The sequence below is a fragment of the Pelophylax lessonae genome (genome assembly GCF_965119305.1).
Source record: "Pelophylax lessonae genome assembly, chromosome: 1".
NCBI lineage: Eukaryota > Metazoa > Chordata > Amphibia > Anura > Ranidae > Pelophylax > Pelophylax lessonae.
In genome coordinates, this window is record NC_138768.1 from 338,113,614 (window position 1) to 338,185,702 (window position 72,089).

Consider the following 72,089-nt stretch of genomic DNA (forward strand, 5'->3'; position numbering starts at 1 on the left):
CACTTCCCTGATCTCGGCTACTAAATGTAAAAGCAGCGGCGGGTTTTTTCATAGATCCGCCGCCGCCGCTTTTATATTTAGTAGCCAAGGTCAGGGAAGTGACAGGGGTAGGAGCGGAGATGACCCATGTTGCAGCCGAGATGTTTTAATGTAACCGCCGCAACAGCTGAAGCGGTGTAACGTTACAACACACTACCGTGAAAATTCCCTACCCTCCGAGCATGCGCACTAGTAAGCTCCTCAGCTGTTGAATGACGTACATGCGACGTAGGTGCACTGGAAGTGACGAGGGTAGGGAATTTTCACGGGTATGTTTTTTTCACGGAACACCGGGAGGACCGCAAGGCCAAATTTTTTTCCGCTACATATATTTGGTAAAAAAATCGCAATAAGCGTATTTTGATTGGTTTACGCAAAAGTTATTGCGTTTACTAACTACGGGAAAGATTTATGTCATTATTTATTGTTTTTTTTTAATTAGTAATGGTGGCGATCTGCGTTTTTTTTTTTTTTTTTGCGGGACTGCAACATTGCGGCGGACAGATCGGACACCTGACTGACATTTTTGACACTTTTGGGGGTACCAGTGACATTACTACAGTAATCAGTGCTATAAATATGCACTGTTACTGTAAAAATGACACTGGCAGGGAAGGGGTTAACTTTATTGGTGATCAAGGGGTTAAATGTGTCCCTAGGGGCGTGATTCTTACTGTCAAGGGGCGTGGCTTGTTAGATCATAACAGAAACATACGATCCTACAAAGCAGGTTCGTATAGCCTCTGTCATGATCTAAGGGAGAATGACAGACGGCTGTGTTTACATCAGCCGTCTGCCTTTCTCCCTCTCCTGAGCGAGATTGCGAGTGGCCGGTGGACATCAGAGCCGCCGGTCACACGTGTGGGGATGTTAGTGATGGGAGCACGGTGGTGGCGGCGCGTGCTCGCCCCCTACAGGGTCGTGGGCGAGTGACGTACCGGTACGTCACTTTGCCCAGGAGGGTCTGACCGCCGCAGTATATAGTCGTGCGGCGGTCGGCAAGTGGTTAAGTGACCCCTCCCATACCCCTGATTAAGGAAAGTTTTTGCTCTCTGAAACGTGTTGGGTGGAGGAAGTTACAACTTCATCATCGCATCCTTCACAGTTGGTGTATTCGCAGTCCATCGTAATATGTATACATTGTGTCGTGTAAACATTGTCATGTATTTTTTGTATATGTAATAACCGATTTTTTAACATGTACTAATAAAACATATAATTTTTTAAAACATTTCTTCATTTGTATGATCAAACATAAGAGTGCCTAAAAAGTCCCAATATTCAGGGAAACAATTTTGTATGCCCTTTGGATTAAAGGCGAACTCTACCAGGAGGGTAAGTGCTTCATGGGCAGTGCATCATCAAGTGTCTATGGCTCAGATTTGCAAGGCTGCTACTTGGTCTTTAGCACATACATTCACTAGGTTCTGCCAGGAGGATGTTAGAGCTTGAGAGGGGGCTGAATTTGGATATAGCGTGCTACAAGCAACAGTATAGATCCTTTCTTTGTCCGAGGGCAGTCTTTGGATTACTGTGTTCCCTCCCCTCAAGGGCATTGCTTTAGGACATCCCAGATAGTAATTATTATGGCTGCTCTGTGTCCTGTGATGAAAAGATGTAATATATAAAGAATATTGGAGTTTTCCTACAACTTACCTGTAAAATCCTTTTCTTGGAGTACATCATGGGACACAGAGGTCCCTCCCCTCTTTTCTGGGATCTTCATTGCTTGTTACAAAAACAGGTTCTTCCTGTGTGGGAGGCGTTATATAGGTGGAACTTCCTGTCTATTGGTTTGCCAGTGTCCATTCACCTATAGGTGGCGTATAACCCAGATAGTCATTATTATGGCCTGCTCTGTGTCCCGTGATGTATTCCAAGAAAAGGATTTTACAGGTAAGTTGTAGGAAAAATCCAAATTTTTTCCATATCTGTAAAAAAAAGGTTTAAACCCTATAAATAACAGTTGGCACAGCTATTGTTGTTCTATGGTTTGTTTCAGCCCTTATAACTGCCACTTTTGCTGGACAGGCTAGTCTCCTACAGAAAGTGGAAAATTAACCCCTTGGCATGTTTGCGCCTAGACCTAAGCGCAGAGGGGCCGCATATTTGCGTGAATTGCTGCCTATTCACCTGTGCCGAGAGCATGTGAGCTGCTCGCTTTCAGCACAGTTACTGTCACCTAACCGAAAGCTAATCATGGTGGTCACGTGATCTTAAGCCGTGCCCCGCCCCGCCTCCTGGCTTCATAAACCTCTTAAAGGGCTGAGAGGTTAATAAATGTACTGGCAGGATTAACATGCAATGAAACCATGTGACAAGGGGGATAAACAAAAGCTCTTTTGTTAGTGCTATTGGCAGACTGCATCACATTTGTCCTTTTTTGTCCATAGTACTACTTTAAACCACCTAACAGTGTGTGGGTAGGGTCTGGCTGTACCCATGGGATAACACCTTACCCAAAGGCGTGCTCACCAATGCCCAGGACAAGGTGGAGGCTGCAGTCACTACACACTTGAATTGATGCATGTGTTGCATTCAGGGGGACATGCAGAGCCATTGCCCACTCCACCAGTCCAGCGTACCTCTGTTACCTCACTCCCAGTGATAGAATGGAGTTCTGCTTACTACATAGCGGTCCTATGCAAGTTTGTTAACCCTTTCCTTCTCACACCTAGTGATTGGGCCTTGTATCTCCGCAACACTAGTCTGCTACCAGTGACCAGAGGGGATGGACAGCTAGGGAGGGAGTCAGGGCACCAACCCCCTCGCTACAGGGCGGATCTGTCACCTAAACAGGTACCATGACAAACGACTAGTTGCTATTGCTGTTCTTCACTTGCGGTTGTCCATGGCAACCCTCTTCTTTGCCTTGTGAGTTAACCTTTTGTAGTGGTGTTACACATACCCCATAGTGCTTTTACAGACCCAAGTTCTTTAGGAATACACCGAGACCCAACATGCACCCCTTGAATAACTTAAGACCAGGCTCATGACAGTTTAATAACTTTACTGAAAGTTCAGTAGAATATGTACGACATGCATAAACATTCTCAACCTAACTACACCTAACTGAGGCTTCCCCAGATTACCTGATAAGGTGAAGTCATTTTGGGAATATTCTATTCTTGGAAAGGCTCGTGCGAAGAAGTCCATGTCCTTGAGATGTTGGCATCCAGTGCAGAGAACTCTTGGACATTTCCCATCTTCTCTTTAGGTCCAGGTTCCCCTGGACCTAAAAAAGGAGCTCTACTCCTTTTATATAACACGGGAGGGAAGCTGGACCCAGCAAAAAGCCAGTGAACACACACAGGCGGTAAGGCGTTTATCCTCTCGCCCTACCTGGGCAGCTGAAGCTAACTAAATAGGCCACCTGCCTACAATTGTTTTACTGTATGTATCTTTGTTACTGCATTGGAGGGATTCTCTGCATGAGTACATGGGTCTGCACACTTGGTGTGGCCAATAGTGGGTTCCACCTTCCCTGCACTTTAGGGATTTTTTTACCTTACGCACTTTTTAGAATTTAGACCCATGTTGTCATTACAGTGCTGTTGATCTAGTCATGATGTAGCTCTCAACAGTTCTCTTGATGTGACAGGGTAAGGACTGAACCTCTAAGGGTCCATTCATATCTGATCAGTCTGTCCATTCAAAATTTAGGACATGCTGAATGTTTTTCTGTGCAGCACAATGCATTGCATTCTGCAGCTTATTCTATGGAATTTAAAGTGGTTGTAAAGTCAGAAGGCTTTTTTTTATCTTAATGCATTCTATGCATTAAGATCAAAAGCCTTTTGTGTGCAGCAGCCCCCCTAATACTTACTGTACCTGAGGTCCATCTAGATCCAGTGATGTTGCAGGAGTGTCCCGGCTGCCCGGGACTCCCCTCCTCATTGGCTGAGATAGCAGCGTGGCGCCGTCGGCTGTCAATCAAAGCCCTGGACACAGGGAGCTGTTGCTCAGCTTTGGTACCCCCATGGAAAGCTGCTTGCTGTGGGAGCACTCAACAGGAGGGAGGGGCCAGGAGCACCAAAGAGGGATCCAAGAAGAGGAGGATTGGAGCTGCTCTGTACAAAACCATTACACAGAGAAGGTAAGTATACCAAGTTTGTTATTGTTAACTAAAAAAAAAAAAGGTGCTAGGAGCAACTTAAAGTGGTAATGAACCTACTTATAGAATTTCAAATGTGCTCACAGGATGGGGTTTTATTTATGACAGAAGAGACCCTATCAGCCTCCTTTGTTGTAAAGGCTTCCCCCTGGCTGTCAGCTGTCATGTTTATGGAGCCGCTCATAAAGAGAGTAGGGAAGAGTTAAAGCTCCTGCCAGTTTATTTTTAGCTGTCTATTTCTGCTGGGGAGTCTTCCCTAAATTTGCTGTCATGCAGATGCAACAGGAAGTGAGAAGAAATCTCCACAAAGTAGGGAAAATGCCCCTCATAGGCAGTTGTCATATGAAAAGGTGTCTCTGATTAACCACCATTGTAAATATACGGCCGGGTGGGAGTCTCCTCCTTCAGATCGGACGTTCCGGAACGTCCTTCAGAAGGAGAGAGATCGCGCCGCCGCGGGCACGCGCAGCGGCGCAATCTCGATGTGCCTGTGTCCCTAGGACACAGCAACAAGACTCGGCAGGAGGGCCCTGTGATTGGCCCTCCTGATCACAGGACGGCTGTGTCCAATCACAGCCGTCATGCAATGTAAATACAGCCGTTGTAATGGCTTTGATCTCTTCTCCTCCTGACAGATCCTGTCAGTGAGGAGAAGAGGAGAGGATCTATTCTGCAGCCGGGGTGATCAGTGAGTATTTCTAATTACTCACTGATCACAGGGGGGGGGGGTCTGTGCTGGTAATCAGATGATTGATTACCAGTGCAGCCCTGGGGGGAGGGGGTGCCACTAGAGCCACCAGGGATGCCCACCCATGACCACCAGGGATGCCCACCATGGCCACCAGGGATGGCAAACAGGGCTCAGAGAGCCTGCCAGTGGTGACCCCCTATCAGTGCTGCCCACCAATGCCATCTATCAGTGCTGCCCACCAGTGCCCGTTATTGCCATCTATCAGTGCCACCCACCAGTGCCCATTATTGCCCACCAGTGCTGCCTATCAGTGCCCATCAGTGCCGATCAGTGCCGCCCATCAGTGCCACCTATCAGTGCCCATCAGTGCCCATCAGTGCCGCCGATCAGTCCCCATCAGTGCTGCCTATCAGTGCCCATCAGCGCTGCCTATCAGTGCCCACCAATGCTGCATATCAGTGCTATCTATCAGTGCCACATATCAGTGCCCATCAGTGCTGCATATCAGTGCTACCTATCAGTGCCCATCAGTGCTGCATATCAGTGCCACCCCATCAGTGTCTCCTCATCAGTGCCTGTCAGTGCGGCGTCATCAGTGCTCATCAGTGCAGGAAAAAACGTATCTATTTACAAAATTTTATAACCTAAACAAAAAAACTTTATTTTTTTTTCAAACTTTTCGGTCTTTTTTTATTTGTGCACCAAAAAAGAAAAAACCTGGCGGTGATCAAATACCACCAAAAGAAAGCTCTATTTGTGGGGAAAAAATGACATAAATTTGGTTTAGGTACAGTGTTGCATGACCGCGCAATTGTCATTCAAAATGCAACAGCGCTAAAAGCTGAAAATTGGTCTGGGAAGGAAGGGGGTTTAAGTGCCCAGTATTGAGGTGGTTAAAGATTTACCTTCACCTCTTGTTTCTGTGTCAACTTTAAAATTATGGATTTCTCGAACTTTATGACAATAGCCACCATATAGAGTATATATCTTTTTTTTCAATACTTTATTTTAAGAAAACTCACAGAAAATACACAAACCAATGATACCCATGTCAAAATATTTCACTGGTTAAAAAAAAAAAAAAAATCACATCACGGAGAAACAAGTGAGGTCATAAACAATGCACGGGTCAGGAAAAGACATTCCGGAAGGCCCGGCACTAAAAAATCTCTACCCTGCGAGGATTTTTTTTTTTTTTTGTGTAGCACCCTACAGGTAGGTGCTAGGTAAATGTATAGTGGGCCTTGTCTGCCTAACAGCAGGGCCATGATTTCTTTTTGGTAGGGTGTCATGGCTTCCAGGTGTGTCTGCTGAAGGGGGAGTCTCCCCACTGGATCTGTGAGAGGCTTCTCATAGGGCAGTGGAGGAAACCCAATCAGGGATACATTCAGGCTTGTAACTACCCAAGAAGGCAGATTCTGCCGCTAAGGATTCTGTGAGTGGATATAAGTTTGAGGGAGGGCATGACTCATGGTCTTTGGCGGGAAGCAGAGTCCCAGGAGGGAGAGGATGGCTGTCTCTCCTCCTGTCAGAGGAAGCGGATGTCTCGGGTGCTGCCTGAGAATCTAGAAAGTGCTGAGTTGAGCTGAGGGGGATCCGGTGTGCCAAGAACCAGCAGAGAGCGAGAGGGGTCCAGTCCCAGGAAAGCCTACACAGGTCGTGAGTACTGAGGATTGCCCCTGGGGGTCTGCCTAGATTCAGTGGGGACCACTCCGGAGAAGGTTCTAGGATCCAAGTGTCAGCTAGCTGTGAAGGGGGTACCTAGTCAGAGGACCCTGAAGTGATAGAGGGGGTACCTAGGTTGAGGACCCTGAAGTGGTAAAGGGGGCGTCTGCAGCTTGGGCCCTGAAGAGTTAATGCATAGTGTGCATCAGTTGAGAGTTGCACCCATACAGGAATACACAGCAAGCTACCTCAAGCCAGGGTAAGGCTGGAGAGGGTAGTCAGTGACTTTGCAGTGCAAGCAGTGTCAGATGTTCAATGTTCTACAGACCTGGATCTGCTAGACTTAAGTCGGAGTTCCAGCATAGCTTTCAGAGATACAGTGTGTTCAAAGCATCAGTAAGCGTTGGCTAGCGTCGGCTGGCGTCAAGACAGCTCTAATGGGCATTTTTGCTACAAAAGTCCCAGAATTGTACATAGTTGAGTCAAAAGAGTATCCCACTCATTCCCTTCTCCCATCCCCTTAAAGTACAATAAAACAACCAAACAAAGATGCCGGAGTTGTCAATGTCTCAGTTCTCACACCCAGGGCCGCAGCCCACATGGGCTGAAGAGGTAACCGGTAACAATAGCAGACGTACCTCAGGCCACAGGCTTGGAAACCTTGCTACATTTGTAATCCAGAAGAAAAGAAAAAGAAAGAAAGAAAGAAACTGCATTGGAAGAAGGGGGGGGGGGGGTGGGTCTGAGATCCAGTCAAGCCATCAACCCAGCAGATCCAGGATGCTCATCGGGACAATCTTCATTTAGGCTCATTTAATTCAGGAAGGCCTTGTACTTATCAGAGTATATAAATTAGTGCCAGTAGTACCACTTATTGAGGAATTTATTCCGGAGGCCCTTCTTAGTGGCGACCAAGTCCTCCATCTCATTAATTTCAGTCACTCTTTTCAACTAGATGGCTATGAGTGGAGCCTGTGCCTTTTTCCAAAAGAGCGGGATGCAACTTTTTACCACTGTGATGTGGCAAGATGGAACACCTATAAGTCTTACCAGAGAAACTGTGATGGTGCAGAAGGAAAAGCGCAGGGTCCCTTGGTAGGATTCGGTCAATAAATTTTTGTATTATTTAATGAACTTCTGTCCAAAAAGATTGCAATGAGCGACAAGACCAGAAAATGGAACCTGTCTCCTCTCTACAGCTTTAACAGAGATCTGGACATTGAGGAAACATTTTATGAATCTTAACAGGTGTGTGATATCACCGGGTCAGCGCCTTAAAGCCTGATTCTTGGTGCTTATCGCAAATAGATGTTTTTTAGGAGAACAAAAGAATCCTCTCAACCTGTTTATCTGTAAGGCTAAGCCCCAAGCCTAGTTGCCATTTAGAAATATATGGAAGCAGAAAAGAAGGAGGTGGAGACACCAGCAGCCTATAAGTCAAGGACACTGCATGGTGCAGCGGAGATTGCTCTATGCATAAGCGCACAAACAAAGTAAAGGAGCGTGCAAATGCGTGGGGGGGGGGGGGTAGCGAGTCTATAAAGTGAGTCAACTGTATATTTTGCCAAAACTATAGACCTGCAAAGGCCTGATCCTCTATTATTTGTGGTCTAGTGTTCCATTGGCCATTCACAATGAAGTACCTTGTCTTCCAGAGACCCGCAGACCTCAGATCTTAAAATTCCGGGTTCTCCACCCAGGTCTGAAAGCAGGATTCCCCATTATAGTGAGCGGGGAGGGATCCAGGGCAATGGGCGAATAACGAAAAACTCTGTTACAGACCCGTCATGTTTCTCCCACCGTGGCATGGGTAGAAACGGACGCAGGCAAGTCCCTCTGGCACCAAGGTACTGAATCAAGCGGTACCCCTGAAAGGATCCGCTCCACCTGTACCCACTGTTTAAGTGCGCCATGGCAGCACCAGTCCAGAACCCTGGTGAGGTGACACGCTGCATGATAGAGATTAGCGTCTGGTAAACCCATACCTCTCATCAGCTTCGAAAGTCTCAAGATCGTATAACCAATACATAGAGTGGAAATCTACCTAGCGAGGACACATGGCAATAAAGAGCTGAGTTATTTTAACCCTTCCTTAAAGGAAAAGTTTGGGCCATTAAAGTGGAAGTTCAGCTGGTATTCACTGTGAGCAGGTAGGTTTTCTTATTGAAGAAGAGAGATGCAGTGTCTCTTCTGCAATAAAATCCACCTACTGTCCGCTCTCAGCGATGCCTGGCATGTAAACTGAGCTGCACATTGGCAGCTCAGCTTACAGCAGCCGGCCTGATTCCTGCATGCACAGGAGTGACACCATTTCTTGCTGGCCAAAAAAGATGACTGAAAATTGGCACACAGAAGAAGATGCCGGTGCCAGCTAGGGATGGGGATCGTTGGATCAAAGGTGAGTTTACAGCTTTAGTTCTTTTTAAAGTGAGAGATTTTTATTTGAAAATCACAATGTTATTAAAGCCCAGCTCCCAACAAATTTAACTGCTTGTTTTGTCTAGGGGTGAATACAGAGCCTATACTCACCGGATCATTTCATTCTGTTCCTGACGTCTTCACATCCAGAGCTGGTCTATGGGAGTGATGACATCAGGAACATTCCAATGCACAAGACCAATAGACCACGAGTAGGGGCAGGAGCCACAGGGACAGATCTTGTGCTGGGAGGATCAGAGGATTAGGTGAGTATCCTCCAATAGGGTGGAAAGAAACATCACCAGCAGTATTGGAGACGCAGGGAACTGAAGATGCCACCAGAGAGGTAAGTGTTTGATAGTGCCCCTTATATGTATGTTGTTTGAATTGTGTATGTATGTATGTATGTATGTATGTATGTTATATGCAGTATGTACGTAGTGTGTTTGTATATTCCATGCATGTGTATGTATGTTGCTTGTATGTGTATACTATGTGTATGTATGTTGCAGGTATGTGTATACAGTGTGTATATATGTTGCATGCATGCGTATGTATGTTGTACTTATGTGTATGCAGTGTTTATGTATGTTTCCTGTTTATGTATGTATGTTGTATGCATGTTTATCAATGTGTATGCATGTTGTATGAGGTTTATATGTTATGTACATAGGTGATACTGCTGAACTAAGTATAAGAGGGTGGTGGTAAAAAGAATCAAAGGGAGTGCTGTGTGCAGGGCTGTATATAATTCTGACTCCTAGACTATGTACATTACACACACCTGACCCCCACACTCTGTGCATTACACACAGAGCAGAGAGCACCAGCTCTCTGCAGCCTAAAGGAGAGAGATCAGCATAGTTTGATCACTCAGTTCTTGGTCTAGAGCAAGCAGGGGATAGATGCAGCATCAAACCGATGCTACATTCACCTAGGTAAGTATAATTTTTTTTAAAAATCCCATACTACTCTTTTAAATTTTCTCATCTGCCCAAAAAATCAGATTGTTTGAGCATAACTTCTTGCTATGGACAGTACCACTAACAATGTATAGCGTCCCTAACCAGTGAGCTTCAGTCTACTTCAACGGATCATGTGCACTGCTAGGTACAACTGTTTCGCAGTTACAGCCCCTCCATTGCCATCTAGAGCACATCACTGCTGTATAATGATCTGTACCCCAATAAAATCACTGTATGTCTAATGGCTATAGCTGTGACTGACAAACTGTATGTTCTGAATTGTAACATGGTGTGCCAAGATATCAGGCACCAGGGATTGTTCAAATTGTCCTAAAGTGACCCTAAATTCTGGATAAAAAAAAATCTTTTTTATGTATTCTTAACCCAAAGTAAGTACCTTCTATTGCTCTCCTTCTCCGAATCTCCAAATAATTTTTTCTGTGTTGCTGTTGTATTTCTTCTTTTTAGAAGGTAGTTGCATGTGTTCTCCATGGTCCCACTGTATGTTGAAACGTAGCCACCCTCTCTTGCTTGCTCCTGTGATGGGCTGTGGAATATGGGCTATAGATTTGTAGTATAAATAGCAGGGGCAGCTGGTGCTCCACGGACGGGGGGGGGGGGGGATGCGGCAGACTGACCACACCTGAGGGGGCGCTGGGGAAGTTGTACTATTCAGTACTGCTACAGAGGATAGCTGTGACCGTCTGGGTCCTGTACCAGTCTCTTGAACAAGCTGGAGATCATAGAGGTAACTGTTAATCCTTTTCACCTTGCTCAAAGGAAGAGGTTTTATAATAGGTGGCAGTGCTAAGCAAGCCGCTGTGGTTAGTACCAGGTCAGAGGGGCAGCCACTTGGCACAGGGCCTGAAAGATTACAGCGATCACTGTATTGGCACTGACTACTACAGTAATTTCCAGCTTCCTTTTAGGTATGACCTATGCATACTTACATAGGACCAAGCTGAGCTAATGTAAATATGCAATAAAGATCATACCTGGAGATCAGAATTCATGCAAAGACCCAACAATTTTGTACACCTCTGTTTCCTCACAGATTTAGGAAAGGATTACAGTTACTATTGAGCCCAATGCCAGTTACACACATTGAGCAATCGTCTGTTTTTAAAAAAAATATATTTTGATTAGTACATCTACACCTAAATTAGTCTGTACAAAAAAAAAAACCCCATTGAACTCTATGCATCCGGCGCCCTGCATGTAGAATAGGGGGCCAGACGCATGGATGGGGGGGCGGCGCCCCTAATGCACCAGCCGCCACTGATACATAGAGAGGTGCACATGACTGCACCTAACAAGTTCTGCTCATTCCAAACAAATGTACGTGAGGGGCAAAAGGTTTGGGAGCTCACGGAGAGCATTACAAAGAGGAAGAAGGCGCAGAAAGGAACAATTTCATGAAAAATTGATTACAGTAGTAGTAGATGTGTATGGGTTATTTCTGGAGAATGAGGATATTGTTTAAAGTAATTTTAATTTCATAAGACAAAGAACAAAAAGCAGAATTCTGTGACCTATATCAGCCAATCAGGATACTTCTATCATTAGTTAAACTGTAAAGGCATCTTCTATTCAATAACAGTACTTAACATGACAATTCTAGAAAATTACTGTGTAGAACCCTACAGGTAGGTACTAGGTAAAGTATAGTGGGCCTTGGCTGACTAACAGCAGGGCCATGATTTCAGCTGGCTGTCATGTCTCCCATGTGTGTCTGCTGAGAGGGGAGCCTCCCCACTGGCTCCATGAGAGGATTCTCATTGGGCAGTGGAGGAAACCCAATCAGAGACACATTCAAGCCTGTATCTACCCCAGAAGGCAGATTCTGCCACAGAGGATTCTGGGAGTGAGTATAAGTTCTGAAGGAATGCATGACGCAGCGTCTTTGGTGGGAAGCAGAGTCCCAGGAGGGAGAGTACAGTCTCTCCTCCTGTCAGAGGAAGCAGGAATCCAAGGAGTGGGAAGCTGAGCTACAGAGGGGATCTGGTGTGCCGAGAACTAGCGGAGAGAGAGAGGGGTCCAGGAAAGCCTACAAAGGTCGTGAGTACTGTGGACTGTCCCTAAGGGTCTGCCTAGAGTCAGAGGGGACCACTCCGAAGAAGGTTCTAGGGATCCAGGAGTTAACTGTTAAAGGAGGTGCCTAGTCAGAGGACCCTGAAGTATTAGAGGGGGTACCTGCAGTTTGGGCCCTGAAGAGTCAGTGCACAGTGTGAAGTGTACAAAGTTGAGAGTTGCAGCAGTACAAGTAGTGACAAGGAGCCAGTGAAGGGTTAAAGGGAGCTGTTCAGGGACTTTTGAGCTACACTAAGTATCAGGAGTCAAGAGTTCTACAGTCCTGGAGTCTCTGAGCTAACAATCCATGTTAAAGTCGAGGTTTCAGCACTAAGTCAGTCAAGCAGCATTTGAAGCGTCAGGAAGCGCTGGTCGGCATTCAGCTGGCACCAAGACAGCGTTCATGAGCATTTTTTGTACAAAGTCCCAGTTAAGCCTAGAAGATCCAGAGGAGTATCCCACTCATTCCCTTCTCCCATCCCCTAAATACAATAAAACCAAACAAACCAAAGATGCCGGAATGGTCATTGTCTCAGTTCTCACACCTGAGTTCACAACTTAAATGTATTGGAAGTGTTACCGGTACTATTGACAGACCTACTTCAGGCCCCAGGCCTGGAAATATTGCTACAACTGCATTTTGTAATGCAATGAGGGTTCATATAATGGGGAATCCTCCATCTTGTGCCTAATAATCTGTAAGAAAAAGAACTGTTACATTTCAGAGTCATATTGTTAAATATGTAACGCCCATCAATTGTAATGTACATGGTTCTCTCTGTTCTGACAAGTACTATACCAGTTCTGTGCCGCTCTAAGCCTACAGTATCAGTCTCCCGAGTTAACACTCAGTATTCACTCTCTGTTACGGTACTAGAAATATTTTTTTTCGAGTAACAAACAACCAAACTAAATACCCCAAAATGCATAATGTAAAAAACATATTTTTATTTGTTGACCTTTCAATAAGACTGCTGCATAATAGTGTTATCTGTCTAATTTAGAAAAGTCTACAGATATAAGATATACACTCACTGAGTATAATTTTAAATTGTATAGACAAGATTCTGGGATTTCTGCATACAAGCATTAAAAATGTAACTAATTGTAACATGCAATCTATTACCTGAGTTACAGCATTGTATAAAAATGTAGAAATCCATGCATTAAATATAGAACATCATGTTACTATGTCAGTTGTTATAATTTAAGTGCAGGGAAACTAAAACAAAAAAAATATATATATATATTTACAGTTTCTACTGTCTTTTTTAGTCTGTTTAGTCCTAATACAGAGCAGACTGTAAACTACTCATGCATAGCAGAAAGTCATTTGATGATGGTTCCATTCTGAAATGAAGATTCACTTTTGTCCTCTTTGCTTTGAGAATTGATTTGTATAATTCCTTTGTGTTTTGGAGAATTACTGCCACTGCTGGATTTGCTCCGGCTTTGGTCAGGTGTTGGCTGAATCGGTAGAGACCTTGAGGCACTGGACTTAGCCAAGCAGCCACACACCAGGCGGAAAAAAGCCCGTCGCATCTCCTTGCTGGCCAGAGTGTAGATGAGAGGATTCAAGGCTGAATTGAGGACAGCCAGAGCAATAAACCATTGAACTTTATAAAGTATCTGGCATTCCAAAACTTTACAGGCTACATCGATTAAAAGGAGGATGAATAAAGGTGACCAGCAGGCAATAAACACCCCCACGACAATGACAACAGTCCTAAGGAGTGCCATTGATCTCTCTGAATTGCTATGGTTTGTGACTCTCCTGCTGCTTGACTTCACCAAGATATAGATCCTCGCATAGAGGATGACTATGGCTATCAGGATGGCTATGAAAATGCTAATGCAAAATCCAACATACTTTTTGGAATACAGAGGTAGTACTGTAGAACAGTCATCTAAGTTGTTAATGCAATTCCAGCCAAGAATTGGCAAGGCCCCTAATGAAAAGGAAATAAGCCAACAGGTCCCGATGAGTAGAAATACGCGATATTTCTTATTGGCATCATAAGGCCTCATTTTTATCATTGTCAAGTGTCTTTCAATGGCAATTGCCAACAAACTGAATGTGGATGCTCCCAGGGCGACAAACATACTGCCCTCCCTGACAAACCATGCTGTCAGCGAAATAGTACATGTATTGGCTCCAGACATAAGGATATTGACTATATAAGCAATTCCGGCAAGTAAATCACAAAGTGCAAGGTTGCCAATAAAGAAGTACATCCTGTTATGGAATCGGTTATTTTTCCATATAGCAATAAGTACCATCAGGTTTTCCAGTACTATAAAGCTGCATATGATAAGAAACAGCATACTGGTTTTGTCCATTTGATCGCCATTGCATTTTAAAGATTTTCCTGTGTAGTTGTAGTGAAGCTTAATGGTAATGTCACATCTCTGAGTATCTTGGATAAGTTTTGTAGCAGTTAATGAACTTGCAGCCATAGTTCCAAAAGTAGAATACGCTGAAGCAATCTTCCACGCTGTCATCTAAATATAATCCACTAGATGGCACTGCACCAACATCTTCTGAAACCTCATTTTGCTGTGAACGTTTGGCGGAACTGAGACTTGCATTATATAGTCCGGGGCAAAGCAAAATTTCCTACAAAACACAAGTAATACATATTAAATAGAAAATTAACTTGTCTTGAGAAAACTTGAAAAAATATGCTTTTAAACACCTTATATAAATGACCACTAATAAAAAAAATAATCAGTTTTTGCACTTTTTGCAGTACTGTAAATTAAAGCAGTATATTGATATATATTGATATAGGCTTTTATTATTGTTCCGTGCCTGGTCACTGCAGATTAAAAATACCTGCTCCCTTTGTGAATTTTGTTTTACAAATAGAATTTATCTTGACGCTAATGTTAGTATGTTAGTGTTATTATTATTATTATTATTATTATTATTATTATAATACAGGATTTATATAACGCCAACAGTTTGCTCGGTGCTTTACAACACATGGGCAGACAGTACAGTTACAATACAATTCAATACAGGAGGAATCAGAGGGCCCTGCTTGTTAGAGCTTAGCATGATAAATACAAACTCCTTCCATTGCAGGTATCCTTGCTCAGTTCATTTCTAGACTGGCAGGAGATCTATGTAAATTGGGACACTTTATTAAAGCTGAATTCCAGGTATGCATATTTTTTACATAGTTTACAAGTGGGAGTGGGAAATTACTGTAGTAGGCACTGCTACTACAATGATTGCTGCTAGCTTCTGGGTCTTAATCAGAGAACATTTTGCATTCACTGGAATAATACAAAGTGTTCCCTGAATGGCACCCATGCCAAGCAAGCGACCTCCTGTGTTCACTAAGCAGAAGGACAGCTGCTGGCTTGGCATGGGTGCCACTCAGGGAACACTTTGCATTATTCCAGAGAATGCACAATGTTCTCTGATTGGATGAGATGTGACTGTCCCATCTTTCCACCTCATTCAATCAGAGAACACTCTGCATTCATTGAGAAAATGTAACATGTACACTGAATGGCACCCATGCCAAGCAAGCGACCTCCTGAGTTCACTAAACAGCAGGGCAGCTGCTTGCTTGGCATGGGTGCCATTTAGGGAACACTTTGCATTATTCCAGAGAATGCACAATGTTCTCTGATTGGATGAGATGTGACTGCCCCGTCTCTCCACCTCATTCAATCAGAGAACACTCTGCATTCATTGAGAAAATGTAACGTGTACACTGAATGGCACCTGTGCCAAGCGAGGGACCTCCTATGTTCACTAAGCAGAAGGACAGCTGCTGGCTTGGCATGGGTGCCATTCAGGGAACACTTTGCATTATTCCAGACAATGCACAATGTTCTCTGATTGGATGAGATGTGACTGCCCCTTATTTCCACCTCATTCAATCAGAGAACACTCTGCATTCATTGAGAAAATGTAACATGTACACTGAATGGTACCTGTGCCAAGTGAGGGACCTCCTGTGTTCACTAAGCAGCAGGGCACCTGCTTGGCCTGGGACCTGGAAGACAGAAGCTAGTAATGTAGTAGTGGTGGTGGCTACTACAGTTTTTTGCATCTTCTTCCGAGATTGGCCAGCAGGGACGTGCGGTAAGGTCAGTGGCTGGTAAGGCATTGGCTAGTATCAGAGCCAGATACAACCCCCATATTATTTAGTGAATAAACCCCCACAGTATAGCCCAGCGGTGTGAGATGAAAAATGTCATCTTCATCTTTAGCCAATTGGCTTACGCTTAAAAATCAGCGCGTCAGAAAGCAGGCAGTCAGTCAGATTCCCCCAGACAAATAAGCGTGGCATATGGAGATTTTAAAGTACTGAAGTTTGGCGCCATTTCATGAGTGTGCGCAGTTTTAAATTGTGACATGTTAGGTATCTATTTACTCAGTGTAACCTCATCTTTCACATTATATAAAAAAATTGGGCTAACTGAAGTGTTTTTGAAACCGTTTTGTTTTTTCTCCTTAAAATGCGTTTGAAAAATTGCTGCACAAATACCGTGTGACATAAAAAGTTGCAATGACCATCATTTTATTCCCTAGGGCGTCTACTAAAATATATATATAATGTTTAAGAAAACTGAGTAATTTTCTAGCAAAAAAATGGTGATTTTTACATGTAGGAGAGAAGTGTCAGAATTGATCTGGGTGACAAGTGGTTAATTACCATAAGTAAGTAATATATATTGTTTTTAAGGTAACTTACTATATTTTAAAAAACTGTACTCAAGCAGGTGACTTAATGGACAAATTACTGAAGTTTGAAGTTATAACTTCAAACAAGAATTTTAATGGAAATAGATAAATAATAAATTATTATGTATTAACATACAGTATAGCATAATAATATCTTATTTTGCTTGATTAAAAAAGTACCTTTTCAGCAGCAACATATTCACCCTCTGAACTGTGTGAGAAAAACACGGGATTATGGGTAAACCTTCTACCCATAAACCCATGTTTTTTTCCTTGTAGTTAAGAGGACTGGGCTGGAAGGGAGCATTTGTCTTACACACTGCATTGAGAGGAGAGCCTCCACTGCAGCATTTTTATTGGACAGCTTGGACCAATGGTGCTTTACCATTGGTCCAAGGCTCCAAGCGGTCCATTGAGCTCAGTGCCTCTGACAAGAAATCAGAGGCACTGTGAGCTCATCCTGTCAGTCTGCTACAAACAGATTCTGACAGGCTGCGCAAGAAGCCCTGTATCTTCAGAACCATAGATGACCAGTGGTGGGGTAGGACTTTAGGTACCTACCCCCCAAATTTGGGGTCTCTGTAACCCCAGGTCGCCGAGCTACAACCCTCGAAGCTCGATCATTTTTATTTTTATTAATGCTAATGGCAGGCGAGACTCTGGTATGCTGGCACCTTAAGAGTTCCATTCACTGAATCTAAGGGGCCAAGCCCAACCCCGGAAACACAACCCCACACTTAAACCCCTCCCCCCCATCCACCAAATGATTCTGACCAGTGCACAAAGCAAGGTCCATAAAGACATGGATAAGCGAATTTGAGGTGGAGGAACTTGATTGGCCTGCAACTCAACCCGATAGAACACCTTTGGGATGAATTAGAGCGGAGACTGCAAGCCAGGCCTTCTTGTTCAACATCAGTGCCTGAACTCACAAATGCTCTTCTGGAAGAATGGTCAAACATTCCCATAGATACACTCCTAAACCTTGTGGACAGTCTTCCCAGAGGAGTTGAAGCTGTTAAAGCTGCAAAGGGTGAGCCAACTCGATATTGGTACTTACAGACTAAGACTGGGATGCCATTAAAGTTCATGTGCATGTAAAGTCAGGTGTCCCAATACTTTTGGTAATATAGAGTACATACTGTACTTTTATTTGTCCAAGTCAGACCAATTGAAATTTGTAAAAATAGCCATATCTGGCATTCTTCTTTAAGCAAACAGCAACCACATTTCCCTGTGACCTATGCCTTCCTGCTCCCCTTGTCTGATGGCCACAGACTGTGATCGGCAGCTCTCTGGGCCAATAGGCAGTTTCGTTTAGCAGAAAGGGCAGGCCACAGTGCAACCTGGAAAGCTGTAGTTCATGTTTGTCTAAAATATAAAAGACTTCCCCTTTTTCTTGTTTTGTTAACAACTCCAAACTCTGGATTTCCCCTCACTTTCAGTCTCGGTGATAATGGTCACTGGTACAAATAGAGAGGGTTTGTCTCCCCAGCAACGACACAGACAGCAATAAAAACAGATAGGGGTGATAACCCTTCCCTACTCTATGCAAAACTAAAGAAAATACACCCTAATGGGGTGATATAGGTTTACAGAGTCCTATTATACCACTCTGGAAATGAACTGAGCAATTGTGCTGACTGCGTGATCTGCTTGTGTTATCATCCTGATTCAGGTCCCATAGATCTGCTTTAAAACCCAACTGTGGGGAATCTGAACATTCTCCCTTGCAGTGGGGCTGTCCCCACACTGGGTGGATTAACTGCTTTTTTATTCTAGGGGAGAGTAAAGCCACTTTTACTCCGCTCCACTAGCAGACAGCATTTCCCCATGCTCCAGCAGTGGACTGTCCCTTTGCCTTATTCCATCCAATGCATTGGACTTGATGTCAGCAGGACCTAGACCACTTGAGCACGGGGAAGGGTACAGGCACCAGTCTAGCAGTGCAGAGTAGTAAAGGATCGGGTACGTAAGACTTCTTTACTATGCACCCTGGATCTAAGTGAGCAATTAACCCTTGCAGTGCAGGAACAGCCCCGCTGCAAAGGAGAATTTTCAAGTTTCCTGGGCTTTTCTGGGAACCTGTCATCTAGAAAGTATCTATTGGTCATACAGATGATTTGATCAGTCTACAGATTAATGTTACAGTTGTTGTATTAGTATAAAATGTACACTCACTGCCACTATTTAGCACTCACTGCCTCCTTATTTATAGCATTGGACCTTTAAATACAAGGCAATATTGCTGTTCCATTACTACAAATCTACCATTGTTTCAGTGAGTTCTGTAATGTTGTAATGTTACTTTATACATGATAGATTAATTTAATGGAAACCTATATGGATGGGTGGATTCATGAAAACCTATATGCATGGATGTATGAAACCTATACTGAGATAAATATAAAAGCCAATGCTGGTTGGCCTGTTTATATTATTTCATTTTTGATACAGTTTGCTTCTTTGATGTAAAGCCTGAACTCAACACACTTGCTTTACTAAAGTAATGGAGGCTGTTCATTGTGTTTATTTTGCAAAGTGAATGTTAGTAAATAAGGTAAAGCTGTATTCACATTAAGTGCCGGTTCACACTACTGTGGGTGCGCTGATCGCATGTAATTCGGAGCGCACTTCTCCTTCATTACATGCGATCTCATGTGCGGATATGAATTCAGCCATACAAATGTATGGCTGAAATTCGCACTGTAGCCGCACAAAAGACGCACAGGACCCTTTTTTTCAGCCGCATCAGGATCGGATCGCACAGTGGTTCACACTTGTGCGATCCGATCCTGTGCGAACTGTCAGATCGCACTGCGATATGCGATCAAACTGGGGGTGTCGTTAACATTTAATTGACACCCCCTGCGTATCGCATACGGCAGTGTGAACTGCCTCTTGTGCGGATGCAATGCGGGAACAGGCTGCGAATTCGCAGCCTTCCCGCATCGCACAAGTGTGAAACGGCACTGTGAATAACCAAATATGTGTTAGGTAATTAAAAAAAAAATCTAACAAAAATACATTGATCCATTAAATGATTATAGTTTCTCTTTAAAGAAATGGTATTCCATTTAACACATCACAATTGTGTCTAGTAGATTTAGCCCCCGTTCACACTTGTGCGACTTATCATGCAGTTTGACAGTTCAAAATTGCATGACAAGTCACACCGTATTTGTGCCTATGGATAATTTGTAAAAAAGTTCCTGAACTATTTTTGGCAAATTCCTGTGCGACTTGCATTGACCACTGTGTATGAAATCGCACAGATGTCGGCAAGCCTCACATGAAAATCGCAATGACCAGCAGCTTTGAAATCGCGTTGAAGTAGCATGATTTCAAAGCCGCATTCAGTGTGAACGGGGGCTGAGAACTGTCTTCTGTTGTATATGGAAAAACCTGTGTTCTTTTATTTTCTTTCATGAATTCTACATGGATATGGTAGAAAATTCAAGTGACACAATAAACTCAGCTGAAAAGACTTGTATTTTGTCTTTTTAAAAAAATGTAATCCGGCGGTTCTAAACCCAAGGTTCAAAAATGTATATATTGCAGCTTACCAGTCCTTAGAACTGGTGACTGCATTCGTTTTTATTTCTCAGCTATTTTCACCTGGCGATTGTCACAAATTCTGTCCTACAACACTCACTGACTATAGTGTATCCAGGGAGAAGCAGCTTTGTCACCCTAAAGTTGGATACACACTATACAACTTTTGTTGTTAGAGTTCCTTTAGATCAGCCATCATTAAATGGCAGCCCGAGGTCCTGGAGCGACCCGCACGATGCTTCCGCCCCAGACCCGTCAGGCCGTCACTGTAAGTAGTCATTGGTTTGCTGGGAATGCGGGTGTCCCAGCAACCAGTGACATCCCGTGTGTGTGCCCTGGCCCCTGCTTCTTTCTTCAGCTCCCTCCCAGCTGGCCGCAAGTTGGTGCGTGACTTCACGTGAGCGCCCCCCCCCCTCCTCCAAATTGCAGCTCCTGACTCTCACACTCAGCCTAGCTGCGAGCTGGGGCGTGACATCGCATGCACGCCCCGCTCCCCTGATGTTCGCGGCTCCTGGCTCTGGCATTTTCCGCTCCCAAAGTTATGTGGGGCACATTTTTTTAGGGGGTTGCTTATTTTTATAAAATGCAGACTGATGGGCATATTTTGTTAAGAGGCACACAGATGGGCACATTTGTGCCCATTAGAGTGCCCCATAAAATAAAATATGCCCATTAGAGTGCCCCCCTAACATAAAATGTTCCCATCAGCATGCCCCCTAACAAAAAATGTGCCCATCAGAGTGCCCCCTAACATAAAATGTGCCCATCAGCGTGCCCCTTATTTTATGTTAAGGGGCACTCAAATGGGCATATTTTATGTTAAGAGCAACGCTGATAGACACGTTTTGTTTTGCCCATCTTTCTGAGTCATAGCACAGACTTCAGATTCGGACCTCGGCCCAAAGAAAATTTTAGTGACCGGACCTCCTTGAATTTTAATTCATTACCCCTGCTTTAGATTTTCCTTTACTATGTAGTGCAGGGGCCTGTCTGACTGCATACAAATTGAAAGTGTTTAGGTTTGACTTTATATTATATGGTTTTGGTAAATCTAAAGGAAAAAATCTAAAGACAATTGTATAGTGTGCATGGCCCATTAGCTAGGAAAAGTGTCAGGACTACAGAACACCTTCCCCTTTTCTCGTGTCCGCAAAATTGTGTGTGGGGGGGGGGGGGGCATGATTTTGTAGTTCACAGGGGTGATTTGGACAGGGCTGATATGCCTGCTTGGGAGAAAACATTGCAGCATGCACAGGAGTTCACAAGTTCTCTATTTTTCATGCAAGATCATCATTTTGCACTTTATTGTGTATTTAACGGACTAAACAAAAGTGTTAAATATAAAAAAAGAAAAAAGAAATAAGAAAAAAAAGAAGTCTTAAATTATGCACTAACAGTACAGAATATACAAATAAATAATATCGCATTTAAAATTATTTTGGAAATACACAGACATTTTAAATCATTTTTCAGTATGATTTTACAGAATACATTTTCAGTTAACTAAAGATCCCTGCTAGACATAATAAAAAGGATGTGTTTAACCACAATGTGTTGCAGAAATCTTAGAGACTTTGAAATTTGTCTGCCCTCCACACTTGTGACCTAATGGCGGCTCAAAAACCATATCGTGTGACAACATATGAAAATGATCTTTGGCTGCCCTTTTGTGAACCCTCCAACTACTTTTTTGGCAGGGCAGTGTTTATGTTCCACTGGGGCATAGTTATGTGTACATTGGGGTATTCAAAATCTCTGTTTGGACTCAATGCAGAAGATCACAGCAAGTCTAAAGATTTCTATTTCCATTACAAGAGAGATCATATTAACCTAACAAAGCAATGTGCAAGCAATTCACTAAGCACAAAAGGTTTCCAGTGAGCGGGTGTGTGCCGTGCATACTTGTAAATAGCCTGTCAGTGCTTACACTTAGTTACAGCTACTCACTAGTCCACCATTCATTTATTTCTTACCAACTTAACCACTTCAGCCCCGGAAGGTTTTACCTCCTTCCTGACCAGGCCATTTTTTGCTATATGACACTGCGTTACTTTAACGGTCAATTGCGCGGTTGTGCGACGCTGTACTCAAAATAAATTGATGTCTTTTTTTCCCACAAATTGAGCTTTCTTTTGGTGGTATTTGATCACCTATGCAGTTTTTATTTTATGCGCTATAAACAAAAAAAGCGACAATTGTGAAAAAAAAAAACAATATTTTTTTACTGTCTGCTAAAAACTCATCCAATAAAAATCGAATTTAGGCCAATATGTATTCTGCTACATATTTTTTGTAAAAAAAAAAAAAAAAATCTCAATAAGTGAATATTGATTGGTTTGCATAAAAGTTATTGCATCTACAAACGATGGGATGTTTTTATGGAATTTTCTTTTTACTGGTAACGGCGATCATCGACTTATAGTGGGATTGCGACATTGCAGTGGACAAATCAGATATCTAACTGATACTTTTGACACTTTATTCTAGGGACCAGTGATCAGCGCTAAAAAAAAGACACTGTCACTGTACTACTGACATTGGCAGGGAAGGGGTTAACATCAGGGGCAATCGAAAGGGTTAAAGTGTCCCTAGGGGGTGCTTGCTAACTGTGGGGGGGTTTGCTCCGACTGGGGGAACACAGGATCTACATCTTCTCCCCTGTGAGAACGGCGATCTGCCTTTTTTACATAGGCAGACCGCCGTTCTGCCTTTCTCGGGAATGATCCGCCGGACCCACTGATTGGCTCCACCTCTCTCAAAGCAGCGCACAATCGGGTCTCGGGCAGCACGCGCATGCCCCCTAGAGGCTATTGCACGGAATCACATACAGGTATGTGATTTCGCGCAATAGAGCTGACCTGCCGCAGTAAATGTACGGTCTGTGTTATTATATTGTGATCCTAAAGTTTGTAAATGAATACGTGCAAGTGCACAATTCCTCCCAGATTGTTTCTTCCACCACCAAGGATGATTTCACCATATCTTCTGGTGTATGGTTATACAACCCCTAAAGGAGAATTGGACACTCACCAGAAACTTGCGATGAAAAAACATGTAACATACTACACTGGTTGTGTCAAAGCAACTCTTCCCTATGCAGTCAGCCAGAACACAGCATGTAACAGCTAGGAAGCACCCCCACTCCTCCTGCTTACGATGAGAGCATATTCACACAATCTGCACTGTAAACCTCATTGTAGCAACCATCATAGGTTTCCTAGGGGATAGGAGAGTAACATTACTAATTTGTGGCACATCCATTCGGGCTAGCATTATCCACAGGGTGTTCACCAAGGTGTTGTTCCCGCTGTTGGTCCTGTTATGATTTCAGGGAGTCTCGATTGTGGGCTAAGCGGACACTATACTTCTGAATGGTTTTCCAAGATGGAGAATAATCTCTCGATAATTATGAGCACTATTCAAGAATTTTCTTGAATTCTAAATCCAAAGAAATCATCCATGATTCCTTCCTTCTGCCTGTAGTACCTGGGTCTATTTATGGACACCAGTCTTACCAGGGGGTTTCCTCTGCCAGGGAAACTTCAGAAACCCCCATTTAATTTCCATGTTCCCACCTTCTGTGCTATTGCAGATGGACGCCACTTTGCAGGTATGTAAGTTCTGGGTCTAATGGTGGTCTCCTTCAAAGTGGTCTGTTTTGTGCAAAATGACACCTGGATCCTTTAACGGGAAATTCTCTCCAATGGGACAAATCCCCCTTTTCTCTGACCTTGCTTCCCATTGCTGCTCTCCCAAAAATAGATTCTTTGATGGACATTTGTGATGACAGATTCCAGGTTCACATTTTGGGTGTAAGGACTTCCAGGCAGCAGTGTGATATCTCTGGCTTTCTGATCCTGTTTTGTTGTTCTTATCTTTGCTCTTGTGGATACTGCCTGGTAAAGTGGTCAACATCTACAGATATCATTGTCAGGGCTTTTTTTCAGCGGGAACGCGGGGGAACGCAGTTCCGGCACCTCTAGCACTGAATGTATTTTATAGCAAGGAGTGCTGGGGTGTGCCTGAAGGTCTATCGATGCTGGCTGTTGGGGGATCTATTGTCGCTGGTGGGGATCTATCTTTGTGTAGGGGTCTACTGTTGCCAGGTATGTCTATTGTGGCTGGTGGGGGGTCTTATTTTGCTAGGGGGTAAATTGTTGCTGGGAGAGGTTTATTGTTGCTGGCTGTTGGAGGGTCTATTGATGCTAGCTACTGGGAGATCTGTTGTTGCTGATGGGGGTCTATTGTTTCTAGGGTGGTATTTTGTTGTGGGGGGTCTATTGCTGCAGGAGGGTCTATTGTTGCTGGAGGGGGTCTATTGTTGCTGGGGTGGGGTCTATCAAATACCATACAAAATACTTAGTAGCACAAATGATACTTTGTTCTGCATTCTCTAAAAGGGGCTGTACTGGAAGGTGGGTAGGGGGTGAAACCTAGGGACCCTGCTCAAAGGTGGGTAGGGGGCAAAGACGAAGGGTGACTCAGAAGGTGGCCTATTCTCTGAGAAAAAAAGCCCTGGTCATTGTGTCCCTCAGTGTACAGAAGAGAAAATAGGAGATTTGTACCCATCATTTTCTCTGCATTCATTGAAGAACATAGCAGTTGCCCCTCTAGTTATGTTTGCGGTTTTCAATTGGAGTTTGTTTGTGCCTTTTAACTGCTTGCTACTAACTGAGGCTATGTTAGCAGATGGGGGTTGGCCACTAGCACTGCCCTAGCCAACCTTAACCTGTTTTTTAGTGTTTGTACCTAGTGTTCTATTCTGCTGGCAGTTCTAATCCATTGCTCAATGCATGCAGACAACATTTTTTTAGAGTGAGTGCAAGTATCCTATTTTTAATAAATAATGACATTTTTCTCATGTCTTAGATATGTGTGATGCCTCTGTATCTTATATCTAGGTCATTTGTGTATTAATAGGTCTCTTTGACTTCTCACTTTTCAGCTATATATAGGGTTACACACACAAGGTAAAATATGTACTAGTAAAGGAAAAATTCCCCTATTAATATCTTCCTGCCTTCTTCCTCTAAGGAAATTACTTAGAATTCTCCAAAATAACATTAATATTTCTGTAGAATTCTAGTTTCCTAAATTGAAAGCATGAGAGATTGCTAACTACAGACTAAAGGCCGAATGGATCACAAAATTATCACTGCAAAATATGTGGTAAACATTTTAACACTTGAAATTTTGTAATGCTGAATTCCAGGCAAAACAGACACACAGAATACGTATTTATGAACTATTCTACCAGGCAAAGTATGCATATCCACTCCTGAGATTTACACAGCTCTGTCAGGCAGCACAACCAGGTCTGGTGACCTGACTTTTCTCCACTACACATGCAATACAACTTGGTCACCTCCTTGCCCACAGCCTATGACTGCACCATAAAGAAGTAGCAAAATACAATTCATCTCTTCTTTCCACTTATCAGCACGTACCTAATACTGCTGCCCTCCATCTCACAGTCTGGGTTCTACTGTATAGCCTAGTACACACATGTCAGATCACAGTCAATAAAAACCAGCTGACATTCAGCCTGTGTGTATGGCAGCTGGTCTGATAGAATCCGGCAATTCGGCCAGGTTCTGTCGGACGTGTATGCTGGAAAACCTGTGGCCAACTGGCTCCTGATCAGTGCTCTGTGCCAATGGCCAGAGTGTTCTGGCAGAGGGGCCATCCCCCTGTGAGAATAGCCCAGAAGAGGAGATCGCTGTACTAACATCCGATTTTAGTACAGCGGCTTTGACCCAAACTGCCAGTAAAAAATAAATGGTGTGTACTAGGCTTAAGGGGGACTACACAAAATTGACATCATGTCAAATTTTAGCACTTTTGCTAGTTACATTTGAAAATGATTGAATGCATACCTGCATTCTTTAGGATTTTTTAATATCTGCATGGAGTTCACCTTTAAATTAGTTGTATTGGCTATCTAAAAAAAAACAAATCTTTACTGGAACAATGCTAAGAAAACACGAGGAATCCCATTGCTGACTTTCATCTGGGAATACTGGCTGACTGGCTATTTCTGCCTTTAATGCATTCTGAGTCACTGACCTGGAATAAGCAAGTCAGTTTGACAACTCAACTATCCATCTCAATATTTTTTTCAGGTCTGTCTTAGGAGTATCTGAAACCTTTGGATCAGCATTTGAGCCACACCACTAGCATTTTCTGAAAATCAGGTCAGCAATGTCTCTGTATTCTATCTATACAGCACTTCAAACTGACTATATGGTATAATGACAACACAATAGTATGTCATACCATGGATTCCCTCTATCATTTCTTAAGGCAGATATAGCAGGACTTTTTAGTGGATGATCTTAGATCTTGCATTTACCTGGGGCTTTTCCAATGTTATAGACCATGTGAGGCCTCATAGCATATTCAATAGGGCTTTTCTAGGGTCCACTACAATTGCCAGTGGTTGCAGTAATGGCGCTACACTGCTTGGTACTTTAGAAATGTGGAGCGGTATTTGACCAGTGTGATGATTTGCAAGCTCCATACCTTACCTGTACCCCCCCCCCCCCTTACACACACACATACACTTCTCTATATAGATATTTAGTAAAACTGATGTTCCTACTGACAGAAAAAAAGGGTACAAATTCATACAGTTACAGGAGATATTGCCATCCCATACCAAACTATTTCTACGAAACCACAGCACAATTATTTGTTTACTTCTAATGTTGCTTAAAGTGAATCTAAAGCCAATTTATGTGTATTTTGCATAGATTGGCAAGGTGTTAAGACCCCTGTCAGGTTTTTATTACAGCCTGCATCCAAATGGCGACTGAGACATGGTTTTACTGCCCCCCTGGCTGCCTACTTGAACTGTCCCAATACGTCCAGATGGGGCTGTATGGATGCCATGGCAATAAATCTTTACTGCCTGTGAAACGTGTCTATTGAGTTTAGTGGGGCCACACTGCAACCGCATGCAATGCATGTGATTGTGGTGCAGTAGTGTGACATTAAAGAGGTAAAGCAGGCAGTGAAGGGGCCTATTTAATGCCTCCTCACTGCTTCTCAAATGCCCTCTGAAAAGCGATCTGATTGCAAGTAGCTCCTCAAAGAGCACTTCAGTCCATTGCGAGTGTGAAAAAGTCCTTACTCTATCCAAATGGAAGAACATTTTTAGCTTTAGATATATTAATCTAATGGCTGTTAAAATTTCCGTGCCAAGTAAATTATTAGTGGATTAAATTTCATGTACATAAAGGTGGGGGTGTCCAAACTTTCAAATAAAGGGCCAATTTACTGTCTTTTAGACTTTTGGGGGGGAGGATTGTAGCCAGTAGGGGTAGAAAAGATCCCAGTCCCTGCATCAGTGAGAGTAAACAATGCCTCAGGTGTGGTGTTCAGTTGTATGGTGCCTGTGATCCGTAGGAGGAATAGTGCCCCATTATTGCTATTATCGGGAGACATTGTGCCCCATCATTGCTAATATTGGGAGGAATAGTGCCCCATCATTGGTGTCGATGGATCAATCTTTTTTCTGCCATCACTTATTTATGTTTTAATGTTTCTAATTGTTTGAAAGATCACATTATTGCTGTGATATTTTGTTAAAAATGATGACATCAATATTCAACTAATAAGGGGATTTTATTATTTTAAAAAAAGTCCTGTGTTATTCAAAATACTGAATAATAAACCCATGTATCGTGGTACCATGTGAACTATGTTTTACAGTGAACCAATCCCAGAATTGATGACTGGTGCCCCTTCGCAGGTCAAGTCAGGGCTTACTGGCTATCTAAGGACAAGTTCAAGTAATGGTCTGATGACTGAATTATTATCTCTTTTGGTAAGATATTAATGTCTATATGAATAATCCTGAAATAATGAATACAGCTGGATGGTTTTCTGAGAAAAAAACCAAATGCAAGTTCTCTGTTCACTTTCAATGTGTAGACAAGTCTGACTGTTTTAATGGGCCCTGGAGAGAATATGTTTATTGATAGAGAACCCCTAACATGACCTACAGATTCCTATAGCTCTGAGATTTTTCTCAGACAACCTATCCTATTTCATCCTGAATTCCCTTGGTGAGTTCACACTATTTCCTTTGGAGAAAATTCCAGTCTAACAACCCCACTAATCCATCCAGTAATTTAAGAACTGATCTTTGGGTTCATGTAATGTTTAAGAAAGTGCAAGAAAAAACTTGCCACCATTAACAATTGTTTTAAATACTTAGACACATCAAGCATTAGAATAGTATTTTTCTTTTACACCTGGATCGAGTCTGGAATAGTATTTTTCTTTTACACTTGGATCGAGTCTGTATCTCGTCCATAATGTGTAAAGTGGAAAGCAACATAATCTACCTTTGCTGCCTCAGCCATCAGAATGCTGAAAACCTTTACTTTCGAAACTTGAAACTTACCTAGACTACCCCCACCCCCAAGTGACAGATCTTAGACCTGACTGCTCAGGTACCAAGCACTTCATTGTGGGAGGCAAAGGTAGCTTCACATATTCTTCTATGTTCAGACGTACTGGCCATTTCTCCAGCTTGTGGTGGTGTCTTGGGAGATTAGAAATAAAATAACTGTAGCTTACCATTGGTGCCCTCTATGCACTAAACTCCTTATTTTATCTACTATGAGCAAATGACAGGTTTACTTAAATTTAGAATAAATGCATTTAATTAATGCATGTCCTAAATGTCCCTGGGGCTTATTCACAGAATTAATATCTGTATCATTTTGATTTAAAATTAAAAATTGTCTTTACCCTTATCGCCTGGTTTATTTTGTTACTAATCACTGACTTATCATATACGCTATCACTGCTGTATATCAGGGATCTCTTTCATCCATCTCAGAGTATTCTTGTCCTGTCAATTGTCATATTGAATAGTGACTGCTATTTACATCACAGAAGATTTCTCCGTTCTCTTTTTAACATTGCAAAGATCTAAATGTGATGTTGGCAATTCATCTTTAGCCACAGCGGGTTTGTACCGTGAGATGATCAGTACTTGCACATTGCAAGTACCGGTACACTCTTTTCAGTAGCCTTAAGTTAAAAAACTGAAAAATCAAAGTATCGCTCTCTTGCCCATCCAGTGACAGGCTGTATTTTCTCTATGTATGGTTTGAACTGTCAGACACAGCCCAGGTGAGTACCGGAACTGACATTCCCATGCATTGGGACATGCTCCCTTGCTTATCAGTAGTATCAGCATCGGCACTTACCTAGTCTGTGTCTGGCTGATAACTTTCTTCAGGCATAGAGCAGAATCATGAGCATACCATCCATATAGCTAGTTCTTAGTGGGCAGCTTACTACTTGTTTGAAGGACTCGTAAAAGTTTTTACTGTAACATATTAATGTCATAGCTGACAGACTGACTTCTAGTTGAAATATTTGTTTATTGCTTAGGGCTTTTCGGTAACCTATTGGTACATATTAATGGGCCATTAATTGGTAATGACAACCCCCCTGCGCATCTGCTATTGTGTGCATTTTCACCTGCACCAAACCGCATGGTGCCGCAGCACCAGGTGGTTCGGTGTGGAGCATTTTCCGCATTTCTGCTACATAAGGAAGCCTATTGAAATGAACTGGCTGCCCTACATGCAACATGCAGGAATGCGCTGAAACATGTGCTCGGTCTTACCTGCAGGTGTGAACCTAGCCCTAAATATAACCCAAACTGTAACCTAAATCCCACCCAACCCTACCCAATTCTAAGTAAAATTTTAAACCTAACCTTAACTTAAACCCTAAGGCTCGGTTCCAACTAGCAGAATCCAAAGTCACGTGATTTTCAACTTTGGGGTCCAACTTTTTTACAACTTTTAGGTGACTTTTATACGACTTACACTCTCTGGCACTGAAGCTGTATCAATGTTGCATCAAAGTAGTGCAGCAACTCTTTCTAAAGTCGCAGCGACTTCAGTAGTATTAATTGGAACGGCTCTCATAGAGAAACATGGCATTTCACAAATTCAAATATCCTGCAACTTTTGATTTCACAAGTTGGATCCCAAGTCACAGGAGTGTGAACCGAGCCTAAAAGTTGCACAGCAAAAATAATAAAATCGTGCCAGTATAATGCTGATAATGCCATGAATCTAAGCCAAAAATGTGTGTTTTTTTTTTTAAATATCTCCATCTGATCTAATGTTTAGTTAAAAACTCAGACTTAAAAAATGGGTTTTCTCCTTGAATTCCACACATTACTGTTATTGCACAGAGCCATATCACATCACCTAAGGGTATCTTACGTATTACTCTATATGCCCAATCACCTGGCAGTCAGTGAAAACCCATCTGTCTAGCCAAGACTGCTTTATTACCATACAGTAACTAATATCAGGTATCTGACAAGTCTGTTCTCATAGAAATGTCATTCTACAGGTTTATAGAAGATCATTTTTCATGTTCTTCTCATTTTTCTGTAATGTAACCAGAAAATTTCCAAATAGGGAACATCCACATTATATATATCATTGATGACTAATTACAGCTGCTCATAGATACTGTATATTTTTGGAAAGTACAGTTTACGTATTATAAAGAAATAATAGGTATCACCTAGGCTAGAGGGTGGTAATGCTGATCACGAGGCCCCTGCTAGGCACAGTCAGTACAAAGCTGTTATTACAGACATTTCAAATGCATTAACAATGCATGGTGGACACTAATATATTTACATTACCTATCTTCAATCCCACAGGTATCAAATCCACCATTGCTTTAATTGCTGTCAATGCTGTGTTTACAATACTGGCAAACCAATCAATAAGTAGTGGTTAAAATTATTAGAATTTTTCTATTTTATTTGCGTTCAGTGTTTCTGAAGAATAAAATGAACATCTCGCCCATCTACCATCTATCAGTTTCAGGCATACTTAATACAAGTACCTTGAACACTTGTAAGGAAAACAACCCACTGAATCAATGCCAACAATACCATTACAGTCTTAAAGTAGCACTGCCAGTGTACTTACTGAGAGAATTGGGGACAATTACCGCATACCCCTTATAAGTGATATATAATTGCCGGAAATAAAGATGTTTACCACATTATCAGTCAAAAATCTTGCATAGGCACAAATAAAAATGTGTGTTAAAACAGATGTGTTAAAAGAGATGAACAAGTCCTACAATAAGTTTAAGTTATGGATCTAGATAGGTTCATTAAGTAAAATAAGCTGAGAAAAGCAATTGAAATTACATAATCATTGGGTGCTACAAATGTAAAATTCCAGCTACATAGTCTACCTTTTACATGTTTTAAGAAGCTTTTGCCTATAAAGGATACATGTTATTATAATCCAAGCAGAGTCTTTTTTTTCGTATACTCTTTCTGCTTCCTATATAGTTTTCTCTGGCACACACACAATAAAACAGTTATATAGTAACACATTTACATTGGGAATCCATAGTGATCCCTCTGCAGTATCTTTATACTAGTTATCCTAACACAGATGGGATGAGCACATTTACCATAAAACACAGGACAAATGACTGGGTTTAGGGTTCTGGCTGCATAAGGACATTCTACACTGAGGTTGTAGTCAGTAATTAACATTGGCATCTATACAAACAATACACTTAACTATTTCTTCACTTAAATATCCCATGCATGAGATTTCAGAGCTAAATCTAAAAGATGACACTGTGCAATAGTCCAGATCAGGATTTTTTAACCAGGGTTCAATGGAAGCCTAGGGTTCCTCCTAAAGGTTGCTAGGGGTTCCTTGGGCAATGAGCAATTTCTGCCTCTCAGATAAGTTCCCAATGACACCATTGTTCCTTTTAGCTATCTGTAAGGGGGTAATTCTTCCCAATGATGACAAGAGTAAGGAGCATTCTTCCCACTGACTGTCACACTACATGAGTTGTAGATTTTTAATTTTTAGCAGGGGTTCCCCGAGACCCAGAAATTTATTTCAAGGGTTCCTCTGTGTTGAAAAAGTTGAGAAAGGCTTGTCCAGATCTTCAAATGTAACATGTATATAGTAGGAACAATTGAATAAATAGTTCCCTAGTTACACAGTCAGGTTAAAAAAAGACACAAGTTCATCTAGTTCAACTAATAATAGTTTCAGAACTTTGATTTATGATGAGGTTCGTTAGGTTGAAACAAACCTAATTTACTACTCAACCTAAATTACTAGTCAAAACAACATTTTGAGTTATCACACTATAGAGAAATTTAGATTTGCAGCAAACAGTTACTTACCCAAAGTTGCAGTTCTCTACAATGATACGAGTTGAAGAGGTATCAAATACGTGATCCCAGTCTCATCAATCATCTCTGCAAAGTAGTGATGGGTAGAAGGCTGTGCTCCTCTGTAATGGCAATATAGAATAGATGAGATCCTGAGGTTTGGTATAGTATTGTTTCTCATAGATTTAGTGAATTTCTCTGCTTGGTTAACAAGGGATTTCCAGTGTGATGTGTTGTACAGCTGCTCAGTAAGATGTGAATGAGAGCAGCACAGCCCTGTTCACTATGACTTGCATTGGAGACCCGCCCCCTCTATAATGCTCGCAGCCAAGCAGAAATGCACATCAGCCCAGTATCATTGTAATGGTAATTCTGCACTGCCATAGGGCATGCTTTTTTAAAACCTAGCACTCATGTAAAATACCTTTTAAAGCTCTTCTATTTACAAATGAACTAGTCAATGTGTCACCATTTTAGGTACACAAAGCTGAACTTTTAATAGGGTTGTCCTACCCCACATATTTAACATCAGGCAACAATAGGTGAGATGAATATAGCATGCTGTATAGGTATAATACTAATCAGCAATAAAATAATATTTTAGCAGTATCTTTGTCATAATTATGAAGGGAATTTTTACACGGTCATAAAGAATTGCTCTCTTTCAATAAATTATTTTGTATAAATCTAACAAATTGGTAATCAGTGAAATGATCTGATAGGGAGTAACTGTAATTTACAATTTACCTAATGCCTGCAAAACGGGTTTAGGTTGCCATAAACATGCATAATAAAAGTTGAAAAAACGTATGAAAGCTGTACAAATGTATTAAAAGCTTCACAAACCCAAACCCTTCACAGCAATGTTATTTTGGCTTTATCAGGGTCATATGTGGCTGCATAGCATAGTTTCTTTAAACTCTATAACAAACAAGTTACACTTACCTGCTCTTTGCAATGGAATTTCACAGAGCGGACCCAAACCTTCTCTACTTGGGTTCACCACAAGCGCGCTCTGTTCCTCCTCTTCTGTGTCTGCCACCATAGCAAGCCACTTGGAATTGGGGCAGATGTGTAGGCGAGCTCCCCAGCCAGGCTGTGTGCGTCCATGGACACACACAGCATGGCTCAGTCCCGTCCCCTGCTTCCTCCTCACAGGACTTAACCATTTGCCGACCAGTCACTGGGACTGTACTGCGGCAAAGTGGCTCGATTCCATCCAGCGACGTAGACCTACGTCGCTGGACTCCTCCCCCTGTAGGCGGGGCTCGCGCGCCGCCGGAGTCGCGCTCCCGCTGTTTTCAGTCACAGCGGGAGTCGGGCCAGGGGAGAAGCGGCGGCGATCACCGCCGCTCTTACCCGATCATCGGGGAATCGAGTTTGGAGATCCGCCCGCTTGTGTAAACAAAGCGGGCGGATCTCCTAAGTGACAGACAGTGACAGATTGCAGGGTTCAGCATAGCTGAACATCCGATCTGTCCCTGTGTCACTCAGTCACCTCCCCCCACACACGTTAGTAAGCACCAGGCATACATTAACCCCTCCCTCTCCAATAAAATTAACCCCTTCCCTGCCAGTGTCATATTTATAGCACTGATTACTGTAGAAATGTCACTGGTACCCCCAAAAGTGTCAAAAATGTCATTCAAGGTTCCGATCTGTCCGCCGCAATGTCGCAGTCCCGCAAAAAAAATCGCAGATCGCCGCCATTACTCGTTAAAAAAAAAACCACCAAAAATGACAGAAATCTTTCCCTTAGTTAGTAAACGCAATAACTTTTGCGCAAACCAATCAAAATACGCTTATTGTGATTTTTTTTACCAAACATAGGTAGCAGAAAACAAATTGGCCAAAAATTTTAAAAAATTTTGATTTTTACATTTTTTTGGGGGGAATTTCATATAAAAAAATTAAAAAAATATTGTTATTTTTTCAAAATAAACTCTATTTTTTCGTTTATAGCGCAAAAAGTAAAAATCGCACAGGTGATCAAATACCACCAAAAGAAAGCTCTGTTTGTGGGAAAAAAAGGACGTAAATTTAGTTTGGGTACGGCATCGCACGACCGCGCAATTGTCAGTTAAAGTCGCACAGCGCCGAATCGCAGAAAGTGGCCTGGACGTAAGACAGCAAAATCCTCCCGTGGTAAAGTGGTTAAGTGACAGCAGCAGGAGCCAATGGCTCCCTCTACTGCCTTTCTGTCCTGTGAATGTACAGAGAGAGGGGGGAGCTGCTACAGACAGGTACAGCGCTGGATCAAGTGAGGAGTCAGGTAAGTATTTTATGGGGGAGTGGGGGGAGTGAGGCAGCATAACTGCTACTGAGACATTTTTTACTGTAATGCAGGTAATACATTAGGGTAAAAAATGTCTTTGCTTTAGAACCACTTTATAGGGTTCTGCACCTGTATCTGAGCATTGTGAGCGAATGGACATTCCGCTACATAGATATATCCACTTGACCTCAAAAAAGATTGACCCCCCCTCCTTAATGACCAGGCCATTTTTTGCTATACGGCACTGCGTTCATTTATCTGACAATCGCACAGTCATGCAACTTTGTACATAGATGAAATTTATGTGATTTGTTTCCCACAAATAGAGCTTTCTTTTGGCGGTATTTCTTCACCACTGGGTTTTTTATTTTTTGCGCTATATACACAAAATAAGACAGACAATTCTGAAACAAAAAACAAAATTTTTTACTTTCTGCTATAAAAGATATCAAATAAAAAACATTTTAAAAATCAAATTTCTTCATAATATTAGGCCAATATGTATTCTGCTTCATTTTTTTGGTACAAAAAATACTAATAAGCGTATATTGATTGAATTGTGTAAAAGTTATAGCGTCTACAAACTATGGTATATACTGGAATTTTTTTTTTTTTTTTTAATACTCGTAATGCCAGCGACCAGTGACTTATAGCGGGACTGCAATATTATTGAGGACCATCTGTCACTAACTGACACTTTGAGGGAACCAGTGACACTAATACAGAGGTCACTGCTGAAAATATGAACTGCCACTGTACTAATGATACTGGCTAGAAAAGAGTTAAATATCTAGGGCAGTCAAAGGGTTAAAAGTGTGCCTATCCAGTGTTTTTTGTGTTTAATTTCAGGTGCTTTTACTAAGGGATGTGCTGTATTTTATTCCCTACTTTGCAGGGAAACAAAATCCTGCACATCTCCACTGACTGGATGGAGCTCTGCATTGTTTACATATGCAGAGCTCAGTCCAGTGTGTCCTTGCCGATCAGTGGGTGCCGGCAGTCATCCATTGAAGGGGTTAAATATCTAGGGCGATCAAAGGGTTAACTGTGTGCCTATCCAGTGTTTTTGTGTTTACTTTCAGGTGCTTTTATTAAGAAATGTGTTGGATTTTATTCCCTACTTTGCAGGGAAACAAAATCCGGCACATCTCCACTGACAGGATGGAGCTCTGCATTGTTTTCATATGCAGAGCTCAGTCCAGTGTGTCTTTTTGCCGATCAGCGGGTGCTGGCAGTCATCCATTGGCCGGCACCCGCCGATTTGCTTCTGCTCTGAATAATCACAGCAGAAGTGGGGCCCCGGCGGCGTGCGGGTGTGCCCCCTACCTGGAAGTCCTGGTGATATTCTGCACAGAGCTGCCACCCTGTAGCATTGAAGCTACAGGGTGGTTGGCAATTGAATATAGATCATATATCAGACAACTGATTACCAAAGAGTTTTATGATATCAGGTACTGATTGTAAGACATATGGTGAAGTTTTGTGAAGGTTTTTTTTATGACTGACTACATCACAATTCTAGTTCTATAGAATTTCTTTGGTATATAACTTTTATTGGGCTTTACATTCACTTCATCTACCATTGTGCATGATGTATGTGCACGTAGGATGCAGAACTGAGTAAAAAGCACATTAATATCAACATTTTATTTCAGTTTATTTTTTCAGATGAACACTTCAAATGTATCTTTAAATGTACTGTTTTTTTTCTGGATGGCATATGCATGATCATGCATGTTATTTTATTCCTAGCAGAGCAGCACACCCGCTGAAACATAGAGTATAGTACTGTCATAAGAATATACACATTATTTATTTATTACAGATACTTATATATTACCAAAAATGTATGTGGTGCTTTACATATTGTACATTTACATAAGTCCCTGCCCTCAAGGAACTTAAGAGAGTGTACACAAGCGACAAACTGAGTGTAGTTTTTATGGACATTTAATGGAAAATAGTGAACTGGTACTCACAAAAGTAAAAAATGATAGGCATTGAGCACTGTGGTGTATCAGTCATCTACAGGGCGGGACATCTGGGTGGCAGCTGTGGTTGGTTTACTCTGCGGGATGGCGCCAGTGGCTTCCGACCTACACCAGTGCCATCCTGTAGAGTACACCAACCAGAGCTGCCACCCGGACATCTCGCCCTGTAGATGACTGATACACCACAGTGCTCAATGCCTATCATGTTTTACTTTTGTGAGTACAAGTTCACCATGTTCCATTAAATGTCCATACATTTTACACTCAGTTTGGCGCTTGTGTTCTCTCTTCAGTTACTCTCCAAAGCTGCTTCTTGCTTCTCACAGAGCTGCCACTCAAGCAAGTTGATGTATGGACTATATGGACATTATTTGGACTAACTACTGGTGTAGCACCCTACAGGTAGGTGCTAGGTAAATGTATAGTGGGCTTTGTCTGCCTAACAGCAGGGCCATGGTTTCTTTTTAGTAGGGTGTCATGGTTTCCAAGTGTGTCTGCTGAAGGGGGAATCTCCCCACTGGCTCTGTGAGAGGCTTCTCATAGGGCAGTGGAGGAAACCCAATCAGGGATGCATTCAGGCTTGTAACTACCCCAGAAGGCAGATTCTGCCGCAATGGATTCTGGGAGTGTATATAAGTTTGAGGGAGAGCATGACTCATTGTCTTTGGCGGGAAGCAGAGTCCAAGGAGGGAGTGGATGGCTGTCTCTCCTCCTGTCTGAGGAAGGTGGATGTTTCGGGTGCTGCCTGAGAATCCAGAGAGTGCTGAGTTGAGCTGAGGGGGATCCGGTGTGCTGAGAACCAGAGGAGAGCGAGAGGTGTCCAGTCCCAGGAAAGCCTACACAGGTCGTGAGTACTGAGGATTGCCCCTGGGGGTCTGCCTAGAGTCAGTGGGGACCACTCCGGAGAAGGTTCTAGGATCCAAGTGTCAGCTAGCGGTAAATGGGGTACCTAGTCAGAGGACCCTGAAGTGATAGAGGGGGTACCTAGGTTGAGGACCCCGAAGCACTAAAGGGGGCGCCTGTAGTTTGGGCCCTGAAGAGTTAATGCACAGTGTGAGTGCATCAGTTGAGAGTTGCAGCCATACTGGATCTCACAACAAGTTACCTCAAGCCAGAGCAAGGCAGGGGGGGTAGTCACTGACTTTTGAGTGCAAGCAGTATCAGAAGTCCCTTATGCTACAGTCTTGGATTTTCTGGACTTAAATCGGAGTTCCAGCACAGCTTTCAGAGTTACAGTGGTTTCAAGTGCCAGTCAGTGTTGGCTAGCGTCTGCTGGCGTCAAGACAGCGCTAAAGGGCATTTTTCTACAACAGTCCCAGAATTATTTATAGTCAAGCCAAAGGAGTATCCCACTTATTCCCTTCTCCCATCCCCTAAACTACAATAAAACAACCAAACAAAGATGCCGGAGTTGTCAATGTGTCAGTTCTCACACTCATATGGGCTGGAGAGGTAACCAGTAACGATGGCAGACCCACATCAGGCCACAGGCCTGGAAACCTTGCTACACTGATAACCATTGATTTTAATTTATTTATTGCTTTTACTATTCTTAAATTTGCTGACAACTTCAGGCTCATTATCACTTGCATTATTGCGCCAACTCTCCCCCCCCCCTTGTATGTGCCTGCCCTCAAGGAGCTTTTACTCTAAGGTCCCTACCTTTACATACATGCTGTCAATTTAGACATTAGCCAGCAGGTGTCTTTGGGGTGTAGGATGCAAACTCCATGGAGGCAGTGTCCTGGTGATATTCAAACTGAAGATCCTCATGCTACAAGGCAGAAGTGCTAACCACTAAGCCACTGTGCTTACACTGTACGTACACTGCTTTAAAAATACAATTAATGGTTACAAATCTGCATTCATTTTTTTTCTTTTATATCTGCCTAGAATTCAGCTTTATGATACACTCACCAGGCATCATCCCATCTCTCTTCAACCTCATTACGCCAGTCGTGTTCGACTTGTTTTCTTTACTACTACTATGTAGTAGCACAAGGCATTGTTTAGTAAATTGTATAACAGAAACACTTATTATGTTAGCCGTGAGTCTTTGAAGGGAACTGATGATTACCTACTGTGAGAGCTCTGAAAACCACAGTATTAAGCCACGTTCTTCAGCATATCACCACTTCTTCAAACTCAATCTATCCAAAACCAAGCTCATAATTTTTTCTTCCCCATGTGCCGCTTCCCCTCATTTCTCTGTCAATATCAATAGCACAACTATCAGCCTAAACTTGCATGCCAAGGTTCTAGGTGTTATCCTGGACTCTGAACTCTCCATTCGGTGCCACGTCCAATCACTGTCCAAAGCTTGCCGCCTCAACCTAGGCAACATCTCCAAAATACGTCACTTCCTAACCAATGACACCACAAAGCTCCTAGTTCACTCCCTGGTAATTTCCTGCCTTGACGCCCTCTTTATACCTTTACATAGGCTATCCCCCCTTCAGTCCCTCATAAATGCTGCCATAACCCCGTATTTTTTTTTAAAATGGCGGGTGGTCCGCTTTAACATAAGGGTGGTCCCAGCGGCGGAGAGGTAACCCCCCTCCTGCCTCTTCCCAGTCGTTTTCCCCGCTTACCGGACCCACCGGTAGCGGGGAAACGATCCGTTCTGCACTTCTCTCAGGAATTCGAGTGAGGGCAAGCTTGTCCTCACTCGACTCTATGGCCTTGAAGGGCCAGAGCGACGTCATATGTCGCTTCCTAGCAATGGATTTAAAGAGCCCATTTCTTTCCATCATGAAATAAAAATTACTTTTTTTTTTCTTTTTTAGTGTAGATGTGAGATCTGAGGTCTTTTTGACCCCAGATCTCACATTAAAGAGGTCATGTCCTGTTTATTTCTATTACAAGGGATGTTTACATTCCTTGTAATAGGAATAAAAGTGATCAAAAAAACAGTGTAAAAAATAAAAGATAAAATAAAAAAATAAAAAATTTAAATGCCCGTCCCCGTTAGCTTGCGTGCAGAAGCGAACTCATACGCAAGTCACGCCCACATATGTAAACGGAGTTCAAACCACACTTGAGAGGTATTGCCACGATCTTTAGAGTGAGAGCAATGATTTGAGCCCTAGACCACCTCTGTAACCTTAAACTGGTAACCTGTAGAATTTTTTAAAATGTCGCCTATGGGGATTTTTAAGTACCAATGTTTGTCGCCATTCCACGAGCGTGCGCAATTTTGAAGCATGACATGTTAGGTGTCTATTTACTCGGCATAACATTATCTTTTACATTAAAGAAAAGAATTGGGCTAATTTTACTTTTTTTAATTTTTTAATGAAAAAAAGTGATTTTTTTCCAAAAAAACGTGCGTTTGTACGACCGCTGCGAAAATACAGTGTGATAAAAAATATTGCAACAATCTCCATTTTATTCTCCAGGGTGTCTGCTTAAAAAACATATAATGTTTGGGGGTTCTAAGTAATTTTCTAGCAAAAACAAACTGATTTTAACCACTTGCCGACTGCCTAACGCCGATCTACGTCGGCAGTCAGCCCCTCACAGGCAAAGTGACGTAGGGCTACGTCACTAGCTTGTGAGGGTCTAGGGAGCGAGCGCGCGCCCCCGGAGGCGCGCTCCCGCTCCCGCGTGGTCACGGACCCCCCCGCGCGTGTGACCAGCAGACCCGATGTCCGCCGGTCACTCGGCGATCGGCGGGGGAGAGGGAGAATGTCAGGCCACCTGTCATTCTCCTCGCTGTAAAGACACTGATCAAACGGATCTAGTATGTAGATCCGTTGATCAGTGTCCTTACAGCTCAAGCCACAGCCAATCACAGTAGAAAGCACGCCCCTAGGGATACACACAGCCCCTCCCTCCCAAATAATGTTAACCCCTTCACACCCAGTGTATTTTTACAGTAACAGTGCATATGTATAGCACTGATTACTGTAGAAATGTCACTGGTAACCCCAAAAGTGTCACAAATGTCAGTCAAGGGTCCGATCTGTCCGCCCCAATGTCGCAGTACCGCAAAAAAAGTCGCAGATCGCCGCCATTACGCGTTAAAAAAAAACAACAAAAATGACAAAAATCATTCCCTTTGTTAGTAAACGCGATAACTTTTGCGCAAACCAATCAAAATACGCTTTTTGCAATTTTTTTTACCAAACATATGTAGCATAAAACAAATTGGCCGAAAATTTAAAAAAATTTTGATTTTTACTTTTTTTTTGGGGGAATTTCATATAAAAAAATGTGAAAAATATTGTTATTTTTGCAAAATTGACGCTCTTTTTTTGTTTATAGCGCGTGATCAAAAAATCGCACAGGTGATCAAATACCACCAAAAGAAAGCTCTGTTTGTGGGAAAAAAAGGACGTCAAATTCGTTTAGGTACAGCGTCGCACGACCGCGCAATTGTCCGTTAAAGTCACGCAGTGCCGAATCGCAAAATACCCCCTGGTCAGGAAGGGGGTAAAATCTTCCGGGGCTTAAGTGGTTAACTTGTAAATAACAAGTGTCAGAAAAAGGCCCGGTCCAGAAGTGGTTAAACTGTTTGCTGGTTTTGTTTCTCTTTTTTCATGTAATAAGCTACTGGCTATTTAAGGACTTCTGCTTGGATCTAAACAACCAGTTTGCTGTAATTTACAGAACACAACAATACATAACACATACACTGAGACATCTAAAACTTCACAGCCTCAATTTAAATGCAACCACTGTAACATATGGAACTTTTCTCCTGCCATAAACCTAGTTGTAGTTTTAAAGAAACAAGTTTCCAGCTTTTCCTATTGTTTATTCTTCAAGCATTATTCATCTGCTGTCCTGAGACCAACTCAGCTAAGCAAGTTTATTAATCAGATTGAAGTGGTTGTTGATATGGTATGAGAGTAGGGCAGATTATTAGGTATTGTAGGACCATACCTATATAAAGTTACTGCTAAAGTTAAAGGTGAGTAAAATAATTCCCTGCTAATTGCCTCTTAAGACGGTCGGTGATTATTATAATTTCATACAAATCTGCTTTCATACACTGTTCTGTATGGTTGAATATCTCTATGAGCATTTGCTTGCACTCAGGCTTGAAAGTGTTTGTCATTGCCCAGTTATTAAGTACTGTGCTGTCTGACTATTACAAGTTGTACAACAGATCTCTATGTTGCTGCTGATCACTGAACCATGTGGAGACTAAAGGCCCGTACACACGTACCGATCGTCGGCATACAAACGTCGGTGGACGAAGGATCTGCCGATTGTACGCGTGTTAGTATGGTGCCTCCGACAGATGTCTGCGCACAATCCGCGGACAAAAGTCTTTCTTGCAAACATGAAAATATTTGTATGCCGACACCAGAACGGACGATTGTTCGCCTGTCAGTACACAATTCTGCCGACACACAGCTACAAATCCCAACACGCATGATCAAACCAAATGAGTTCCCGGAAGAATTTTCTCTAGTAAACTCAACATTTTATTCAGAAAGAACTTTCGGCTCGCGGAAGTCCAAGAAATAGGTGAAATGCGGAGCACATGCTCATCTTGATAAATGTGAGAAGAAGGAAGATGCTGCTCATAATGCCATACTTTTCTAATAAAAAGGCATGTGTTCTGTTATGATGAAGATAATGTTTGTCTATTCTATCTGTTCTATCAAATTTTAGAATTAAATAATTTGAACTCTTCACCATTATTTTTGTATTTTCACACCAAAGATCTAACTATTGATATGACCCTTTATTCTTGTATGAATTAATGTCTAAAACATATTTTTCAGGTTATGCACAATATTAAACATGTTAACAAATTCAGATAGGCCATTTTTTATTTTCAATTTTCTTTATTTTTTGGATCTCAGCAAAAAAAAAACAAAGCAAACATCAATACTTTCCGTATAACTAAACATAAAAAAGGTCCATTTGGACAAAATTAAACTAGAAACTGGCAAACAGGGGTAAAATAAATAATAGGGGGTTACAAAAATTAAAGTTGCTGGTAACTGTAATCAGGTTGCCATGAGGGCAGGTTTGGATCCTGCTGGCCATATTGCCACTGGCCATGTGGCATTTGGCGAGGTGGTGGGTGTTGTGGAGGTGGAGGTGGAGGTGGAGGGCACGGGTGCTCCTGGCATGCATGGCTGTGCTCATTAAGTATGCCGTTTTCAGCCTTTTGCAGTACATCGAGGATGATTTTTCTGGCATACTGACACTGCCTGAGGTCCACCTTATCTAAAATTTTTGCCGTCATGTTGCCGAAGGACTCATTGGCCTCCGGTTTCCGACGTAGGGCTATGGTGGCCTCCTGGATAAACTCGTCGGTGATGTCATCCACGTGCTTCCTCTTTTGCCTCCGTTTGGCAGGAGGAGGTGGTGGTGGAAATAGTTCCACAGGCTCCTCAGGCTCCGCAGGCTCCCCAGGCTCCTGGCTGCAACCTGGCTCCTCCTCAGTGACACTTCCCTGTTGATGAAATGAACAATTGATTAGAATGTTATAGTGTATATAAAAAGTCATGTTTGTTATATTATTGTGAACAAATAGCAGACTTTACATACAGTGGCGTATCTAGGGTCTCCAGTGCCCTTGTTGAGGAGCTGTATTTGGCAACAACCCCCCCCCCCCAAGATCAATGTAAAACTGTAACCCACCCCCCCAAAAAAAAAATTAAAGGGCATTAAAAGTTTCTAATTTGCCCCTTGTTTGCCCAGTGTAGAGCTCTCTAGTGGGCAATCATTGTCTCAGGTGTGAAAAAGAAAGAGAGGGTTGAGAGATAGAGAGAGGGAGAGAAAGAGGGGGTGTGAGAGAGAGAGGAGGGGGTTGCAGAGAGAGAGGGGCCTGAACTTGCAGAGGACTTGATGTAGGGCATTGAGGGTGAAGCAGTGCAGGGAAACATGAATAAGGAAGCCACCTGCCTTGCTGACCCAGAGTGAGAGACCAGAGACATGGAAGCAAGGATGGATGGATCATTTGCAGGAGCTGTTAGTTTTGTATTAAAAAAGGTTGAGCCAGAGGAATGCTGAGGCTACAGCAGTGTTTGTTAGGACCAGAGGTGTGCTGGGGATGCAGCAGTGTTTGTAAGACCAGAGGTGTGCTGGGGATGCAGTGAGAGGCAGTCTCAGTCTCCTGGTCTTTTGGCTCAGCTGCTCTCAATGTTTTACACCTGCATGAAGCTGCTCTCAATGTTTTACACCTGCATGAAGCAGCTCTCAATGTTTTACACCTGCATGAAGCAGCTCTCAATGTTTTACACCTGCATGAAGCTGCTCTCAATGTTTTACACCTGCATGAATCCGCCTGCAAACTGGGGGTTCTGGGGTGTGCAGGCTGAGTGGATTGTTAAAATAAACAATAAAACAATGCCAATGTTTTTGTGACCCACCCCCCTTGGCCTGCGCCCCTGGCGGTTGCCTGTCATGCCAACCCCTTGCTATGCCCGTTTACCTAAAGGGTCAATTATGGTTTAGCTTATAATTTTGTTACATGATTACATTTTAGCAGACAATATATTGTGAAATGCCATACCTGAGTAAAACTCTCCTCCAGGAAATCCTCATCCTGGCTTGGATCTACAGACACTGAGCCCTCTGCCGAAGTCGAAGGCAGCGTAGAAATTGACGGCCTGGATTCCATGGTGTCTGCCAGGAACCGCATGTTATCAAAGTACCACAGCCGTGGTACATATACATTCCGTGCCCCTGCTCCAGACTGGGTGGAATCTTCTATTTTTTTTAACTCCCGCCTGTAGGCAGTGCGAATACTGTTTATTTTTTTGCGGATATAATCAAAATTTGCCCCAGGACAGACGGGCTTGTAGAAGGCCACCAAATGTTCCATGGCCTGTTTTCTGAGTTTTCTATTTTTATAATCTGCGGACTTGACTTGCCACAAACAGGGCAGTTGCCTGAATTCATCAATGAAACTGATGAGAAAGTTGTGGGTGGTGAAATTGTCCACCATATTGCAGGACAGTATATGCCTGCAAGACACAAAACAACACAAAACATATTAAAAGAGCATGTATTTTGGCACATAATAAAGATATTCCTAATAAAAGCTGTATAGGGCCCAAAACACACACTTTCTATTAAAAGAGTCGTACCTTTGTTTGTGGGGAAAAGTCGTGATTCGCCGCTCGATCGTGCTCCAACTCTCGATATGTCCGCTAGCGAATCGTCGGTCGAACGATCTGGCGTCCTTTAAATACAGCGCAGGCGTCAACTCCTCCTCCAGTGGCGGGCTTGTGCAGGGGTGTGTACGTGCCGAAGATCAGGCCTACATGCGACACTCACACCTGAAGCAGAGGAACAATCTTTTAATCAAGAAGAATGTCTGAAAGATCTCAGAGTTCATCAAGTGGGGGCCGAAGTGATTGGGCCACCAGAAAATCAAGGGCTACACCCATGTCAAAGCCAGAAATGGTGGAGATGGTCTCCATTTTAGAAAAAATGGATTATGATGGCAAGTTGGCTAATTACGAGCGGCCCAATGCCAGGAAAGATGGCATCATGGACAAGGTGGTGGCCTGTTTGGTCAAAAAATTCGGTGTCGAGCGATCGAAAGATCAGATTCGGAAACGGTGGTCTGACCTCAAACACCGTGAGCAGGATCAGCTTTCCCAAATCCATCGGATTTTGAAAAAAAGTAAGTTTTATTTTTTCTTTATTTTTTTAATCATGCAATATGTTTTTTATAATTTTGTGTATGTTGTATTAACATGTCTAGATTATAATGTCTATGTAAAAAGTTAGATTACTCATTTTAGTTGTCATGTCGTGATTTGATCGATCTATTGTTGATGTTTTAGTATATGACATTAAAAGTCAGGAAGCCATAGTTAAAAATATATGTATTGTGTTGCAACGAACGTTCTTTCCTGCACGAATCTTCTCAGCAAACATTCCTATTAATCACAGATTATTATTCAAACCTTTAAATAGGAGAAAAACGTAAACTCCGTGCCAAACTATGGGAAAGGAGGAGGAGAGGTCTGGCAGCTCCATCGGCAGTTGCCGAACAAGATGAGGACATGGGCACAGAAGGTGGCACAGATTCCACTAAAGGTAATTGGTTCCTATGCACTGTCAAACATTAATGTACCATATTTTTCGTAGATAACCATGTACATGTCTTCATATTTGTTACTAAAAGAGCTATCAAGCAGGGCACCATGTCCTAACAAATGTACCTCTTGTGACTTTTATGATATGGCCAATGTTTTGTATTATGTAGATGAAGACATTATTCCGGAAATAATCCTGGTGGAGCCAACAAGTGATGAGACACCAGAGCAACAAGAAGGTTGGTAGTCACAGATTTTTGTGTAGTGGGATCATAGAAATATGTGTATTTGCAATGATTGTTTAACCTTATATTCTTGTATTCCCTTACAAATTTACATTGCAGATGTTGCATCATGCCAGGATGTGGCATCCCCAGCCAGGTCAGAAGCCCGATCTCCTGGCAACTTGCCAAGCAGCATGGAAGCCAGTTCCGAAACTGTGGAGGAACCAGGACCAAGTGTCCAAGAGCCAATTGTGTGCCCACGTAGGTTTTTGCAGAATGATTTTTATCAGTGTTATTTTTAGCCTCCAATTTACAACACTAGTTCCCTATGGGAGCCTCTTTATTTGAATGGAAGTCGCACCGTAAGTCGGATCAGGATGCTCTGACTTGCGGGGCCACTTGCGTTGTGAAGATTTTTGAGGGGGAACTACACCAAAAAATTGAACAACCCACCGTGGGTGTCCCCCCAAGTTCACAACCAGGCCTTTTGTGTGTGGTATTGAGTTTGAGGGTATGCCCACAACAAAAAGACAACGTGGGTTACCCCCAAAACCCCTACCAGACCCTTATACAAGCATGCAGCTTGTCAGGCCAGGAAAGAGAACGAGCAAGCGGACCAAACACCCCCTGGACCACAGCAGGACACATGCCCTCAACATGGGGGGGTTTTGTTGCTTTGGGCCAGGGGGCCTCTGCACCGCACACCCAAAAGCACCTTACTCCCATGTAGAGGAGGACAAGAGCCTCATCCCCACAACCCTGTCTGGTGGTTTTGGGGGGTCATGCGGCCAGGGGGTTCCTAGGACTTTGGAAGCAACCTTTAACAAAGGGTGGCCCCCAGATCCCAGACCCCAATCCCTATGTGAATGGGTATGGGGTACATAGTACCCCTACACATTAACCACATAAATGGAAGTGTATGTGAATAACGACAGGAGACGTTTATGAAATGTTCTTAAAGATCTTCATCCGGTCTTCTCCACTCTGCTCTTTGGATCTTCTCCTCTCCACTCTTCTGCTGTCCAATCTTCTGCTCTTATGTTGTCTGCTCTTTTGCCCTAGGCTCTTCTTCTTCCTCCTGTCCTCCTCCGATGCTGTTGCCGTGCATTCTGCCCGTCTCTGGTCTCTGCATCTTAATATATATACATTACGACCATGCCCTCACAATGACGTCATCATGCGTTCACACCCCTAATAAATCTATAGTAAGCTCAGGAGACCGGCAGAATCATCAGCAACAGCATCGGAGGAGGACAGGAGGAAGAAGAAGAGCCTAGGGCAAAAGAGCATAAGAACAGGGTAGGTATTAACTCGAGAGGAATTTAAGATTACCTGGACACCAAATGTTTCTCTATTATTATGACCTCATGTAGGTGATTCACATTGACTCATTTTTTTTTATTTTTTACAGACCATGTTTTACATAGTTGCACATTAGCCAAATTGACCCGTGAGGCTCTCCAATGCTGCGCAGACCTGGAACAAATAAAGGAGACTGCAACGGCATTACAAATCAAAATGCGCAATTTTGTGGACATGATTGGCAAATTTTAAGCCACAATTTTACTACGTTTTTAATGTTTGTATTGGGATGTTCCTGATGTTACAAATTTTTTATAATGTTTTATGGCATTTTAATTACACTCAGATGTTAAAGAGTGTACCCAAGTTTGGGAAAAGCACTTTACAACACCCTAACCCTAACCCTAACCCTAACCCTAACCCTAACCCTGTGAATGTTTGATACTAAAACGTTTTTACATTCAACAATGTGTGTTCAATTCTTTATTAGACTTTCGTTGGGGGGTCGAGGTCTAAAGCTGTGTAAAGAAGCACTAAATGTATGATGGCTGTCCTATTCCCATATTTACATGTTAATGAAAGCATTTTGGACACTGCCATATGCGAGTTGCTGGAGGTGTCAATGAAATGTTAAAGATACCCCCAGTTTTAACGCATATCACAGTGCGATCTGACATTTCACACAGGATCGGATCACACAAGTTTGAACGATTGTGCGATCCTATCCTGATGCGGCTGAATAAATGCATCATGTGCGACTTTTGTGCGAGTGCAGTGCGAATTGAGCCATACAAACTGTATAGCTGATTTTCGCATGAACATCTGATCGCATGTAATAAAGGAGCAGTGCGCTACGATATTACATGCCATCAGATGTGCAGTGTGAATTGAGACATACACTTTGTATGGCTACATTCGCACTGAACACGCATACAAGTCGCACATGACCCTTTATTTCTGATGTATCTGGATTGGATCGCACAGTGCTTAACACTTGTGGAATACAATCCTGTGCAAAAAGTAAGTGGCGGGTCACCCTTATGCAATGCTGGAAGGCTGCAAAGTCGCAGACTTCCCGCATCGCATAAGTGTGACTCAACACTCAAGGTACTAGCAGTCCTAGGATTCAATATGGCATTGATATTGCCAGTAGCAATCAGTGTAGGGAGATCAGTGTAATCTATAGTGTATTGCTTGTTCGTTGCTCTAGTTCACTTTCCATTACCTATATATATAACACTTTGAGATGAACAATGATCAAGTTTCACATAACACTGACATATCCTAACATTGGTGGGCAGTGAGAAGGATGTCATAAATGAACACAACATAACAGGTGTAGGTACTTTGTTAATACCCTAATGTATTATATGAAATATATAGTATGGGCAACTTCTGGACAATGAACACCAATGTAAGGTGACATTAGATGAACCTTGGGTGTGACCTAGTTCTCAATGTGACAGGGTTTGTGTACATTTTGTGGGGTGCAGAAGGCCCTTGTATTTACACCACTGGCTAAAAAATAACACATGGCCATCATCACTTTGGATCAGCTGGTGAGAGACTACAGTCAAGAAACACACTGATGAATGTATTAACCCTTCCAAAGTCACACATATATAACACATGATTAACCCAAATAATTGTGTTTGGCATATGTGCCCAAATGATTATAATCCACAATACAGAATCATTGCAATTTTTGTTTAATGTGTTGAAAAATAATATATCTCTGACATTTATCTTGTGTGTCCAATCTTTAACAAGATTAATGGGTGTGTGACAGTGATTGCTGCCAGGACACAGCTCCTCTCCCCACGAAATAGTCCAGATATTCCTGGCGGATCTGACGGGCCCTGTGTGATGCCAATGCTGACCGTCCAACTTCCATTGACGGCATGGACTCCACTTGGTTAGAAGGTTGGGCCTCTCCACTTGTACCTGGCATAGCAGGGTCAGTATCCAGTTGCTACAATACATAATTTTGTGCATTCCTGCGTAGGAAGTTGTGCAAAATGCAGCAACACAAGACCACATTATCCACTTTGTACAGTGCCAGGTTTATGGACGTCAGGAATATCCGGAACCGGTTGGCCATTATCCCGAAGGCATTCTCCACAACTCTGCGAGCTCTGGACAACCGGTAGTTGTAAATCCTTTGGTCTGGGGTGAGGTTCCTCTGAGGGTAGGGCTTCATGAGATGCTCCCCAAGCGCAAAAGCCTCATCTGCGATAAACACAAAGCTCATACCCTCAACAGTTTGCTCCCTGGATGGCAGGTTCAGAGTGCCGTTCTTTAGACGACGAGCGAACTCCGTCTGATCAATAACTCCCCCATCCGAATTGCGGCCATTTTTGCCAATATCCAAAAAAATAAACTCATAGTTTGCATTAACTATGGCTAGCATGACTATACTAAAAAAACCTTTATAATTATAAAAAAATGTGCCGGAATTCGGAGGGGGGACAATGCGGACGTGCTTCCCATCAATAGCACCCCCACAATTGGGAAAATTCCACTTCTCCAGAAATTGATCAGAAATCTCCAGCCATTGCTCTGCGTTTGAAGGAAACTGTGGGGAAAAAATAAAAAAAATAAAATTAGTGCTTGAGCACATCACATTATTAATTACACACACAGTTGTCTGTTAAATGCTTATGCAACTTGCTAAAAAAATATACAACAGGAAGGCAAAGGTTTGGATATGGGGATGTAACATCTACATACATTTATTTTCAACCTCCTATTGTTCTTATATTGTAAAGGGCCATACACACTAGAAGATTCTCTGAAGACTTTTTCGTGCAGATTTACCTTTTCTATGTAGTGCAAGGGCCTACCAGATTGCATAGGATTTGAAAGTGTTTGTTGGACCTTATATTATTTGGTTTTGGTAAATCGGAAGGATAAATTGTTCTGACAATCTTCTAGTGTGTATGGCCCATTATACTCACCAGCTAGAGCTGAGATTTACAAACTACGGCCATCCAGCTGTTGCAGAACTACACATCCCATGAGGCCTTGTAATTCTCTGACATTCACAGACATGACTAGGCCTAATGGAAATTGAAGTTCGTGAACAACTGGTGGGCCATAGTTTGAAGACCTCTGAACTTGAGCTTTGGTATATGCTGACTTTGAGATTTAGCATGTGGGTGGGGGATGGGTAAGTAAAACTGGGCATTTATACATCAATAAGGGCTTGTGGTCAGTGAAGGTTTTAACATCATTACATAAACATACAGAATCATAGGTGGGAATGGATGGACTGATGTATTTTAGATAAATCATTAACTAGGTACTAAAACATTGGCCAAGGAATAATTGTTTGAGGGAAAGCAATAAAATTAGATAAATTCGACATACTGTTAACAGGCAATGCGTTTAGGGACACATAGGAGAGAATGGTGGGGTGGTTAGTGGGTAATTTTACAAATGGTTAAAGATAATCTACATCTTTACTACTATGTGCATGCAGACAGAGGGTAGTTTACAAATAATGGCCTGTGTCAATTGCTGTACATCCAAAAACATCATAATTCAGGTGAAACTAGTAATACATGTAATGTAATGTAAAAAATCAAACATACCTTGATATAGTCCTTCTGCAAGACCTTGATGATGGCAGAGCAGGTCTCAGGGATGATGACTCCAAGTGCTTGGGGGGAGATGCCTGTGGTGAACTTCAGATCCTGCAGGCTTCTCCCTGTTGCAAGATACCTCAACGTCGCAATTAACCTTTGCTCAGGAGTAATTGCAAGCCGCATACAAGTATCCTGCTTCAGAATATAGGGGGACACCAGGGCAAGAAGACGGTAAAAGATGGGATCCGTCATCCTCAAATAATTCCTGAAGTCATCAGGATTATTTTCCTGGAGCTCCCTCAGCAAGGACATATGAGAAAATTGATCACGGTTAAGCAACCAATTTTTCGTCCAGGAGGTCCGCTTCTTCTTCCTATTGCTCGTACGTCGTCTCAGAGCCAAAACTCCAACACTAACGACAGCAACGGACGAATTCACGGTCGCCATAATAAATTCTCGAACGATGTCTCGGAAAATAGCGAAATGTCGTCAACCAAACAAATGCTACCGAAATCAGCGCGAGATGCCCAGAAGGGTCACGGCCAAACACTCACTTCCTCTTTTGTAGCGGCGAACGTGCGTGGAACGTAGTGACGTCATTTTCTGTCGGAAGACAAATGTCCTGGGCAAGTTTAGAGCACTTTTCAACAGACAAACAACAAACACACCAGCCGCGAACATTTGTAGGACGTTCCGTCGGCCGACGATCGGTACGTGTGTACGGGGCTTAATGAATGAAAGATAATTTACAACTTCTCAGTGCCAAGTTATTTTTTTATGATTCTTGGGTACATTCTGTTGCTTCCAAGGCTTGGAATGGGTGCCCAAAAAAGTGAATTTAACATTACAATATTTTTGTCTAACTATAGTGGATTTTTTTTAAAATCTCATAAGACTGGAAAATGTCCATCTATTTGGCATTTTCTTCCTGTGCTTTATATTTGCTGCACACATACAGTAATGTCAAAAGAATATGCCTATTCTTTTGGGTTCAGCAGGTTTATCACCACTTTTTTCTGTATAGTGGTGTAGCCTATGGAACTGACCAGTACAAACATGTGACGAGAACTGTAATAGTAGAAAGATGTTTGGGGAGATTTCTGATATGCAGTGATGTGGTAGGGGAATAAAGGAAAGCCTATGGCTCCTTTCACATGGTCTGCCTCCGCCGTCGTACTCCGTGCTGTTCAGCGGGGATCGATCCGCCGATCCCCGCTGAGCAGTCGGATGACAGCTCCGTCTCCGCTCTGTGTGCGGAGACGGAGCTATCAGATCCCCCGCTGTCTTCTATGGGGGAATCGGATGAGAGCGGACCACCTGTCCGTTCTCATCCGATCCCATCCGATTCAATCCGCTGGACGGATGGAAAATAGGGTTTCAATCCGTCTGGATTTCACGGACAGGATCGGAATCAGATAGCAGCGGATGTTAGCGGAGATGTCTCCGCTTATATCCACTGCCCCATAGGGATTCATGGAGGATCCGATCAGGTCCGCCTAAAAAACTGACAGGCAGATCTGATCGGATCGTTCGTGTGAAAGGACCCTAAGAAACAGGGGAAGACTGGGCCAGGGGGCAGGGGGGCAATTGCCCCCACCCCCCGGGCTGCTCTGGTGCCCTGTAAAAAGGCTGCACTGCTTCTACCACAGACATGCCTAAAGGAATTATAGTGAAAAAAACTAAATAGTCCCCACTGCTGACCTACTGAGTGTGGTATGAAGACGAGGACAGAGGGCAGGCCTTTCCCCCAGCATGGATGGTGTAAACTGTGTCTGAGCAGAGGCTTTTTTCATGCCCGACTGGAGACTCTCTTCCCCCAGGCAGCCCATACCGAGCTGTTTCAGCTCCCCCAATTGCTTCCCGCTGGCCAGGTTGGGAACCGGTGTCGTGTCGAGGAATGCCCTCCGTCGGATAATGCCCGGGTCGGACTGCGCATGCTCCGTAAGTGACGTCACCCTGTCAGAACAGCTGGGGTTGGCGCCTGCGCAGTCCGTCGGGGGCACAATCCGACGAGACAGAGCGGGGAAGAATCTAATATCAGATTCTGACTCGCTCTGTAGCGCGTGCGCAGTCCGTTGGGGGCATTTCTCGACGAGAGACAGAGCGGGGAAGAATCTAATGTCAGATTCTAACTCGCTCTGTACGATCAGTACACATGAGATTATTACACATATGAGATTATTACACATATGAGATTCTAACTCGCTCTGTACGATCATTACAAATATGAGACTATTACACATATGAGATTATTACACATATGAGATTATTACACATATGAGATTCTAACTCGCTCTGTATGATCATTACACATATGAGATTATTACACATATAAGATTATTACACATATGAGATTCTAACTCGCTCTGTACGATCATTACACATATGAGATTATAACTCGCTCTGTACGATCATTACACATATGAGATTATAACTCGCTCTGTACGATCATTACACATATGAGATTCTAACTCGCTCTGTACGATCATTACACATATGAGATTATAACTCGCTCTGTACGATCATTACACATATGGGACACATTAAAGGGGCACTCTGAAATACTACGATCAGTACTCATATGGGACACATTAAAGGGGCACCCTGAAATGCTACGATCAGTACTCATATGGGACACATTAAAGGGGCACCCTGAAATACTACGATCAGTACTCATATGGGACACATTAAAGGGGCACTCTGAAATACTAAAGGGGCACTCTGGAGGACTCTAACGGGGACACTGGATGTAAAGGGGGACTCTGACGGGGACACTGATGTAAAGGGGAACTCTGACGGGGACACTGATGTAAAGGGGAACTCTGACGGGGACACTGATGTAAAGGGGGACTCTGACTGGGACACTGATATAAAGGGGGACTCTGATAGGGAAGCACTAGATGTAAAGGAGCACTCTAATGGGGACACGGATGTAAAGGAGGACTCTGACAGGGACACACTGGATGTAAAGGAGGACTCTAACGGGGACACTGGATGTAAAGGGGGACTCTGACGGGGACACTGATGTAAAGGGGAACTCTGATGGGTCACTGATGTAAAGGGAGACTCTGGGACACTGATATAAAGGGGGACTCTGATAGGGAAGCACTAGATGTAAAGGAGCACTCTAATGGGGACACGGATGTAAAGGAGGACTCTGACAGGGACACACTGGATGTAAAGGAGGACTCTAACGGGGACACTGGATGTAAAGGGGGACTCTGACGGGGACACTGATGTAAAGGGGAACTCTGATGGGTCACTGATGTAAAGGGAGACTCTGGGACACTGATATAAAGGGGGACTCTGATAGGGAAGCACTGGATGTAAAGGAGCACTCTAATGGGGACACGGATGTAAAGGAGGACTCTGACAGGGACACACTGGATGTAAAGGAGGACTCTGACAGGGACACACTGGATGTAAAGGAGGACTCTGACGGAGGCACAGACACAGGCCAAATTACGGCGGGGGGACATGAACTGCATGACGGCGGGGACACAGGGTGGAGGACGGCAGGGACAGGGGCTGAATGACGGCGGGGACAGAGGCTGAATGATAGGGGGAAACGGGCTGCATAATGAGGGACACACTGATGAGGCACAAATGAGGAGGCACTCATTGGCATGATTTAGACACAGATGGGCATGAGACACAGGTGGGCATAAATAGGGCAGAGATGGGCATGGATGAGGCAGAGATGGGCATGGATGAGGTAGGGGCGGTGCCCATCGGTGTGTACAGCGTGCGAGGAGAGAGCTAAACCAGACATGCAGCGTTCTGTTGACAAATGATCGCTCTGTCATTGGATGGAGCGATCACATGGTAAATGGCCCCTGTCGTTGGCCCTTTAACACAATCCGTGGGAAGCGCGATTCGGATGTCTCTGTACGCCCTCCCAGAATAGGCCGACCATGCTGTAGCCATCATTGGGCCATGCCCTGGTTGACAAGTAGTTAATCCCCATAGTCTTAGCTATCCGATATTACCCGTAAAGCGGGGCTTTGCATTACTTATGTTCTGCAAAATTTGGCCAAACTCAATCACCATGCCAGTCTCTGTGAAAATTAGGCGTTGCCCCCAAAAAATGTGTGTGGCTACTGGAGGTCCTCTAGTATAAGTTTGCCAAGTATGGTGCCCTGAACCCCCGTGGTTTGGGCTCTACATTTATAGTAGCTTGGCCTGCTATGTTAATCTATTGCAGAGTCTTAGTCTGGAAATTTGAGGGGCTACAGCTAGGACCCCAAATGAGTCCGGGGGCCATATTTGGCACAGAGGTAGGGGGGTCCTTCCTTTACCACCCCAAACATTTTGGGGTTTGTTAGCTCAAAATTTCCTGATCAACTTTTTCTAGGGCCCCTTAAGAGTATGTGGCCCCCGGGCCATACGGCACAGCAGGGAGTGCTGGATACCGTAGGACTATTCTGCGGTGGTCAGCTAAAGTCTACCCCAATGCAGGTCCCTGTGAAAATAAAGCATTGGCCCCAAACAAATGTATGTGCCAAATTTGGTGCCCCTGAGCACCGTGGTTCGGCTACCACAGGGCCCTACATTTAAGCTAGCCTGGCCCATTATGTTAATCTATGGTGCAGCCGCGATCGGGAATTTGAGGGGCCACAGATCGGGCCCCAAATTACTCCAGAGGCCCAGAGGTAGGGAAGGTCTTCCTTTACCACCTCTACATTTTTGAGGTTGCTAGCCTGAAGTTTTATGGTCAGCTTTTTAGGGGGCCCCTTGGGAGTGTGTGGCCCTCGGGCACTAATGCGGAGTGGGGATTGGTGAGTACTGCAGGAATCTCTGGACTCTTAGCTATTTAACAATATTTGCAGAGCCTGGCTCTGCAGTTCCTATGTCCTGCGGTGGTTGGGCAAATTCCACCCTCATGAAGGTCCTCATGAAAATTAAGCATTGGCCCCAAAAAAATGTTGTGGCCCCTGGGGGTCCTCTAGTAACCCTATACCAAGTTTGGTGCCCCTGGGCAACATCGTTCCGCTACCGTGGGGCTCTAGATTTAGGCTAGTTTGGCCTAGCCTATGGTAATATATGGGGCAGTAGGGAATTTTGGAGGGGCCACAGCGTGGGCCCCAAACATGTTCAGGGAACCTGGACTCTTTCAGGGCCTGGGCTGTGGCCCCTCAAATTCCCACCCCCATCAGAGTCATGGATTAACATAGCGGGCCAATGTACCATAAATTTAGTGCCCTGTGGTACCCAAATCACGGGGGGATATGGTCACCAAACTTGGTACAGGGATACTAGCTGACCCCCAGGGTCACACACATTTTTTTGTGGACGATGCCTAATTTTCACAAGGACTGGCATGGGCGTCAAATTTGCACAAATACTGTAGAACATAGGTACCAGTGAGCCCTGCTCCGCAGGTAACATTGGATAGCTAAGAATATTGAGATTAATATGGTTTCCAGCAGTCCCTTCTCCACGGTACTGCCCCAGGGCCACACACTCCCAAGAGGCCCCTGAAAAAGTTGACCAGAAAATTTCAGGCTAGCTACTCCAACATTTTCAGAGTGGTAAAGGAAGATCTCCCCTACCACTGTGCCAAATATGGTCCCCTGGACTTGTTTGGTGCCCGAGCTGGGGCCCTGCAACTGTGCCCACTCGAAGATTGCCATGCTGCACCAAGCTGACCTAAATTATGGGCCTAGTGGTACCTGAACCCTGGTGGCTAGGGGCCTCAAACGTGGCAGGGGCCACATGCTTTTTTCAGGACCAATGCTTAATTGTTACAGGGACCTGCATAGGGGTTGATTTGGCTAACCACTATGGAATACAGAGGAGAATAAATTCGGAGTCTGTGTTTAAACCTGGAATCTTGCCAACATCCCTAGTAAATATTGAACAATGGAAAACCCCTGAGGTTTGGGACTTTGAACGGCAAGAACCAGGACTTGAGTATAAGAATATATAAATTTTTTATTACAAATATTACAAAAATGAAATATACACAAACAAGAATAACATGTATGATAAAAACATGGTCATAAATACGTCTTGGAACCAAGAGGGTCTGAGGTGTCTGGATCGGACTAGACGCGTTTCGGTCCAAATGCCTTTCTCTATAGTCCAGAAAACACCAGAGCTCAGACAGATATGCAAAAGCCTCTGTGGATTCCAGGACGGAGGACCAGGTAAATGGACCTTAAAGGGTGAGAAAAAGCGCCTTCAGGTGTCTATGGCCGCAGGTAGTATGTGCCGAATTGGCTAGGTCTATAAAAAATAGGCCTGAAACAATTTATGTATCTATATGGGCTTCCAAAGGAAGATTGGATAGTTGTAAGCCAAATAAATGATGGCTATTACAGGTGACAGTGAGAAAAGGCCCCCCGATCAAAATTGGCGGCCGTTATTCAACTACACAGGGCTGGAAAGGAATCCAGTGCTGGATACGTGCCAGCACTATATATATTTGGAGACACTTCTACTCCATTACAAATTTACAGATGACCTGTGTGTTTGACCCTGCTTTGGAGATCCTCGTGGGAATTTTGATCGGGGGGCCTTTTCTCACTGTCACCTGTAATAGCCATCATTTATTTGGCTTACAACTATCCAATCTTCCTTTGGAAGCCCATATAGATACATAAATTGTTTCAGGCCTATTTTTTATAGACCTAGCCAATTCGGCACATACTACCTGCGGCCATAGACACCTGAAGGCGCTTTTTCTCACCCTTTAAGGTCCATTTACCTGGTCCTCCGTCCTGGAATCCACAGAGGCTTTTGCATATCTGTCTGAGCTCTGGTGTTTTCTGGACTATCGAGAAAGGCATTTGGACCGAAACGCGTCTAGTCCGATCCAGACACCTCAGACCCTCTTGGTTCCAAGACGTATTTATGACCATGTTTTTATCATACATGTTATTCTTGTTTGTGTATATTTCATTTTTGTAATATTTGTAATAAAAAATTTATATATTCTTATACTCAAGTCCTGGTTCTTGCCGTTCAAAGTCCCAAACCTCAGGGGTTTTCCATTGTTCACTATGGAATACAGGAACTGCAGAGCAGCGCTATACAGATACTGCTGAATAGCTAAGAGTCCAGCTAAGAGTCCAGGGATTCCTGCGATATCCAGCACTCCCCGCTGCATGGTATGGGCCGAGGGCCGCAAACTCTCAAGTGTCCCTGGAAATAGTTGACCAGTACATTTTGGGCTAGCGACTCCAAAATGCTTGGTAAAGGGAGACCTCCCCTACCTCCGTGCAAAATATGGCCCCCCAGACTAATTTGGGGCCCGAGCTGCAGTCCCTCAAATGTCCAGACTATGACAGTGCCAATGTTTAACTTAGCGGGCAAGCTACTATAAATATAGGGCGCTTAACCACGGGGGTTAAGGGCACCATACTTGGCAAACTTATACTAAAGGAAATCTAGGAGCCACACACATTTTTTGTGGCCAATGCTTCATTTTTACATGGGCTTGTATGGGGATTGACTTTAGCCAAATACTGCAGAATATAGGTAATGCATTTGAGGGACTGCAGCTCGGGCCCCAAATTAGTCTGGGGGGCCATATTTTGCACGGAGGTAGGGGAGGTCTCCCTTTACCAAGCATTTTGGAGTCGCTAGCCCAAAATGTACTGGTCAACTATTTCCAGGGCCACTTGAGAGTTTGTGGCCCTCGGCCCGTACCATGCAGCGGGGAGTGCTGGATATCGCAGGAATCCCTGGACTCTTAGCTGGACTCTTAGCTATTCAGCAGTATCTGTATAGCGCTGCTCTGCAGTTCCTGTATTCCATAGTGGTTAGCCAAATCGACCCCTATGCAGGTCCCTGTAACAATTAAGCATTGGTCCTGAAAAAAGCATGTGGCCCCTGCCACGTTTGAGGCCCCTAGCCACCAGGGTTCAGGTACCACTAGGCCCATAATTTAGGTCAGCTTGGTGCAGTATGGCAATCTTCGAGTGGGCACAGTTGCAGGGCCCCAGCTCGGGCACCAAACAAGTCCAGGGGACCATATTTGGCACAGTGGTAGGGGAGATCTTCCTTTACCACTCTGAAAATGTTGGAGTAGCTAGCCTGATATTTTCTGGTCAACTGTTTCAGGGGCCTCTTGGGAGTGTGTGGCCCTGGGGGGGAACCGTGGAGAAGGGACTGCCCATGCCAGTCCTTGTGAAAATTAGGCATCGTCCACAAAAAAATGTGTGTGACCCTGGGGGTCAGCTAGTATCCCTGTACCAAGTTTGGTGACCATATCCCCCCGTGATTTGGGTACCACAGGGCACTAAATTTATGGTACATTGGCCCGCTATGTTAATCCATGACTCTGATGGGGGTGGGAATTTGAGGGGCCACAGCCCAGGCCCTGAAAGAGTCCAGGTTCCCTGAACATGTTTGGGGCCCACGCTGTGGCCCCTCCAAAATTCCCTACTGAGCCATATATTACCATAGGCTAGGCCAAACTAGCCTAAATCTAGGGCCCCACGGTAGCGGAACGATGTTGCCCAGGGGCACCAAACTTGGTATAGGGTTACTAGAGGACCCCCAGGGGCCACAACATTTTTTTGGGGCCAATGCTTAATTTTCATGAGGACCTTCATGGGGGTGGAATTTGCCCAACCACCGCAGGACATAGGAACTGCAGAGCCAGGCTCTGCAAATATTGTTAAATAGCTAAGAGTCCAGAGATTCCTGCAGTACTCACCAATCCCCACTCCGCATTAGTGCCCGAGGGCCACACACTCCCAAGGGGCCCCCTAAAAAGCTGACCATAAAACTTCAGGCTAGCGACCTCAAAAATGTAGAGGTGGTAAAGGAAGACCTTCCCTACCTCTGGGCCTCTGGAGTAATTTGGGGCCCGATCTGTGGCCCCTCAAATTCCCGATCGCGGCTGCACCATAGATTAACATAATGGGCCAGGCTAGCTTAAATGTAGGGCCCTGTGGTAGCCGAACCACGGTGCTCAGGGGCACCAAATTTGGCACATACATTTGTTTGGGGCCAATGCTTTATTTTCACAGGGACCTGCATTGGGGTAGACTTTAGCTGACCACCGCAGAATAGTCCTACGGTATCCAGCACTCCCTGCTGTGCCGTATGGCCCGGGGGCCACATACTCTTAAGGGGCCCTAGAAAAAGTTGATCAGGAAATTTTGAGCTAACAAACCCCAAAATGTTTGGGGTGGTAAAGGAAGGACCCCCCTACCTCTGTGCCCGGACTCATTTGGGGTCCTAGCTGTAGCCCCTCAAATTTCCAGACTAAGACTCTGCAATAGATTAACATAGCAGGCCAAGCTACTATAAATGTAGAGCCCAAACCACGGGGGTTCAGGGCACCATACTTGGCAAACTTATACTAGAGGACCTCCAGTAGCCACACACATTTTTTGGGGGCAACGCCTAATTTTCACAGAGACTGGCATGGTGATTGAGTTTGGCCAAATATTGCAGAACATAAGTAATGCAAAGCCCCGCTTTACGGGTAATATCGGATAGCTAAGACTATGGGGATTAACTACTTGTCAACCAGGGCATGGCCCAATGATGGCTACAGCATGGTCGGCCTATTCTGGGAGGGCGTACAGAGACATCCGAATCGCGCTTCCCACGGATTGTGTTAAAGGGCCAACGACAGGGGCCATTTACCATGTGATCGCTCCATCCAATGACAGAGCGATCATTTGTCAACAGAACGCTGCATGTCTGGTTTAGCTCTCTCCTCGCACGCTGTACACACCGATGGGCACCGCCCCTACCTCATCCATGCCCATCTCTGCCTCATCCATGCCCATCTCTGCCCTATTTATGCCCACCTGTGTCTCATGCCCATCTGTGTCTAAATCATGCCAATGAGTGCCTCCACATTTGTGCCTCATCAGTGTGTCCCTCATTATGCAGCCTGTTTTCCCCTATCATTCAGCCTCTGTCCCCGCCGTCATTCAGCCCCTGTCCCTGCCGTCCTCCACCCTGTGTCCCCGCCTTCATGCAGTTCATGTCCCCCCGCCGTAATTTGGCCTGTGTCTGTGCCTCCGTCAGAGTCCTCCTTTACATCCAGTGTGTCCCTGTCAGAGTCCTCCTTTACATCCAGTGTGTCCCTGTCAGAGTCCTCCTTTACACCTGTGTCCCCATTAGAGTGCTCCTTTACATCCAGTGCTTCCCTATCAGAGTCCCCCTTTATATCAGTGTCCCAGAGTCTCCCTTTACATCAGTGACCCATCAGAGTTCCCCTTTACATCAGTGTCCCCGTCAGAGTCCCCCTTTACATCCAGTGTCCCCGTTAGAGTCCTCCTTTACATCCAGTGTGTCCCTGTCAGAGTCCTCCTTTACATCCGTGTCCCCATTAGAGTGCTCCTTTACATCTAGTGCTTCCCTATCAGAGTCCCCCTTTATATCAGTGTCCCAGTCAGAGTCCCCCTTTACATCAGTGTCCCCGTCAGAGTTCCCCTTTACATCAGTGTCCCCGTCAGAGTTCCCCTTTACATCAGTGTCCCCGTCAGAGTCCCCCTTTACATCCAGTGTCCCCGTTAGAGTCCTCCAGAGTGCCCCTTTAGTATTTCAGAGTGCCCCTTTAATGTGTCCCATATGAGTACTGATCGTAGTATTTCAGGGTGCCCCTTTAATGTGTCCCATATGAGTACTGATCGTAGTATTTCAGGGTGCCCCTTTAATGTGTCCCATATGAGTACTGATCGTAGTATTTCAGAGTGCCCCTTTAATGTGTCCCATATGTGTAATGATCGTACAGAGCGAGTTATAATCTCATATGTGTAATGATCGTACAGAGCGAGTTAGAATCTCATATGTGTAATGATCGTACAGAGCGAGTTAGAATCTCATATGTGTAATAATCTCATATGTGTAATAATCTCATATGTGTAATGATCGTACAGAGCGAGTTAGAATCTCATATGTGTAATAATCTCATATGTGTAATAATCTCATATGTGTAATAGTCTCATATGTGTAATGATCGTACAGAGCGAGTTAGAATCTCATATGTGTAATAATCTCATATGTGTAATAATCTCATGTGTAATAATCTCATGTGTACTGATCGTACAGAGCGAGTTAGAATCTGACATTAGATTCTTCCCCGCTCTGTCTCTCGTCGAGAAATGCCCCCAATGGACTGCGCACGCGCTACAGAGCGAGTCAGAATCTGACATTAGATTCTTCCCCGCTCTGTCTCGTCGGATTGTGCCCCCGACGGACTGCGCAGGCGCCAACCCCAGCTGTTCTGACAGGGTGACGTCACTTACGGAGCATGCGCAGTCCGACCCGGGCATTATCCGACGGAGGGCATTCCTCGACACGACACCGGCCGGTGAGTAGAGAGTACCTGGAGCGGAGCTTCAGCCATGAATGGGGGTCAGGAGGAGATGAGGAAGAGGGAGAGTGGCAGGGGGGCCAATTTGCTGCACCATGGGCCTTTGGTTTGTACTTGCCCCCTTGGCCGAAAGTTGCCAGTCAGCCCCTGCTAAGAAGACATACTGAGGTTTATTTACTAAAACTGTTGAGTGCAAAATCAGGTGCAGTTGTGCATAGAAACCAATCAGCTTCCAGGTTATTTTCCTCACAGCTTAATTGAACAAGCTGAAGTTAGAAGCTAATTGGCTACCACGCACAACTGCACCAGATTTTGAACTCTCTAGTTTTAGTAAATCAACCCCAGAGAGACAGCTCTGGAATTTATGTATCTGTGGTGAAACTGAATCCAAGCCAGATACCCTGGAAGCCCCGTGGTTGTCAATGACTGCCAGATACTTTATAAAGTAGTAAGATATATTGAAGTAATATTGCCAAGGAAAGCAGTATTAATTACTTGGTATGCAGTTAAAGTTTTGAAATAAAAGTCTATGTTGCCAGAAATGGGTGCAAGAGGCATTTATATTATGATATTAGGGTAGGTTACCCCTGTAGAGATACTGCCAGAAGGTAATCCTAGAAGAATGGAAAACTGTACTAGTGGTTGTATACCCTTACATATATCCAGTGACAAGCCTCAGGTGATACACAGAAATTAAACAAATCCTCCTACCTCCTACCTGTTTATCTGCAGCCCCTTCTCATCTACAGTTGTGGAAATTGATCCCCCCCCCCCCCCTCTACACGATATCAGGGAAACACGCACAGCTGAGAATTTCAATCACCTTCTGTGTGCAAGAGGGGCCATTTCCTCCTGCTGAGTGTCGAGTTATTAGACTGTCAGATGTGACTCATGCAGATAGCACATCTACAACCACCTTTGGTGCTCTGCATTGAGGCAAGTAACAACTATATAGGGAGATATGCTTTGTTAATTTTTTATTGCAGAGATTTACAACCACTTTAAGGCATGAGGACATAATTCTAGATAGTGTTGCAATTGGTGCATGGAACATACATACTGAGCGAGTCTTCTTTAGAGCCCTAACCATTGGCTGGAGGGTTGGTGCTGAGGAGAACAGTTCGACCAACGCCTAGGTACTTTGGTGCCCAAGATTTTACTGCATGCTTAAGGTTACTTTCTCTGCCTTTTCAAAGTGTTAAAACTAAAACACCTGTCCAAGAACACACCTGGCAGGGTGTTTATTATGGAGAAACTTCCTCCTCTCCCCTTCCATACATATATGCTACTTTGGCAATAAGCCCTATAGAGCTAAGGCACACCGATTGCCATCCAAAGACAGGGCAGATGTACAGGCTAGGGTTTTTGTTGTAAACATGTTGATTACTGCTGTACCTAAATTAGTTATAACCAAGAATGAGCTTTCCAGCAAGGTTGGAACTATAAGCAAAACAAAATGTGTTGTGAACTTACAATACCTTGCCAGTTTTCAAAGGTTTATCAAAAATCGTGAAAAAAATGCTAAAGCCAGGATTTACTAGATACCATGCCCTATATGGAATGAAAAGAGTAAACAGAGGGATTTACTACATCTGCTGCTAATGTTCTTCTTGAAGAAAATTTCATCCTAAAGACACAAAGACAGTTGGAGTCCAATTTGGACCGAAATCTTTAAGTGTTTATTCTCTTGAAGCAAAGATCTTTTCAGTTCACGTTCACTATTTAACTCTATATAAATTTGACTATCCACAATTTTGCAGATCAAATTAGTGTTCGTTTATGTAGTAGGGCAGTAAGGATCATTTTATAACTTGCTAGTTATTATTATTAAAGCAAAGTAGCAGAAGGGACAGGGGAGAAATTATATTCTATTCTCGTCTGTTTCTCATAGCTATAATGTATAAAACAGTGCTATGTATTGTAATGTTATACTTGTATGTAGCTAGAGTGGTTGCTGAGTAGGGGACCTTACTAACCTGCCCCATCAAAGACATGTAACACTAATATAAATGTTACCAACAAGCACTAGAGTATTTACAGTTAGATAGTAATTTGAAAAATTAAGAAAACTCATAGGTATACTAGGGCAGAGGTTCTTAGGCTTTTAGGGGTCTTTCACACAGGCATTTTTCACACATTTTTACCTCTTTGCAACCATCTATCAACACCACTCAATATTGGTAAAATAAGGAGCAGATGGGAGTGTACACACTTCCAATGGGATTTTTGGTGCATTTAAGGTAGGGTTGCTAAGCATGAAAAGTGATCATTTCCCATTTTATCCTTGTGAAAAATAAAAAAGACATCTCGCAGGGTGTTTGAGCAGTGTTGCCTGTGCAACGCATCTGAAACACTGCAAAGCATCATTAACACTATAGGTGCATTACTGGGCATTACATGCTGTTTTAAAATTAAACAACTTTGTCAAATAGTCCAAAACGATTAAAGACCACAATGGATTGCTCAATACCTCCTTCGCTAGGCTGTTAAAAATATGATCATCAGTTGTGTTAGAATGGCTAGTGTAGTGCTACTTCCGTAGAAGCTGCAGGATTACTGTCTAGGTCTTCCCAAACTTCTGCCTCGCAGCCAGGCACACAGCAGGCTCATTCACGCTTTCTTCAAGGACCAGTCTAGGGAATGTTGTTTTTGTGTTATTTTTTTAGATAGAGTTGAGGAAAGTGGTGGGATACTCCACTTCATAAGAAATATGTAAAACTTGAGGACATGAGCTTCCTTTCTGAGCAGGCTACAGTGAAGTCCGGGCTTTAAACAAACAGTAGACTTCAGCTTAGAGCGGAGTTCCACCCAAAAGTGGAATTCCACTCATTTGTTTCCTTCCCTCTCCGGTGCCACATTTGGCACCTTTCAGAGGGGAGAGGAGAACGGGTACCTGTTTTTTACAGTTACCCTTCCCCACTTCCGAGATGCAGCGCCGCGGCGCTGTCCCCCGGATGTTTGGTCCCCTCCTTCATCCCCCGCCCTGGAGCCAATAGGAATGCGCAGCGCGCTTCGCGCATGCACAGTAGGGACCCGACCTTGAAGCCGCAAGGCTTGACTGCCGGGTTCCCCTACTGGCAATGGCATCGGCAGCACCCGACAGCCGATGGAAACATCGGCTGCGGTGCCGACATCGCTGGACTCCAGGACAAGTAAGTGTCCTAATATTAAAAGTCAGCACAGTATGTGTAGCTGCTGACTTTTAATTTTTGGAGGGGGGGTGGAACTCCGTGGAACTCCGCTTTACGTAGTGGTAGTTAGAGCTACAAAAGCTAAGTACCTTTAAACAGTAGTTTTTCTGGACAGAGCTCTTCAGGACACCAACCAGTGTCTCCTTCAACAGACCCACAGCTGACTATAAGGAAAAGAGGGGTAGCTAGAGCACAAAGTCTGTTCAGGGTCTGTACTCACAAGGTCCAAGTACAGATGGTAGCCTCCTTCCATTCTTCCAAGTGACACCCTCTAGTGATGCCAGACCAATCTTTGGTAGACAGCTCCCTGTCGCCAGCTTCTTCTTAGCACCTGGGTCTCAGCATTCCTCCCCTCAGGTCACCCACCTGAGGCCACTCCAATAGCAGCTTCTGCCTGGGAGGGCAGTGTGCCCTCCAGGCTGGACACCTCCACTCTGGGACAAGAACCAGAGCTCTATTGGCTCTCAGAATAAATGCAACCTCCCAGCATGCCATCAGAGCCTGCCTTTCAGGGATAGGCTTGGGCTGCATTCATAGTTATGCTGCCATTTGCATAACTCTACACCTATTATTCAGAAACCTCTCAAGTTACCTGAATACATAAGGAGCTATCCAGCTATCCAGCTATCCAGCAGACTGGCAGCAGCAGAGCACACAGAGCAGACTTGACTAAACAATTACAGCTCACTTAGTACAGTGAGCCAAACTTGCTTTTAATGTATTCAAAATTACAACCACACTGACTACAGTGTTGCAACTAAGTTTACCTAAAAAAAAAAAAAAACAACACTAACACTAACACTTATCTAAATATCCTACCACCTACCTAGGAAGGCGCTACATCAGGAACAGATCAACTAAAAGAAAAAACATAAGGATATTATCATGTTTAATTATTTAAAAGCCCAAACTCTCAAATATACAAACTAGCCACAACATAACTTACTGTGGATTTTGTGCAATCAAAACATGGAATCAAGATACAGTAAGCGCCGGTTCACACTACCGCGACGCTACTTCCAGGGGCGACCTCCGAGATCGCGGTGCGAGCAGCGCGCCGCGACCTCGGAGCGGCCGCCACAGACTTCATAACATTGAAGTCTATGGCGGTCGCCTCCTTGTCGCCCCAAAGAAGCTCCGGACCCTTTTTCTAGGTCGGAGCGACTTGTGTCGCTCCTATTAGAACGGGTCCGCAGCTTCCCTATGGGAGGCGACCTGCGGCGACCTGTGAGGCGACCAGGTCGCCTCACAGGTCGCCCTAGTGTGAACCGGGGCTTACTGACATTACTTGAATGTTATTTGACTTATCAGTTTCTCCTTCTGGATCTCAGGTTCAATAATGCAGAAAATTTTGCTTTGTTTAAAAAAAAAAAAAATAAGAAAAATTCCAGGACCATACCTTCCATAGGTTGGTTTCCATACCCCCAAATGGGAAGGAATTTTCTCAGTAACCCCTGTGCTAGAGCTAGTTTTACTAAGCTATATTTCAGATACAAGTAATACCAATACCAATGTAGAAAAAAGGGGGGGGGAAGAAAATTTGGGATTTTGAATGAGGAAACGACAGGGTAGGGTCATAATCCTCCATCCCTATGCATATATAAAAAAACAAAAGGAGGTTGGGACTTTAAATGAAACATTGGCAGCAATCAGGGGAATTGTATATAAATGTATCAATGGGCGGGCGTAAATATTGCATATATGCATATGAAATCCATAACAGCATAGTTGTATGTTATATTTTAATAAATAGATGCATAAGTTAACATCAAACATTATGACAGCGGTGGTCATTACTGATAAATAACATAAAAACATAGAGAACATAACATCATATTTAATTAATAAGTATATACATACATCTTACATCAAACCAAAATGACATGGATATATCATTAATGGTGGAAGACATTCAGAAATGCATGAGACAGCCCATTGCAGCAAGCATAGTACGATTGTACATAATGATGTCAATGGTGTCCAATTGGATAATATGGACTAACACCAATATAGATAATATAAATAAATTAGGGTTAAAATTCATTGCAATACATAACGGGTTGGTAGACACATAATAATCATGACGTGGCATCCTTAACAGCTCTACGCGTTTCATGGTTGTGACCAATCATCAGGAGCAGATGCAACGTATGTAAGTATAAACGTGTCTATAATAAAATGCATGGTTATTAGTATGGTATAACAAAGGGCCACAAAGGGGGAAGGGAGGGGGAAAAAAGGGAGTAAGGAAAGGGGAAAGGGAAAGGAAAAAGGGGAGAGTAGGGATATACCTGTTGGCACTGATAAAATAGCAAAAGTCACATGAGGTAGTTTGGAGGTGCATAGGGAATAACATCCCCTTCCCGGGAGCTGTGGGAGAGTATATGTTTTATAGCAGAAAGTAAAAAATATTGTTTTTTTTCAGCATTGTTCTTTTTTGTTTATAGCGCAAAAAATAAAAACCACAAAGGTGATCAAATGCCAGCAAAAGAAAGCTCAATTTATGGGAAAAAAAGGACATACTTTTATTTGGGTACAGCGTCGCACTTTAGCGCAATTGTCAGTTAAAATAACGCAGTGCTGTATCGTGAAAAATGGCCTGGTCATTGAGGGGGTAAAAGCTTCCAGTCCTTAAGTGGTTAAATGGTATGAGTATAAAGCAGAACTATTGTTGCCAGCCTTCTTTTCATGCATAGCCCAAGCTCTCATGTCTGGCTGTAATGTCTGAGTCACAGAACTAGAACAAGTGTGCAGCAATTAAAAGTAGGTGAAAAGTCACATTTACATATTTACAGTATACAGTATCTCACAAAAGTGAGTACACCCAGTGACAACACTGAATAAATTACACTTTGCTACAATGTAAAGTAGTGAGTGTACAGCTTGTATAACAGTGTAAATTTGTTGTCCCCTCAAAATAACTCAACACACAGCCATTAATGTCTAAACCGCTGGCAACAAAAGTGAGTACACTCTTAAGTAAAAATGTCCAAATTCGGCCCAAAGTGTCAATATTTTGTGTGGCCACCATTATTTTCCAGCACTGCCTTAACCCTCTTCGGCATGGAGTTCACCAGAGCGTCACAGGTTGCCACTGTCCTCTTCCACTCCTCCATGACGACATCACAGAGCTGGTGGATGTTAGAGACCTTGCGCTCCTCCACCTTCCATTTAAGGATGCCCCACAGATGCTCAGGGTTATAGGGTTTGGGTCTGTAGACATGCTTGGCCAGTCCATCACCTTTACCCTCAGCTTCTTTAGCAAGGCAATGGTCATCTTAGAGGTGTGATCGTGGTCGTTATCAAGTTGGAATACTGCCCTGTGGCCCATACTGCCCTGCGGCCCAGGGATGTTATAACTTTTGCGCAAACCAATCAAAATACGCTAATTGGGATTTTTTTTTTACCAAAAATATGTAGCAGAATACAAATTGGCCTAAAATGATGAAATAATTTGAAAATTTAAATTTTTAATTTTAATATTTTATATTGGGGGGGGGGGGGGGTGGCGTTATATAGCAGAAAGTGAAAAATATTGTTTTTTTTTTCCAGAATTGTCTCTCTTTTTTTGTTTATAGTGCAAAAAATAAAAATCGCACAGGTGATCAAATACCACCAAAAAAAAGGTCAATATGTGGAAAAAAATGACATTTGTATTTGGGTACAGCATCACACGACTGCGCAATTGTCCATTAAAATAACGCAGTGCTGAATCGCAAAAAATGGCCTGGTCATTAAAGGGAAAATTTTTCGGTTCAGAAGTGTTTAATAAACCGGCTGTTTCAAAAGATAAAGCACTATGTCCAGCTTTCTCTCTTTATGATTTGGGCGTAAGGAGAGAAGTGTACGAGGAGGAGGATTCTAATCTCAGGATTGCCACCAAAGGAGTGAAACAGCATAAAACAGATCCCCAGAGAGGGACAAAAGCGCCCCAGGTGGGGGCACATCGGATGAGGGGATTATCAGTAATGTATGTGGATGATTGGAGCACATAGTGGTGAACACTAATTAAGGAAACAATCGTTTGGATATGTGAACACAACCCTGTTTTTTTATGCAAGATTGAGCATATGCAAGCAAAATCATACCAAAGGACACTTTATGAACTGATGTATTGTTTGTTTTGTTTTCTTTATGTTATATATGGTTTGATATGATATGCTGATCCTGAAAATTGCTATGCAAACAGATTTAAAGGGATACTAGCACATTAACATTTCGGAGCGCGACACCACTTTTTAATATAATTTTAATATTGACTTGATGAAAATAACCTCAGTCCCACTGACAAACTAGGAAGCAAATGCACTGCTACTGGGAGCACATATCTAAATGCCCTGCACAAAACTAAGCTTTCAGTATCAAAAAGCAAACATCAGACAGGTTAGTGGTAAATTAACTCAATATATTAACATGGGTTGCAGTAAATAAGCAGTATGTACATACATGTGTAAGTAAAGGATTAGGTCAGCTACAATTCACTACTAGACAATATGTTCACTAGGCTATAGCAGCCTAAAATAGAGTTCTATGCAGCTCAATTAGAGTAAACCTGGTAATTCACAAAATCAGCAATAAGTAATGGCATTAGAAAACACCATCATCAATTATTATCAATGCTGCAATAACTCTTCTGTAAACAGTAGGCTATATCCACTTTACAGTGCACTCTATATAAATGGCAGCAATGAAATGTAGGACTCCCTAAAGAGGAACCTCTTACTTTGGACAACAGGCAAAGTTCTTTTTAAGCAGCTATCTGAGTAAGAAATATTTAACCCCAGGCTCTTCTCTTCAGCCAGCTAGCTTTGGGGCCCAGTCTTTATGGGTGTGCACATAAGTACAGTCCCAGTAAAGTCTGCATGGCCACTCCCTATGTGCTCAGTCTCTGCTAGCAGCAAAAAGTTAATGGTAGCAGTGCCCTTTCACCAGTCTCAGTGATACAGCAACAGGGTCATGCTGTTCAGATGTCAGCTCTCTTCTGGATCTGCCTGGAGTGACTCCAGTCCCCAGCACACGAATGCAAGCTTGTAGAAGGTTGATGTGCACACAGTAGCAGCAATGTGCACACCTCAGTCTCCTCACAGCAAAGAGAGGGAATCCCTCAGTATTTACCTTGTGAAGATTCAGCTCTCTTTCTTAATACCCGGCTTACAATGGGAATTGTAGCTCTGTAGTCCATTGACTCCTATAGCATGATCATTCCCCTACACTACATAGTTACATAGTTGGTAAGGTTGAAAAAAGACACCAGTCTATCCAGTTTAACCTATGGTGGGTGTGTGTGTGTTTATGTTAAGAGTACATTGTATGTCCCTGTATGTTGTGCTCTTTAAGGTGCCCATCTAATAGTTTTTTGAAACTATCGACACTCCCTGCTAATACCACTGCATGTGGAAGAGAATTCCACATTCTTACCGCTCGGACAGTAAAGAACCCTCCACTCAGTTTAAGGTTAAACCGCTTTTTAAATTTCCTTTCATTGAAAAGTTTTTTTTCTCTATGCTAGGGTCACCAGTACGGTATTTGTACATCGCTATCATATCCCCTCTCAAGCGTCTCCTGTCCAGAGAGAATAGGTTCAATGCCTGTAGTCTTTCCCCATAGCTGAAATCCTCCAGTCCCTTTATTAGCTTTGTTGCCCTTCTCTGGAGTCTCTCCAGCTCCAGCACATCCTTCTTGAGGACTGGTGCCCAGAACTAGATGGCATACTCAAGATGCGGCAGGACCAGAATCTTGTGCAGTGGAAGAATTATTGTTTTATCTCTAGAGCGAATCCCCTTTTAAAGCATGCCAATATTTTGTTAGCTTTGCTTGCAGTCACTTGGCATTGCATGCCATTGCTGAGCCTATTGTCTACTAGGACCCCCAGGTCCTTTTCCATCCTAGATTCCCTCAGAGGTTTTCCCCCTAGCGAGTAAATTGTGTTCATATTTTTAGCAACCAAATGCATAACTTTACATTTTTCAACATTAAACCTTATTTGCCATGTAGTTACCCACTCCATTTTTTTTAGGTCTTCTTGTAAGGTTTCTACATCTAGTGCTGAAGTTATTGCCCTGCTAAGCTTTGTATCATTCGCAAATACTGAGATTGAGCTGCTTATCCCATCCTCTATATCATTCATAAATAAATTAAACAGAATTGGCCCCAGGACAGTTCCCTGGGGGACCCTGCTTACCACACCGGACCATTGCGAGTACTCACCATTTACCATCACCCTTTGGACCCGCCCCTGTAGCCAGGTTTCAATCCAGGTACTTACCCCATGGTCCATGCCGACAGACCTCAATTTGCAAAGTAAATGTTTGTGGGGAACTGTAACAAATAAAATAATGGGTGGTGCGCTATATCAATATATTGAGTGTATTCCAAACAATAACAATCAATACAAAAAAACAACCTCAAATTTAAACAAATGTGTAGGTGCAACAAGATAAATGGTGAAAAGGTCCCAAAACACAACTGTGTCAATAATAGGACCACCAACAATGGTGTGTTGGTGACAGGTGATTATATATTCCAAACAATCAATCAATACATAAAATAAAATATATAGGTGCAAAATTATATGATGCAAGAAGTCCCAAGACACAACTGTGTCAGTAGTAGGACCACCGACGGTGATGTGTTGGTGACAGGTGAAGAGCCACAGGTCTTTATGTCCGAATTTGCTTTTGGGGTGGGGGTTTGCTGGCATGCCTAAAGATCCATATTGCAGAGCCAAACGATCCTCTTAATCACCTATAACAAGTGGCCATGAGTACCGTCTGAAATCTACC

The 72,089-nt window shown here is 43.4% G+C and overlaps 1 protein-coding gene across 1 annotated transcript; it reads right to left on the reverse strand.

Annotated features, from left to right (window-relative positions):
* Positions 1-12,927: 12,927 nt before the first annotated feature.
* On the reverse strand, positions 12,928-32,678 carry S1PR3 (sphingosine-1-phosphate receptor 3). The gene is made up of 2 exons (XM_082253434.1): positions 32,446-32,678; positions 12,928-14,579 (listed from the first exon to the last, which is right to left on the reverse strand). Exon 2 carries the CDS (start codon positions 14,462-14,464, stop codon positions 13,292-13,294), a length of 1,173 nt encoding a protein of 390 aa, XP_082109560.1. The 5' UTR covers positions 14,465-14,579; positions 32,446-32,678; the 3' UTR covers positions 12,928-13,291.
* Positions 32,679-72,089: the final 39,411 nt, after the last annotated feature.

What these genes read in the sequence shown, in the direction of transcription:
- S1PR3 (XM_082253434.1), bottom strand. Translation starts at nt 14,464, where the DNA reads ATGACAGCGTGGAAGATTGCTTCAGCGTATTCTACTTTTGGAACTATG.